The sequence below is a fragment of the Rattus norvegicus genome, chromosome X (assembly GCF_036323735.1).
Source record: "Rattus norvegicus strain BN/NHsdMcwi chromosome X, GRCr8, whole genome shotgun sequence".
In the NCBI taxonomy this organism is placed as follows: Eukaryota; Metazoa; Chordata; class Mammalia; order Rodentia; family Muridae; genus Rattus; species Rattus norvegicus.
Window position 1 is genome coordinate 44669783 of NC_086039.1, and position 72089 is coordinate 44741871.

A 72089-nucleotide genomic window follows, 5' to 3' on the forward strand; every position below is an offset into this window, starting at 1 on the left:
CTTTAGATTTCAAGTGGGGGGGGGTAAAGAGGCTATAAAGAAAAGTAGCTACTTTTCTTTAACATAACATCAACTCCTGGTTAGGTTTTTTTTTTTTTAAGAAAAAAGAAACATAAATGGATAGAATGAATAGATATAAAAGAAGATAATGTATAGGAGTAGACAGATGATATGAATAGAAAATTGATAAGTGATAGATATATGATACAATTGAACAAAATGAATAAATAGGAAATAATAGATGAGATATATATAGAGAGAGATATAGAGATAAATGACAGGTAGTATCTTAGGGTTCTACTGCTGTGAATAGACACCATGACCAATGCAAGTCTTATAAAGGACAATATTTAATTGTGGTTAGCTTACAAGTTCAGAGGATTAATCCATTATCAAGGTGAGAGCATGGCAACATACAAGCAGGCATGTTGCAAGAGAAGCTGAGAGTTCTACATCTTCATGTGAAGTTTGATAGCAGAATACTGGCTTCGTAGGCAGCTGGGACAAGGGTCTTAAAGCCCACATCCACAGTGACACACCTACTCAAACAAGGCCACACCTCCAAATAATGCTACTCCCTGGCCCAAGCATACACAAACCATCACAGATAGACAGATGGATGATATGAATAGATAATTGATAGGTGATAGATATATGATACAATTGAACAAAACGAATTATAAGAAAGCAATAGATGAGATAAATTATAGATAGAAAGGTAGATAGATAGATAAACAGACAGACAGATAGATAGACAGATGGATAAGCAGAAGAGATGGGTGAAGGGATTTAATCCAAACGTAGATGTGATAAATGGCAAAGATTAGGTCAGATGAAAGATAGAAAAACACACAGAAGTACAAACATAAGTACTTATTTTAAACAGTTGAGTCACTGCCAATACTGCAAATTAGCCACATTAGCTAAGGTTCAGGTTGAAATCAATATGTGCTATAGTCTTGGCTCATAGCAGTGTATCGTTGCTGTAGAAGCATTTTTCTGTGAAACTTCTGTCTTTGTTCATAAGACCGTCAACTGAATGTCATACCACATACTCTCAGGTGATCTGATTTCCTTAAGATCCAGTGATTTTTATGAAATTAAATTTAAGAAGTCTCCCAACAGCAATATGTGGATCATTGTTTAGCCAAATAGCTACTTCCTAGAGTCTAATCAAGATGGCTTATAAAACTAATCATACCTAACAATAGAGTCCAGGTTTGCATGAAGTCAGTCCTGGTAGTTCTTCTTTCTTCTTGGGTCCTCTTGAGGTGGCTGAGAGGGAATGCCATCAGTGAGGGGTAAGACTTGGTCTTACAAGACATTTAGGATTGCTGTATAATAATAAAACCTTTACCTATCTAAAGACTAGGTGATGGGCTACTATAGTTGACCTGCCTCAGTCCTCTTGAGGCCAGAAACTGCAGCCTCTGGCATTTAACACTTCATCTTAACACAGCTGGGGATTAAGTAAAGTAGCCTTGTTCTATCTCTGTAGGAAAGCCCAGCCTTCTAGTTGAAGTCTCAGAAGGAAAGGGGATACATTGAAAAGTTGTTTTAGATTTTATTTCTAAGTTCTTAGTTCTCCATAAAGTTTCTATAAAAGTTCTCCTTCAGAGAACTTCAGAGCCTGACTGTGAAGGCTCATTTTCCAAATGTAGGTGAATGCCAGGGTGTTGAGAATTTTTATCTCAAGGAAGTTAACTGACCTGACAATAAAGGAAGTTATAACCAGTAGGACTTTGATACAAATGAAGAGAAGTGAGAAAACATTTGGGATTGGGAATGATTGCCAACAACTGCAACCCAGCAACAAATACGATCATTACTTAGATAAAGATAAGAAAAGTTATGCAGCTAGAAAAGTCCCTTCATCTGGTCCTCAGCTCTGAGAAAAAAAAAAGAAAAAAAAAAAAAAAAGAAAAGTCCCTTCAAAACTTTCTGGACTTTTAAACTAACATAAACTCTCTCTCTCTCTCTCTCTCTCTCTCTCTCTCTCTCTCTCTCTCTCTCCCTCTCTCTCTCTCTCTCTCTCTCTCTCTCTCTCTCCCTCTGTGTGCATGTGTGTGTGTGTGTGTGTGTGTGTGTGTGTGTGTAAATGGAAAAAAAATCATAGTTAGAAAATTTGATTCATAGATCCACCACAGTCCAGACACAACCCGGACCTGAAGGGAACCAGTTAACTGTTCTGGAACATTATCTTTGATAATGTTAACATTATCTGCACTCAAATCCCGTGGGAGGGAGAGCTAAATCTTCAGAGGGGCAGACATGCTTGGGAAGCCAGAAGAGACTACACTCTGACCACATTTCTGAAACCAGAGGAAAACACTTAAAGCCATCCGGGACCCCAGTGCACGAGGGCCCCAGGAAATGGTGGCCCAGGCCGTCCTGCTTGATGCCATCAGAGAGAGCTCAAAAGCAGCCCCCAACAAGAAATGTGAGCCATGGGACGACAGGTAAGACCAACTTTACTGCTCCAAGCGACCTGCCTGGTGGACTAAGGACACAGGCCCACAGGAATAGCTGAAGACCAGTAGACAGGAATGACAAGACGCCCAAAAGCAGAACACTCTGTCCCCATAACTGGCTGGAAAAAAAAATAAACAACAGGAAAACAGGTCTACAGCACTCCTGACACACAGGCCTATAGGACAGTCTAGCCACTGTCAGAAATAGCAGAACAAGGTAACAACAGAGACAACCTGGTGGCAAGAGGTAAGTGCAGGGACCCAAGCAACAGAAACCAAGACTACATGGCATCATCGGGCCCAATTCTCCCACCAAAGCAAACCCTGAATATCCAAAAACACCAGAAAAGCAAGATCTAGATTTAAAATCACATTTGATCATGATGATGGAGGACTTCAAGAAAGACATAAAGAATTCCCTTAGAGAAACACAGGAAAACATAAACAAGTAGAAGCCTATAGAGAGGAACCACAAAAATCCCTGAAAGAATTCCAGGAAAACACAATCAAACAGTGAAGGAATAAAAAAATGGAAATAGAAGCAATAAAGAAAGCACAAAGGGAGACCACCCAGGATATAGAAAACCAAAGGAAGAGACAAGGAGCCATAGATACAAGCATCACAAGCAGAATACAAGAGATAGAAGAGAGAATCTCAGGAGCAGAAGATTCCATAGAAATCATCGACACAACTGTCAAAGATAATGTAAAATGGAAAAAGCTACTGGTCCAAAACATACAAAACATACAGAAAATCCAGGACTCAATGAGAAGATCAAACCTAAGGATATTAAGTATAGAAGAGAATGAAGACCCCCAACTCAAAGGAACAGGAAATATCTTCAACAAAATCATAGAAGAAAACTTCCCTAACCTAAAGAAAGAGATGGCCATAAACATAGAAGAAGCCTACAGAACTCCGAATGGATTGGACCAGAAGAGAAATTCCTCCCATCACATAATAGTCAGAACACCAAATGCACAAAATAAAGACTATTAAATGCAGTAAGGGAAAATGGTCAAGTAGCATATAAAGGCAGACCTATCAGAATCACACCAGAATTCTCACCAGAGACTATGAAAGCCAGAAGATCCCGGACAGATGTCATACAGACCCTAAGACAACACAAATGCCACCCCAGGTTACTGTATCCTGCAAAACTCTCAATTAACATAGATGGAGAAACCAAGATATTCCATGATGAAACCTAATTTACACAATATCTTTCTACAAATCCAGCACTACAAAGGATAATAAATGGTAAAGCCCAACAAAAGGAGGCAAGCTATACCCTAGAAAAAGCAAGAAACTAATCGTCTTGGCTACAAAACAAAGAGAAGGAAAGCACACAAATATAATCTCACATCCACATATGAATATAACAGGAAGCAATAATCACTATTCCCTAATATCTCTCGACATCAATGGTCTCAACTCTCCTAAAAGACATAGATTAACAAATTCATATGCAATGAGGATCCAGCATTCTGCTGCCTACAGGAAACACACCTCAGTGACAAAGACAGAAACTATCTCAGAGTTAAAGCCTGGAAAACAACTTTCCAAGCAAATGGTCTGATGAAGCAAGCTGGAGTAGGCATTATAATATCGAATAAAATCAATTTTCAACTAAAAGTCATCAAAAAACACAAAAAGGACACTTTATATTCATCAAAGGAAAAATCCACCAAGATGAACTCTCAAGCCTAAATATCTAAGCTCCAAATACAAGGGCACCTACATACATAAAAGAAACCTCACTAAAGCTCAAAACACACATTGTACCTCACACAATAATAGTAGGAGATTTCAACATCCCATTCTCATCAATGGACATATCATGGAAACAGGAATTAAACAGAGACATAGAGAGACTAAGAGAAGTCATGAACCAAATGGACTTAACAGGTATTTATACAACATTCTATCCTAAAACAAAAGGATATACCTTCTTCTCACCACATTATGGTACTTTCTCCAAGACTGACCATATAATTGGTCATAATACAGGCCTGAACAGATACAGAAAGATAGAAATAATCCCATGTGTCCTATCAGAACACCACGGGTTAAAGCTGGTCTTCAATAACAGAAAGGGAAGAATGCCCACATCTACAAGGAAATTGAACAATAGTCTGCTTAATGATAACCGGGACAAGGAAGAAATAAGGAAAGAAATTAAAGACTTCTTAGAATTTAATGAAAATGACGGTACAACATACCCAAACTTATGGGACACAGTGAAAGCTATGCTAAGAGGAAAACCCATAGCTCTGGGTGCCTGCAGAAAGAAACAGGAGAGAGCATACATCAGCAGCTTGACAGCACACCTAAAAGCTCTGGAACAAAAAGAAGCAAATATACCCAGGAGGAATAGAAGGCAGGAAATAATCAAACTCAGAGGTGAAATCAACCAAGTAGAAACAAAAAGGACCATACAAAGAATCAACAGAACCAAAGGTTGGTCTTTGAAAAAGTCAACAAGATAGATAAACCCTTAGCCAGTCTAACCAGAGGACACAGAGAGTCTGTCCAAAATAACAAAATCAGAAATGAAAAGGGAGACATAACTACAGATTCAGAGGAAATTCAAAAAATCATCAGATCCTACTACGAAAGCCCACATTCAACAAAACTTGAAAATCTCCAGGAAATGGACAATTTCCTGGACAGATACCAGATACCAAAGTTAAATCAGGAAGAGAAAAACCATTTAAACAACCCCATAACTCCTAACGAAATAGAAGCAGTCATTGAAGTTCTCCCAACCAAAAAGAGCCCAGGTCCAGATGGGTTCATTGCAGAATTCTATCAGACCTTCATAGAAGACCTCATACCAATACTATCCAAACTATTCCACAAAATTGAAACAAATGGAGCACTACGGGATTCCTTCTATGAAGCCACAATCTCTCTTATAGCTAAACCACACAAAGACCCAACAAAGAAAGAGAACTTCAGATCAATTTCCCTCATGAATATTGATGCAAAAATACTCAATAAAATTCTGAGAAACCGAATCCAAGAACACATCAAAACAATCATCCACCATGATCAAGTAGGCTTCATCCCAGGCATGCAGGGATGGTTTAATATATGGAAAACCATCAACGTAATCCATGATTTAAACAAATGAAAGAACAAAACCACATGATCATTTCATTAGATGCTGAGAATACATTTGACAAAATTCAACACCCCTTCATGATAAAAGGCCTGGAAAGAATAGGAATTCAAGGCCCATACCTAAACATAGTAAAAGCCATATACAGCAAACCAGTTGCTAACATTAAACTAAATGGAGAGAAACTTGAAGCAATCCCGCTAAAATTAGGGACTAGACAAGGCTGCCCACTCTCTTCCTACTTATTCAATATAGATCTTGAAGTTCTAGTCAGAGCAATCAGACAACAAAAGTAGGTCAAGGGGATACAGATTGGTAAAGAAGAAGTCAAAATATCACTATTTGCAGATAATATGATAGTATATTTAAGTGATGCCAAAAGTTCCACCAGAGAACTACTAAAGCTGATAAACAACGTCAGCAAAGTGGCTGGGTATAAAATTAACTCAAATAAATCAGTAGCCTTCCTCTACACAAAAGAGAAACAAGCCGAGAAAAAAAAATACGGAAACGACACCCTTCATAATAGTCCCAAATAATATAAAATACCTCGGTGTGACTTTAACCAAGCAAGTAAAAGATCTGTACAATAAGAACTTCAAGACTCTGAAGAAAGAAATTGAAGAAGACCTCAGAAGATAGAAAGATCTCCCATGCTCATGGATTGGCTGGATTAACATAGTCAAAATGGCCATTTTACCAAAAGCGATCTAGAGATTCAATGCCATCCCGATTGAAATACCAATCCAATTCCCCAGAGAGTTAGTCAGAACAATTTGCAAATTCTTCTGGAATAACCAAAAAAAAAAAAAAAACAGGATAGCTAGAACTATCCTCAACAATAAAAGGAATTCTGGGGGAATCGCAATCCCTGAACTCAAGCAGTATTACAGAGCAATAGTGATAAAAAAAAAAAGCTGCATGGCATTGGTACAGGGACAGACAGATAGACCAGGGGAATAGAATTGAAGACCCAGAAATGAACCCACACACCTATGGTAACTTGATATTTGACAAAGGAGCCAAAACCATCCAATGGAAAAAAGAGCATTTTCAGCAAATGGTGCTGGTTCAACTGGAGGTCAGCATGTAGAAGAATGCAGATCGATCCATGCTTCTCACCCTGTACAAAACTTAAGTCCAAGTGGATCAAGGACCTCCACATCAAACGACATACACTCAAACTAATAGAAGAAAAAGTGGGGAAGCATGTCGAACAAATGGGCACTGGAGAAAATTTCCTGAACAAAACAGCAATGGCTTATGCTCTAAGATCAAAAATTGACAAATGGGATCTCATAAAACTGCAAAGCTTCTGTAAGGCAAAGGACACTGTTGTTAAGACAAAATGGCAACCAGCAGATTGGGAAACGATCTTTACCAATCCTACAATGGATAGAGGGCTTATATCCAAAATATACAAAGAACTTAAGTTAGACCGCAGGGAGACAAATAACCCTATTAAAAATGGGGTTTAGAGCTAAACAAAGAATTCACAGCTGAGGAATGCTAAATGGTTGAGAAACACCTAAACAATGTTCAAGATCTTTAGTCATAAGGGAAATGCAAATCAAAACAACCCTGAGATTTCACCTCACACCAGTGAGAATGGCTAAGATTAAAAACTCAGGTGACAGCAAATGCTGGCGAGGATGTGGAGAAAGAGGAACACTCCTCCATTGTTGGTGGGATTGTAGACTAGTAGAACTATTCTGGAAATCAGTCTGGAGGTTCCTCAGAAAATTGAACATTGAACTACCTGAGGACCCAGCTCATCTTTTGGTATATACCCAAAAGATGCCCCAACATATAACAAAGACACGTGCTCCCCTATGTTCATATCAGCCTTATTTATAATAGTCTGAAGCTGGAAAGAACTTAGATGCCCTTCAATAGAGTAATGGATACAGAAAAAATGGTACATCTACGCAATGGAATATTACTCAGCTATCAAAAAAAGTGACTTTATGAAATTCATAGGCAAATGGATGGAACTGGAAAATATCATCCTGAGTGAGGTAACCCAATCACAGAAAAGCACACATGGTATGCACTCATTGATAAGTGGCTATTATCCCAAATGCTTGAATTACCCTAGATGCACAGAACACATTAAACACAAGAAGGATGACCAAAATGCGAATGTGTCACTCCTTCTTTCAAAGGGGAACAAGAATACCCTTGGGAGGGAATAGGGAGGCAAAGTTTAGAACAGAGGCAGAAGGAACACCCATTCAGAGCCTGCCCAACATGTGGCCCATATATATACAGCCACCAAACTAGATAAGATGGATGATGCAAAGAAGTGCAGGCTGACAGGAACCATGTGTAGATCTTTCCTGAGAGATACACCCAGAATACAACTAATACAAAGGCGAATGCCACCAGCAATCCACTGAACTGATAACGGGATCCCCGTTGAAGGAATCAGAGAAAGGACTGGAAGAGCTCGAACAGGCTCAAGACCCCATATGAACAACAATGCCAACCAACCAGAGCTTCCAGGGACTAAGCCACTACCCAAAAAGTATATGTGGATTGACCCTGGGCTACAACCTCATAGGTAGCAATGAATAGCCTAGTGAGAGCACCAGTGGAAGGGAAGCCCTTGGTCCTGCCAAGACTGAACCCCCAGTGAACCTGATTGTTGGGGCAGGGTGGTTATGGGGGGAGCATTGGGAGGGGAAGCCCATATAGAAAGGGAGGGGGAGGTGTTAGTTGGATGTTGGCCTGGAAACCGGGAAGGGGAATAACAATTGCAATGTAAATAAGAAATACTCTAGTTAATAAAGATAAAAAAAGAATTCAATAATGCATGGAGCAAATACTTCACCCCGGTCCCCGCCCACTTCTTATCTAGGCAGCTCCAGCAATGACACATTTTCTCTGCTCCTTTACAACAAATTAAAAAACACAGGATTCACAAAAAGAAAAGAAAGAAAGAAAAATTGATTCGTATAATATAGATTGTTCGTGTGCATTGACTCAGAAGACCAGAAACAGAGTCTATTCTACCCCATGACAATTGGAAGATTTGGTCCTGTTTATAAGGAGAGCAAGAGGTATGCCTATATCCAGGCAAGATGCCCAGATCTAGCTACTATGGAGTGTTCTGCTACAGACAAAAACCATGATGTAAGGGAAAGACTTTCTCAAACCCAGATTCTATGTTCTGAATACCTCATTGCAAGTATTTTTCACTTCTTCATTTCATTTTTGTAAGCTTCCAAATTTAGACATCAAATTTTTTATTGAGTTCTGTCAAGACAACCAATATAAGGAACAGAGACTATATTCCAATAAGTATTATAATATTCTTAACACTTCCTAAAATGAAATTTCACAGCTCTGATCTTCAATGTTTAAGTTTTACAAATAGGGGAATTTATCTTGAAATTACAATTATAGGTGTCATCCTATTTACAAGTAGCCAGATGACATTAAAACTGTGTAACGTCTTAGATAAATTTTTACTTGTTATTTATGTTCAATCCCAAATGTAATATATACTGTAATTCAATTTTTTTAGAAAAAAATGTTCTCCAAAAATTTCTCTATAAAAAGTGATCACTACTCTCTTCTAATCTTATTCTTTCCTTCTGTTATGATATCACAATTATATCTTTGCTTTTGATAACATTGGTCCCAATGCTATGCCTTCATTTCTCAGTTCTTTAGTTCAGTTCTGCTAAGTTATATCTAAATACCTTTTTCATGAGTCCAACTCTTTCTCTTTGTCCTTAGCACATATACATATTTCAGAATACATGGTCACATGGTAAAAAGTTCACAACAAGTTTACACAGAAATCCAAATCATAAATCAAATAAAAAGTTTACAACAGAGAATATTTACCTGTATTTCCATTAGGAGTAATCTGGCTAAAGATTCATCATTTGCCATCAGCTCCCCGAGTTCATAGACAGTTAAAAACCATAACTTTTATGATTAAATTATTAGTGAAGTTTTGTATAGATAAATGCAGTCAATATTTTATTTTATGTGCTTACACCTATAATAAATCATTATTTCCCCTTTTATGACCTTTGATTAATTGCTTTACAACCTTGTGGCATGTTCCCTAAGTTGTAGATGCCTGCTTGCTAGCTCAGAAAAAAATAACTCATGACACTTGAAGACTATCAGGGTTCTCAATGCAGTTTTAATATCAGAAAGAATTTAATAGCAGTCCTATTACAAAAGAGCTTGATAATTACTATTATAGTTTTGATAATTCATATGGGATCATCATTAAGAATTAAGAAGTCATCTATTTGTCTTTATAGCATCACTACAAAACAGTACATTTTTATTGTTCTGCAGAGACATGCTCACAAGTGTGGGCCTATATAATAACAGGAAAGGCATATTAATAACAGAATTTTTCCCAAAATGAAATTCTCCTGGGCTTTGCCTATAGGGATAAATCCATCATAGATTTTAATCCAAGGCAGAACCATCTCAGGAAGATCACCTGCTAGTTTTTAGCTTCTCCTAAATGGCTCCTGAAAGGTTAGTCATAAAAAGGAAATGACAAGTACCAGATAGATATCAGCAAAGAGTATAGAAAGTAGGCTAGGTAAGACCTATGTTCTCATAATAAAATGATGCTTAGCTTGTCAATGAATAGTTACTGGATGATTAAGAACGTTTTATTTTTGTAGGTCCCACAGACAGAAAAGTGAATAACTAGGTATGGTCTTTGTCCTGGTAGAGGAGCCAGACTAGAGTAGACATCAGTGAACTTGACCCAGAGGTCAAGTCTAGTCTCCCACCTGTCTATGTTAGTCAATTTTTGTGGGAGCTCAATTGAACTCTTAGGAATTGAGTATGAATGTTTCAGTGTTGGAAGGTAGAGCTGAGGAAAAGATTGCATGAATAACTAAGCCCTCTCTGGAAAGATACTTGCCATTCAACTAGTCTCCTAATGTAGGCATTTGTATGGCAGGGCAGAAGATTGAGGAACACTCCCGTTGCCAGAGGTCAGGGCTGAATGGCCTCCTTCTTCACAATTAAATAAACAGAAAGATGGCATGTAGATTTTTAATTTCAAGTGAACACACTTCTTAAAACAAAAAATATCTATCACAGGAACAAGGACAACTAGGAAATTGCATTTGGGGTTGGGAAACATTAGAAATGTATCTACAAGGGTAAAGGACAAAAGAACTAGCAGCACTTTTTTGTAGTCCCTCAAAAGCAGTCAGCTGTACCAAGATGAAACTGAGTATCTCCTTCGTATCCACCAGCTATCAAAAAACTCATTGAATCAGGAAAAAACTAGAACCTCTGTACATTCTATGAGAAGAAAATGGCCACAGAAGCAGCTGCTGACACTCTGGTTGAAAAACAGTTGCTGATGCTCTGGGTGAAAAACAGCAGGGTTCTGTGATCTAAATCAGTAATTGGAATGATAAATAAGGCTTTCCTATGAAGCAAGGTATCCAATAAATCATGGCAGAATGCACTATGCTTCTGAGATATGAAGAACAAGTCTGTTTGGGAATGCATAGTGGATGCCAACCTGAGTATTTTCAACCTACTTAATGTATAGTAAAGAGGGAGAATCTTCCTGAACTGACAGACACTACCATGCCTCAGTGTTTGGAACAAAAAAATCTAGGAAAATTTCAAATGTTTTTAATCCCTCTAAAGGAAACAATGCCCAACAATATGTTGCCAGAAATCCCTTTTATTTTTTTTATTTCTATTTACCATCTGAATGATTTTTTCTTCCATTTTTTATGAAATAGGGTATTTCTTGTTTACATTTCAAATGATATTCCCCTTCCTGATTCATCAGCCCCCTAACCGCTCCTCCTCCCCTTCTATATGGGTGTTCCCCTCCCCAATCACTCCCCATTACAGCTCCTCCCCCAACAATACCCTACACTGGGGGTCCAACATGGACAGGATCAAGTGCTTCCCCTCCCACTGGTGCCCCAACAAGGCTATTCACTGCTACCTATGCAGTTGGAGCCCAGGGTCAGTCCAAGTATAGTCTTTGAGTAGTGGTTTGGTACATGGGAGTTCTGGTTGGTTGGCAATCTTGTTCTTATGGCGTCACAAGATCCTTCAGCTCTTTCAGTCCTTCCTCTAACTACTCCAATGGGGATCCCGTTCTCAGATCAGTGGTTTGCTGCAGGCATTCATATCTATATTTGACATGATCTGGCTGTGTCTCTTAGGAGAGATCTATATCCGGTTCCTGTCAGCATGAACTTCTTAGCTTCACACATCTTATCTAGTTTTGGTGGCTGGATATGTTGTATATATATATGTGGGTCACATGTGGGGCAGGCTCTGAATGGCTGTTCAGAGCCTCTGCTGTAAACTTTGCCTTCCTATCTCCTCTTACGGATATTTTTGTTCCCCTTTTAAAAGGAGTGAAGAATCTGCATTTTGGTCATCCTTCCTGAGTTACATGTGGTCTGTGCATCTTGGGTAAATTGAGGACTTAGACTAATATCGAATTATCAATGAATGCATACCATGTATGTTTTTCTGTGATTGGGTTACTTCATGAAGGATGTTATTTTCTAGTTCCATCCATTTGCCTATGAATTTCATGAAATCATTGTTTTTGATTGCTGAGTATACTCCATTGTGTACATGTGCCACATTTTCTGTATCCATTCCTCTATTGAAGGGCATATGGGATCTTTCTAACTTCTGGCTATTATAAATGAGGCTGCTATGAACATAGTGGAGCACATGTCTTTGTTGTATGTTGAAGCATCCTTTGGGTATATACCCAGGTGATGTATAGCTGGGTCCTCAGGTAGTGCAATGTCCAACTTTCTGAGGAACATAAAGACTGATTTCTAGAGAGGTTATACCAGATTACAATCCCACCAGCCTCCTCACCAGCATCTGCTGTCACATGAGATTTTTTTATAGATGTGTATTTCCCTGATGACTAAGGATGTTGAACATTTCTTTAGGTGCTTCTCAGCCATTCGATATTCCACAGCAGTAAATTCTTTGTTCAGCTCTGTACCCCATTTTTAATAGGGTTATTTGGGTCTCCGGAGTCTAACTGTGTGAGTTCTTTGTATATTTTGGATATTAGCCCTCTATCAGTTGTAGGATTGATAAAGAACTTTTCCCAATCTGTTGGCTGCCATTTTATCCTAATGAAAGTGTTCTTTGTGCTACAGAAGCTTTGCAGTATTATGAGGTCCCATTTGTCAATTCTTGGTCTTAGAGCATAAGCCATTGGTGTTCTGTGCAGGAAATTTTCTCCAACACTCATGTGCTCAAGACTCTTCCTAACTATTTCTTGTATTAGTTTGAGTATATCAAGTTTGATGTTGAGGTCCTTGATAGACTTGGACTTAAGCTTTGTACAGGGTGATAAGAATTGATTGATTTGCATTCTTCAACATGCTGACCTCCAGTTCAACTAGCACCATTTGTTGAAAATGCTCTTTCTTCCATTGGATGGTTTTAGCTCCTTTGTCAAAGATCAAGTGATCATATGTGTATAGGTTCATTTCTGGGTGTTCAATTCTGTTCCACTGATCCATCTGCCTGTCTCTGTACCAATATCATATAGTTTTTATCACTAATGCTCTGTAATCCTGTTTGAGGTCAGGAATGGTGATTTTCCCAGAAGTTTTTTATTGTTGAGGATAGTTTTAGCTATCAGGGTTTTTTTGTTAGTCCAGATGAATTTGAAAATTGTTCTTTCTAAATCTATGAAGAATTGGATTAGAATTTTGATGGGGATTACATTGACCCTGTAGATTGATTTTGGTAAAGTGGCCATTATTACTATATTAATCCTGCCAATCCATGATCATGGGAGATCTTTCCATCTTCTCAGATCTTCAATTTCTTTCTTCAGAGACATGAAGTTCTTATAATATAGATCTTTCACTTTCTTGGTTAAGGTTGCACCAAGGTATTTTATATTATTTGGGAGTATTAAGAAAGGTGTCATTCCTGCCTGGTAGACTCAGGACACACAAGAGCAAAATTGCTCTAGGACCAGACACATCCGGTTTCTAGCAGGAGCCCGAACCTTGCTGATCCCGGGCCACAGCTCCCTGCTCCCAAACCCCATGGAAGAGAGTCCTCATAGCCCAGACAGGTAGGTACTCCTGATACTGCAGGGCAGGAGACACCTCCAGTACTGCCCACCCTTGCCCACATCCCTGGCCCAGGAGGAAATTGTATAGCGCCTCCAGGAACAGGAAGATAGGGGCACACAAGTTGCAGGAGCCCTGCAGTCCAGACAGCACTTGGATCTAAAGGGACCTGTTCAAATAGCTCCCTGCACCCAAATCCCATGGGAAGGAGAGCTAGACAGGAATAGGGACAGACATGCTTGGGAAGACAAAGGAGACTACTCTCTGCTCAAATTTCTGACTCTAGAGGAAAACACCTAGCACCATTGGGGGCCCCTGTACACAGAGACCCCGGAGAAGGTAGCACAGGCTCTTCTGGTTGCTGCACTCATGGAGAGCTGAAACCCAGCCCCAGGAAGTGACTTCAGGCCTGAGACAAGAGGTAAGACCAACTTTTCTACTCTAAGTGACCTGCCTGGTGGACTCAGGACACACTCCCACAGGAACAGCTGAAGACCAGTAGACAGGAACGACTACACGCCTGAAAGCAGAACACTCTGTTACTGTAACTGGCTGAAAGAAAACAGGAAAACAGGTCTACAGCACACCTGATACACAGGCCTACAGGACAGACTAGCCACTGTCAGAAACAGCAGAACAAAGTAGCACCAGAGACAACCTGATGGCAGGAGGCAAGCACAGGAACACAAACAACAGAAACCAAGACTACATGGTATCATCGGAGCCCAATTCTCCCACCAAAGCAAACACTGAATATCCAAACACACCACAAAAGCAAGATCTAGATTTAAAATCACATTTGATCATGATGATGGAGTACTTCAAGAAAGACATAAAGAATTCCCTTAGAGAAATGCAGGAAAACACAAATAAACAAGTAGAAGCCTAAAGAGAGGAAACACAAAAGAATCCCTGAAAGAATTCCAGGAAAACACAATCATGAATTGTGTTTAAATTGAATGAATTAAAATTGGAAATAGAAACAATAAAGAAAGCACAAAGGGAGACCACCCAGGATATAGAAAAACAAAGGAAGAGACAAGGAGCTGTAGATATAAGCACCATCAACAAAATATAAGAGATAGAAGAGAGAATCTCAGGAGCCAAAGATTGCATAGAAATCATGGAAAAAACTGTCAAAGATAATGTAAAATGGAAAAAGGTATTGCTCCAAAACATACAGGAAATCCAGGACACAATGAGAAGAACAAACCTAAGCATAATAGGTATAGAAGAGAGTGAAGACCCCCCCAACTCAAAGGACCAGTAAATATCTTCAACAAAATCATAGAAGAAAACTTCCCTAACCTAAAGAAAGAGATGCCCATAAACATACAAGAAGCCTACTGAGCTCCAAATAGATTGGACCAGAAAACAAACTCCTCCCGTCACATAATGGTGAAAACACCAAATGCACAAAACAAAGAAAGAATATTAAAAGTTTTAAAGGGGAAAATGTCAAGTAACATATAAAGGATGACATATCAGAATCACACCAGACTTCTCACCAGAGACTATGAAAGCCATAAGATTCTGGACAGATGTCATACAGACCCTAAGAGAACACAAATGACAGCCCAGGTTACTGTATCCTGCAAAACTCTCAATTAACATAGATGGAGAAACCAAGATATTCCATGACAACACCAAATTTACACAGTATGTTTCTATAAATCAAGTCCTATAAAGGATAATAAATGGTAAAGCCCAACACAAGGAGGCAAGCTATACCCTAGAAAAAGCAAGAAACTATTGGAATTGCAACAAAACAAAGAGAAGATGAGCACACAAACATAATCTCGCATCCAAATACGAATATAACAGAAAGCAAAAACACTATTCCTAAATATCTCTCAACATCAATGGACTCAATTCCCCAATAAAAAGACACAGACTAACACACTGGATATGCAATGAGGACCCAGCATTTTGCTGCCTACAGGAAACATACCTCAGAGGCAACAACAGACACTACCTCAGTGGTAAACTCTGGAAAACTACTTTCCAATCATCAAATGGTCTGAAGAAGCAAGTGGGAGTAGCCATTCTAACATTGAGTAAAATCAATTTTCAACCAAAAGTCATCAAAAAGATAAGTAAGGACATGTCATATGCATCAAAGGAAAAAATCCACCATGATGAACTCTCAATCCTAAATATCTATGCTCCAAATACAAGAGCATCTACATACATAAAATAAACCTTATTAAAGCTCAAAGTACACATTTCACCTCACACAATAATAGTAGGAGATTTCAACACCCAACTCTGATCAACGGACAGATCATGGAAACAAAAATTAAACAGAGACTTAGATTAACAGAAGTCATGAACCAAATGGAATTAACAGATATTTATAGAACATTGAAACCTGAAACAAAAGGATATACCTTCTTCTCACCACCTCATGGTACTTTCTCCAAAATTGACCATATAATTGGTCATAAAACAGGCCTCAATAGATACAGGAAGATAGAGATAATCCCATGTGTCCTGTCAGAACACCACGGGCTAAAGCTGGGCTTCAATAACAATAAGGAAAGAAGGCCCACATATACATGGAAAGAGTACAATGCTTTACTCAATGATAAGCTGGGCAATGAAGAAATAAAGAAAGAAATTAAAGACTTCTAAGAATTTAATAAAAATGAAGGTACAACATACCCAAATTTATGGGACACAATGAAAGTTGTGCTAAGAGGAAAACTCGTAGCTCTGAGTGCCTGCAGAAAGAAACAGGAGAGAGCATAGATCAGCAGCTTGACAACACAACTAACAAAACTAGAAAAAAAAGAAGCAAATACACACAGGAGGAGTAGAAGGCAGGAAACAATCAAACTCAAAGGTGAAATCAACCAAGTAGAAACAAAAAGGACTATACAAAGAATGAACAGACCAAAACCTGGTTCTTTAAGAAAAATCAACATGATAGATAAACTCTCAGCCAGAATAAACAAAGGACACAGGGAGTGTCTCCAAATTAACAAAATCAGAAATGAAAAGGGAGACATAACTACAGATTCAGAGGAAATTCAAAAAATCATCAGATCCTACTACAAAAGCCTATATTCAACAAAACTTGAAAATTGGAGGAAGTGGACAATTTCCTAGACAGATACACGGTACTGAAGTTAAATCATGAACAGATAAACCAATTAAACAACCCCATAACTCCTAAGGAAATAGAAGCATCCATTAAAAATTTCCCAACCAAAAAGAGCCCAGGTACCAGATGGGTTCAGTGCAGAATTCTATCAGACCTTAATAGAAGACCTCATACCCATACTATCCAAAATATTACACAAAATTGAAACAGATGGAGCACTACCGAATTCCTTCTATGAAACCACAATTACTCTTATACCTAAACCACAGAAAGACCCAACAAAGAAAGAGAACTTCAGACCAATTTCCCTTATGAATATCAACACAAAAATAATCAATACAATTCTTGCAAACTGAGTCCAAGGACACATCAAAACAATCAGTCATCATGACAAAGTAGGTTTCATCCCAGGTATGCAGGGATAGTTTAATATATGGAAAACCATCAATGTAATCCACTACATAAACAAACTGAAATATAAAAACCACATGATCATTTCATTAGATGCTGAGAATACATTTGACAAAATTCAACACCCCTTCATGATAAAAGTCCTGGAAAAAAACAGGAATTCAAGGCCCATACCTAAACATAGTAAAAGCCATACACAGCAAACCAGTAGCCAATATTAAACTAAATGGAGAGATACTTGAAGCAATCCCACTAAAATCAGGGACTAGACCAGGCTACCCACTCTTTCCCTACTTCAATATAGTTCTTGGTATCCTAGCCAGAGCAAACAGAAAACGAAAGGAAATCAAAGGGATACAGATTAGAAAGGAAGATGTCAAAATATCACTATTTGCAGATGATATGAGTGTATATTTAAATGATCCCAAAAGTTCCACAGAGAACAACTAGACAAAATAAACACTTTCATCAAAGTGGCTAGGTATAAAGTTAACACAAATAAATCAATACCCTTCCTTTATACAAAAGAGTAAAAAGCCAAGAAAGAAATTAGGGAAACGACACCCTTCATAATAGTCCCAAATAATGTAAAATACCTTTTGTGACTGAAACCAAGCAAGTGAAAGATCTGTATGATACGAACGTGAAGCCTCTGGAGAAAGAAAATGAAGAAGATCTCAGAAGATGGAAAGATCTCCCAAGCTCATGGATTGGTAGGATTAATATAATAAAAATGGCAATTTTACCAAAAGCAATTTACAGATTCAATGCAATCACAATCAAATTTCCAATCCATCTCTTCATAGAGTTAGAAGAACAATCTGCAAATCCATTTGGAATAACAAAAAAAAACAGGATTGCTAAAACTACCCTCAACAATAAAAGGACTCCCTGGGGAATCACTATCCCTGGACTCAAGCAGTATTACAGAGCAATAGAGATAAAAAACTGTATGGCATTGGTACAGAGACAGTCAGATAGAGCACTGAAATAGAATTGAAGTCACAGAAATGAACCCACCCACCTATGGTCACTTGATTTTTGACAAAGGAGCCAAAACCATCCAATGGAAAAAAGATAGCATTTTCAGCAAATGCTGCTGGTTCAACTGGAGGTCAGCATGTAGAAGCACGCAGATCGATACATTCTTATCAACCTATAAAAAGCTTAAGTCAAGTGGTTCAAGGACCTCCACATCAAACCAGATACACTCAAACTAATAGAAAAAAAATTGGGGAATAACCTCAAACACATGGGCACTGGAAAAAATTTCCTGAACAAAACACCAATGGCTTATGCTCTAAGGTCCAGATTCGATAAATGGAATCTCATAAAACTACAAAGCTTCTGTAAGACAAAGGACACTGTGGTTAGGAGAAAAGGGCACCAAACAGATTGGGAAAAGATCTTTACCAATCCTACAACTGATAGAGGGCTTATATCCAAAATATACAAAGAACTCACGAAGTTAGACTGAATGGAGACAAATGATCCTGTTAAAAAATGGGTTTCAGAGCTAAACAAAATTCACAGCTGAGGAATGCCAAATGGCTGAGAAGCACCTAAAGAAATGTTCAACATCTTTAGTCATAACGGAAATGCAAATCAAAACAACCCTGAGACTCCACCTCACACCAGTCAGAATGGCTAATGTCAAAACTCCTGCAACAGCAGATGCTGGAGAGAATGTGGAGAAAGAGGAACACTCGTCCATTGTTGGTGGGATTGCAGACTGGTACAACCATTCTGAAAATCAGTCGGGAGGTTCTTGAGACAAGTGGACATTGTATTACCTGAAGACCAAGTTATACCTCTCTTGGGCATATACCCAAAAGAGGCCCCAACATATCACAAAGACACATGCTCCACTATGTTCATAGCAGCCTTATTTATAATAGCCAGAAGCTGGAAAGAACCTAGATGCCCTTCAACAGAGGAATGGATACAGAAAATATGGTACATCTACACAATGGAATATTACTCAGCTATCAAAAACAATGACTTTATGAAATTCATAGGCAAATGGATGGAACTGGAAAATATCATCCTGAGTGAGGTAACCCAATCACAGAAAAGGGCACATGGTATGCACTAAATGATAAGTGGATATTAGCCCGAATGCTCAAATTACCCTAGATGCACTGAACACATGAAATTCAAGAAGGATGACCAAAATGCTAATTCTCCACTCCTTCTTTAAAAGGGGAACAAGAATAACCTTGGCAGGGAATAGGGAGGCAAAGTTTAGAACAAAGGCTGAAGGAACGCCTTCCCCACATGTGGCCCATACATATATAGCCCCCAAACTAGATAAGATGGATGAAGCAAAGAAGTGCAGGCTGACAGTTACCAGATGTAGATATCTCCTGAAAGACACAGCCAGAACATGTCAAAAACATATGCGAATGGCAGCAGCAAACCACTGAACTGAGAACAGGACCCCCATTGAAGGAATAAGAGAAAGGACTGAAAGAGCTTGAAGGGGCTTGAGACCCCATATGAACAAGAATGCCAAACAACCAGAGCTTCCAGCGACTAAGCCACTAACCATAGATTATACATGGACTGACCCTGGGCTCTACCTTCATAGGTAGCAAAGAATAGCCTAGTAGGAGCACCAGTGGAAGGGGAAGCCCTTGTTACTACCAAGACTGAATCATCAGTGAACAGGATTGTTGGGGGGATGACGGTAATGGGGGAAAGATGGGGAGGGGAACAACCATATAGAAGGGGAGCGGGAGGGTTTAGGGGCATGTTGGCCTGGAAATAGGGAAAGGGAATAACAATTGAAATGTAAATAAGAAATACCCAATTTAATAATGGTGGAGAAAAAAAGAAGCGTGTCATTTCCATAATTTCTTTCGCAGCCTGTTTATTTTTTGTGTAGAGGAAGGCTACTGATTTGTTTGAGTTAATTTTATACCTAGCCACTTTGCTGAATTCGTTTATAAGGCTCAGTATTTCTTTGGTAGAACTTTTCGTCACTTAAGTATGTATACTATCATATCATCTGTCAGTAATGATATTTTGACTTCTTCCTTTCCAATTTGTATCCCTTTGACCTCCTTTTGTGGTCTGATTGCTCTGGCTAGGACATCAAGAACTATATTTAATAAGTTGGGAGCGAGTGGGCAGTCTTGTCGAGTCCCTGATTTTAGTGGGATTGCTTCAAGTTTCTCTCCATTTAGTTTAATGTTAGCTACTGGTTTGGTGTATATGGAATTTACTATGTTTAGGTGTGGGCCTAGAATTCCTGTTCTTTCCAGGACTTTTATCATGAAGGCATGTTGAATTTTGTCAAATGTTTCTCAGCATCTATTAAAATGATCATGTCATTTTTATCTTTGTGTTGGTTTATGTAGTGGATTTCCTTGATGGTTTTCCATATATTGAACCATCCCTGCATACCTGAAATGAAGCCAACTTGATCATGATGGATAATCATTTTGATGTGTCCTTGGATTCAGTTTTCAAGAATTTTATTGAATGGTTGAGTGTTTTTTCATCAATATTCATAAGCAAAATTGGTCTGAAACTTTCTTTCTTTGTTGGGTTTTTATGTGGTTTAGGTATAAGAGTAATTGTGGCTTCATAGAAGGAATTTGGTAGTGCTCCATCTGTTTCAGTTTTGTGGAACATTTTGGACAGAATTAGTGTGAGGTCTTCTATGATGGTCTGATAGTATTCTTCACAAAACCAACCTGGACCTGGGCTCTTTTTGTTTGGGAGACTTTTAATGCCTGCTTCTATTTATAGGAGATATGGGATTGTTTAAATGGTTCATCTGTTTCTGGCTTTACTTTGGTACCTAGTATTTTCTAGAACATTGTCCATTTCTTCTAGATTTACATGTTTTGTTGAATATAGTCTTTGGAATAGGATCTGATGATTTTTTAAATATCTTCTGATTTTGTTGTTATGTCTCCCTTTTCATTTCTGATTTTGTTAATTTGCAAACACTCTCTGTGCCCTCTGGTTACTCTGGCTAATTGTTTATCTATTTTGCTGATTTTCTCAAAGAGCCACCTTTTTGTTCTGTTGATTCTTTTTACAGTCTTCTTTGTTTCTACTTGGTTGATTTCAGCTCTGAGTTTGATTATTTCCTGCCTTCTACTCCTCTTGGGTGTCCTTGCTTCTTTTGTTCTAGAGCATTTAGGTATGCTGTCAAGCTGCTGATGTATGCTCTCTCCTATTTCTTTCTGCAGGCACTCAGAGCTATGAGTTTTCCTCTTAGCACAGCTTTCATTGTGTCCCATAACTTTGTGTATGTTGCACCTTCATTTTCATTGAGTTCTAAGAAGTCTTTAGTTTCTTTCTTTATTTCTTTATTCTTTCTTTATTTCTTCCTTGACCAAGTTATCATTGAGTAGAGCATTGTTCAAATTCCTTGTATATTTGGACATTCTTTCATTATTGTTTTTATTGAAGACCAGTCTTAGTCTGTGGTGGTCTGATGGGAGGCATGGGATTATTTCTATCTTTCTGTATCTGTTGAGGCTTGTTTTGTGACCGATTATATGGCCAATTATTGAGAAGGTACCATGAGTTGGTTCGAAGTTATATCCTTTTGTTTTGGGATGGAGTGTTCTATAAATATCTGTTAATTCCATTTGTTTCATAACTTTTGTTAGTTTCTCTATGCCTCTGTTTAATTTCTGTTTCCATGATCTGTCAATTGATGAGAGTAGAGTGTTGAAATCTCCTACTATTTTTGTGTGAGATGCAATGTTTGATTTGATCTATAGTAAGGTTTATTTTATGTATGTAGGTGCCCTTGTATTTGTAGCATAGATATTTAGGATTGAGAGTGCATCTTGGTGGATTTTTCCTTTGACATTTATGAAGTGTCCTTCCTTATCTTTTTTGCTGACTTTTGGTTGAAAGCCGATTATATTCGATATTAGATTGGCTATTCCAGCTTGCTTCTTCAGACCATTTGATGATTGGAAAGTGGTTTTCCAGCCTTTCACTCTGAGGTAGTGTCTGTCTTTGTCTCTGAGGTGTGTTTCTGTAGGCAGCAAAATGCTGGGTCCTTGTTATATATCCAGTCTGTTAGTCTCTATCTTTTTATTGGGGAATTGAGTCTAGTAATGTTGAGAGATATTAAGGAATAGTAACTGTTGCTTATTATTATTTTCATATTTGGAGGTGAGATTATGTTTGTGTGCTTCTTGTCTTTTGGTTTTCTTGCAAGGAGATTACTCTCTTACTCTTTCTAGGGGTATCTTACCTCCTTGTGTTGGGCTTTGCCATTTATAATCCTTTGTAGGGCTGGCTTTGTAGAAAAATATTGGTAAATTTGGTTTTGTCAAGGAATATATTGGTTTCTCCGTCAATGTTAATTGATACTTCTGCTGTATATAGTAGCCTGGGCTCTTCTCTTAGGGTCTGTATGACATAGGTCCAGGATCTTCTGTCTTTCATAGTCTCTGGTGAGAAGTCTGGTATAATTCTGATATGTCTACCTTTATATGTTACTTGATCTTTTCTCCCTTACTGCTTTTAATATTCTTTGTTTTATGCATTTGTTATTTTGACTATCATGTATAGGAGGAATCATAAAACCCTTTTTAAAAGGCAGTAAGAAGCCCAGAACCAAAGAACCAATCCATGTTTCCTGAAACACAAAAAACAACATATTGCTCTTAAGAAACAACTTACTAAGAAATACAAGGAGATTGTAGATTATGTTAAACTTTTGGCCAACAGATTGAAGAAAGCCAAAGAAAACATCAGGAACAGACCATCATGAGATGTAGGCTATCCTATCTGAAAGACTATTTCTACACCCAAATTTTGAAAAGAAATGTGTGTTTATGATTAAGAAGCAAATTATTAGATCTTGAAAAAATACCTAACAGAGCAAATATAAGTACCAATCAACATGAAAAAGAAAAGAAGCTTAGTATTTTAAAACCAAATGACTCTAAAATATCAAATTTATAAAAGCAAATGATCTGAAATAGATGGCAGATCAATCTGTGCAGTGAAAAATCTAAATCAATGAAGTGGATTTAAAAACACCACAAATCTAGTAAGAATGTGGAGAAATGTCGTAACAAAGTAAAACATTAAGAAGTAGCACACATTGAAGAAAAATAGATGACAAGAAAGAATACCGGTATAGAGAAACCAATTTTCTCAGAAAGCCACCAAAATGATTGAGAAAGAAGAAATTACAATGGTTTCATTCAATAACTAGTACAGTGTACTATCCACCTATTAACTCTAATTATTATAATAATTCTTTAAGATACAAATATATTTAATCCTGATTTATAAATGAAAAAATTAAATAATGGTGAGAAGTCAATATGTTAGCCACAGAAATCAGCTAGAAATAAATGAAACCAGTATTAAATAACAGGTTGGCTAATTTCAACACCTCAAATTCCATATTTCCAATTCCAAGAAAAAAATGAAAATTTTACAGAAGGAAAAAGGAAGACCCTACTTTTCAAACCAATTAATTTCCCCTTCACCCTATTCTAAACAAACCAATGAAGAATGATTCAAATTGTCACATTTTGTCAAACAAGGCAAAAGAACATATCTGTGATGATGAATGAAGTTATGCTAAAACCTACTTATAAATTGAGAAAAATCCAATGATGTCATTGTGAGCTAAACAGTTGAAAATTCATTATTTAAGTGAAAGAAAATCAAAAAGTGTTCTACATGCAACAACCCACATGTGGAATAAATAATTAGTTGCAGGAATTATTTTAGTAATATTTCTATTAATGTATTTTACTGTGCAAAATAATAGAATGCATCATGACATGTTCCTGCATGTATAATGTGTTCAGTCATTTTAACAGCCATTGCCCTCTCTTATCATCCTTCTTCTAATTTCTTTTTTTTCAAATCTACTTTTATTTATTTACTCTCCATTAGTTTAAATCCGGGATGGGTACAGCATCACACGGATTCTGTGTCCAATGGCCTTTGCAGGAAGGTTGCTTCTTAATTTGGCACGAAACATGCCACTGTTTCCATGGCCCGAGTTACTTTTCCCCAGATCACTCTGGTTTTGTTTGGTTTGCCTCCAGGAGTCACTGTATTGTTTTTTGCTTTGTACACATAAGCACACCTCTTGCCTAAGTAGAACTCAGTTTCATCTTGGGCATGAACACCTTCAATTTTAAGAAGAGCCGTGTGCTCTCTTTGGTTCCGGAGGCCTCGCTTGTAGCCAGCAAAAATGGCCTTGCACCACAGCCTTCCAGACATACTTTTTTTTTACAAGTCCTGTTCCCAGCAGGCCCTAGATATCTGCCCTCAAAGTTCAGCAGCAGAAACTCCCCTCACCTCCAAAGGCGCCAAGATGGCGGAAAGAGCCTAATTTCTTTTTTTAGATTTTATTAGATATATTTCTTTACTTACATTTCAAAGGTTATTCCCCTTCCCAGTTTCCTGTCCATAAGTCCTCATTCCCTCCCCTCCCCCTCCTCATACGGGTATTGCCCCTATACATCCCCATTATTGCCACCCATATTCCCCTGCACTGGGGGGTCCAACCTGAGCAGGACCAAGGGCTTCCCCTTCCACTGGTGCCCCAGCAAGACTATTCTCATATACGTATGCAGTTGGAGCTCTGGGTCAGTCCATGAATAGTCTTTCGGTAGTGGTTTAGTCCCTGGAAGCTCTGGTTGGTTGGCATTGTTGTTTTTATGGGGTTGCAAGCCACTGAAACTCTTTCAATACTCCCTCTAATTCCCCCCAAAGGGGTTCTATTCTCTGTTCAGTTGTTTGCTGGTAGCATCGACCTCTGTGTTTGGCATGCTCTGGATGTGTCTCTCAGGAGAGATATATATCCGGTTTCAGCATGTATTTTTTGGCTTCATCAATCTTATCTAGTTTTGGTGGCTGTATATATATGGGCCACATGTGGGGCAGGTTCTGAAGTCTATTCCTTCAGTTGCTTTTCTAAACTTTGCTTTTATATCTCTCCTATAGATATTTTTCCCCTTTTAAGAAGGAGTGGGAGCATATGCATTTTGGTCATCCTTCTTCTTGAGCTTCCAGTTTTCTGTGGATTGCATCTTGGGTAATTCGAGCCTTTTGGCTAATAGCCACTTATCAGTGAGGGTATACCAAGTGTGCTTTGTTTTGACTGGGTTATCTCACTCAGCATGATATTTTCTAGTTCATTCAATTTACCTATGTATTTCATGACGTCATTGTTTTTGATAGCTGAGTAGTACTCCATTGTGCAGATGTACCACATTTTTGAATCCATTCCTCTTTTGAAGGGCATCTGGGATGTTTCCAGCTTATGGCTATTATAAGTAAGGCTTCTATGAACATAGTGGAGCATGTGTCCTTGTAGTATGTTGGAGTAACTTTTGGGTAGATGTCCAGGAGAGGTACACCTGGGTCCTCAGGTAGTGGAATGTCTAATTTTCTCAAAACCTCCAGACTGATTTCACAGAGTGGTTGTACAAGTTTGCAATCCCACTAACAGTGGAGGAGTGTTCCTCTTTCTCCATATCCTCACCAGCATCTGCTGTCACCTGAGATTTTGTTCTTAGCCATTCTGACTGGTGTGAGGTGGAATCTCAGGGTTGATTTGATATGCATTTCCCTGATGACTAAGGATGTTGAACATTTCTATAGATACTTTTTGGCCATTTGATAATTCTCAGTCGAGAATATTTTGTTTACCTCTGTACGCCATTTTTAGTAGGGTTATTTGTCTCTCTGGAGTCTAACTTTGAGAGTTCTTTGTATATTTTAGATATTAGCCCTTTTTCAGATGTAGGATTGGTAAAGATCTTTTCCAAGTCTGTTGGTTGCCATTTTGTCCTAATGACGGTGTCTTTTGCCTTACAGAAGCTTTGCAGTTTTATGAGGTCCCATTTGTCAATTCTTGATCATAGAGCATAAGTCATTGGTGTTTTGGTCAGGAAATTTTCCCCAGTGCCCATGTGTTCAAGACTTTTCACCACTTTTTCTTCTATTAGTTTGAGTGTATCTGGTTTGATGTGGAATTCCTTGATCCACTTTGACTTAATCTTGTGCATGGTGATAAGAATGGATCAATCTGCATACTTCTACATGCTGACCTCCAGTTGAACCGGCACCATTTGTTGAAAATGTTATCTTTCTTTCATTGGATGGTTTTAGCTCCTTTGTCAAAGATCAAGTGACTATAGGTGTGTGGGTTCATTTCTAGGTCTTCAATTCTGTTCCACTGATCTATCTGTCAATACCATACAGTTTTTATAACAATTGCTCTGTAATACTACTTGAAGTCAGGGATGGATTGCTCAAAGCAATCTACAGATTCAAAGCAATACCCATCAAAATTCCTACTCAATCTTTATGGAGATAGAAAAAGCCATTTGCAAATTCATTTGGAATACAAAAAAGCTCCAGATATTAGCCCAAAAGCTTGAATTACCCAAGATGCAATCCACAGACCACAGGAAGCTCAAGAAGAAGGGTTACCAAAATGCAGATGCTCCCATTCCTTCTTGAAATGGGAAAAAATATCCATAGGAGTGGATATGGAAGCAAAGTATAGAGCAGCGACTGAAGGAAGGCCATTCAGAGCCTACCCCACATGTGGCCCATATATATATACAACCACCAAAACTAGATAAGATTGTTGAAGCAAAAAAAAAATGCATGCTGAAAGGGACCAGATATAGATCTCTCCTGAGAGACAGACCCAAATCATGTCTAGTACAGAGGTCAACGCTAGCAGCAAACCACTGAAATGAGAACAGGACCCTCTTGGGGGAAATTGGAAGAAGGAGTGAAAGAGTTGAAGGAGCTTGCAACCCCATAATAACAGCAATGCAAAAAACTAGAGCTTCCAGGGATGAAACCACTACCGAAAGTCTATTACATGGACTGACCCAGGGCTCCAACTGCATATGTAGCACAGAATAGCCTTTTTCGGGCACCAGTGAAAGGGGAAGCCCTTGGTTCTGCCAAGGTTGGATCCCCAGTACAGGGGAATTTCATGGGGGGGTGATAGTAAGGGAGATGGAAGGGGGAACACACATATGGGGGAATGGGTTGGGGATGCGGGCTTATGGACAGGAAACCTGGAAAGTGAATACCATTTGAAATGTAAGGAAAGAAATATACCTAATTAAAAAAACTTTTGTTCAGATTATGCAAAAATAGTGGCTGTTTTATGAATGTTTGAGAATGCCAATTATTATCTATTATTACTGCTTCAACATCAAATTAAAAGAAGATATATTCATGTGCCTCATATTTCTCATTCTAGCACCACTATCACAGTGGTTTCATCACAAATTAATGATTTGACAATTTAGGAATAGAAGTCATAATCAAAATGCCACATTCTCTTGGTTTGAGATGACATTCTAAAATGTTCTCTGTCTATGTATCAAATTTATTAGTAATGACTATTCACTTTCACTATATCTGATTTCATACACTGGCTATTATATGTGATCTTTTATTTCCTTGTGTTATGGTTTTGGGAAAGGAATTCAGCTCCACATAGCCTTGAATTTCAGATCTTTTATTTATATTACTAAATGAATCTAATGTAACACTAAGGAGCTACAGATCTTTAAGGCAGTCAAGTTGCTTACCCACTTCTTTTTTTTCCTAATGGAAAGAGTTTGGATACCTTTCAAAGGTGAGTATTTCCTCTTTAAATTGGGATGGACTGGAAGTTCCAAGGGCTTGGCTATAATAAGTAATAAAGAATAATCATATTTGTTTGTTGCCTTCTAAAGTAGCTATACATTTGCTCATTAAAGGAAAAATTATGAGGACTAAACATTGAGTAACTTCTCCAAAGTATAACAATTTTAGAATGCTCATCCAGAGATGAGAGTTGTAGTTTTATCACATAGGGTATGAACTTAGCCCATGCAAGGACATAGCTTCAGTTCCTAGCACTGAAAAGAAAATATATACAACAGCCTTGAAAATAGTGCTGTGATTCCATTCAATCCACTTAAATGAAGCTGTTATTAAAGAAAAAGTTTTGGAGATTTGACCCTAACCAAATGTTCTCTTACCTTACTTCTCAAACGAAAATGTGGTGGGTAACACTGAAGTCAACTGTAAAAATGTTTTATGTGATTCTTTATTTGGAAGTTTGGAAGTTTGACATTACACAGCTTTCATGAAAAGACTGTCTCAAAGACAAGTGACAAAAATGGCTTCCAACCTTTCTCCAAAATGATTAATTTTATTGAAACATTGAGTCTGATGTTATACTCCAACTTCTAGTTACAAAATGTGTTAATGGTTGCTAATGGACCTCCTTTTCAAACATTTAAGCTCAATATAAACAGAAAAATATCTAATACATTTATTTTAAAAAGTTATTAGTAGAATACAAAATATTCAGAATAAATTCTATTTCAGTTTACGAAGAAATCACTTCAGTCCTATAATGTAACTGCAAGCATGTACAACCTTTAGACATTGTTAAGTGAAGATATCATCTACAAAGTTTTGTCTTTCTTTAGGAAAAATAACTATGTACTAATAATAACAAAAACGCATTCATTTTTGCTAGCTCCCAAAAAGGTAGAAATTCCTCCCAAATGCCTCAGAAATTGAGGTCTGGCTTTTATCATAACATTTCACAGATGATGTCATCTGCATATCTCTTTTTAGTCTTAGCTCCAAGTTACATTTTGAGAAATTAAATGACCATGGAAAAATGGAAATTTTACAAAGCAAAGATACTGTCACTGTAATCTCTAAAGCAAGCCAAAATGGGAAGATTTGTACTGTAAAATGCTGTCAAAATTATACAAATGTCATTCATGTGAATAGTACAATCAGGTTACTATAATAACTCACAATATTTAAGTATGTTTGTGATTTGAGGTTGTGGTGAACTCATAGCTATCTTCATCTCTCTAGACTGAGGACAAGAACATAGTAAACTATATTACATGGATATACTTATCAGGCATAGTGTCAGAAAACAAGAAATATCTTTACTTTTACATCTTAGTCAAATAAAATCTCAAGAATTTATTCATCCTCCACTGAAGAAGCATCACTTGGTATTAGAAAAAGTAAACCCAACAAGCTAAACAATGACATACATAAGTCAAATTCAAAACTCAAAATGTCTAAGAACTACAAAAAGAGCTTTCATAGTTAAGTTTCTATTACTGTGATAAAACATCATGACCAAGGGCAAGTTAGAAAGTAAATGGGTTTATTTCAATTTACATATTTAGATAACAGTTCATTCCTGAGGGAAGTCAGATTGGGACTCAAGGCAGAAAGCAGGAATAAGAAATGTAAATAGAAATTGTGGGGGAATACTCCTTACTGGCTTCTACTCTATGGCTTTTGAAGTTTACATTTTTATTACCCCAGGTTCATCATCTCAATGGTGTCCTTGCCCACATCAACATGGGCACTCTGACATCAATCATTAAACAAGAAGGCTTGACCATAGGCCAATCCAGTTGGGGTGCTTTCTCAGTTGAACTATCTTCTTCCCAAAGGATACTGGAATGAAATATCAAACACAAGGAGGGTAACTACACCAAAGAAAACACAAGAAATTTAACTTTTCAACAGACCCCAAAAAGAGAACAATACACACATAATATGACCTCGAGTCACAAAAATAACATGAACTGACAGTCAACTGTCATTAATATCTCTCATCATCAATATATTTAATTCCCCAATAAAAAGACACAGGCTAAAAGACTGGATACATAAACAGGATTTAGCACTTTGCTTCATACAAAAAACACATATCAGTGTCAAAGACAGACACTACCTCAGAGTAAAAGTCTGGAAAAAAGTTTTCAAGCAAATGGTCCAAAGAAAAAAGCTGGAGTAGCTATTCTAATATCCAATAAAATACTTTTAACCAAAAGTTATCAAACAAGATGGGAAAGGATTCTTCACATTCACCAAAGGAAGTCTACCAAGAGGAAGTATCAATCTTACATCTATGCCCTAAATGCAAGGGCACCCACATTCATAAAAAAGGGGGACAAAACACACATTGAACACCACACACAATACTAGTGGTAGTCTTCAACACCCCACTCTTACCAATGGTCAGGTCATTGAATCAGAAACTAAATAGAGACATGGTGAAACTAACAGAAGTTATGAAGCAAATGGATTTAACAGATACTTACAAAACATTTCACCCCAAAACAAGAGAATATAATTTCTTCTCAGCACTTCATGAAACCTTTTCCAAAATTGACCCTATAATCAGACAGTAAACTAACCTCAACAGATAAGAAAAAAATGAAATAATCCCATGCATCCCATGGACTAAGACTAGACTTCAACAACATTAACAACAACAACAACAACAACAACAACAACAACAACAACAACAACAACAGAAATCCCACATACCCTTGGAATTTGAACAACTCTGTACTCAATGAAAACTTGGTCATGGAAGAAATAAAGAAAACAATTTAAAGACCTTCTAAAATTCAATGAAAATGAAGACACAGCATACCCAAAATTATGGGATACAATGAAAGCAATACTAAGAGGAAAATTCAAACCACTAAATGCCCTCATAAAGAGCCTGGAGAGATCCTACACTAACAACTTAAGAGCACACCTGGAAGTCCTAGAACAAAGAGAAGCAAACATGACCAAGAGGAGAAGACAGCAGGAAATAATCAAGTTCAGGGCAGAAACCAACAGATTAGAAACAAAGAAAACTATACAAAGAACCAACAAAACCAATAGCTGGTTCTTTGAAAAAATCAAGAAAATAGACAAACCCTTAGCCAAACTAAGTAAAGGACACAGAGACAGTATACAAATTAACAAAATCAAAAATTAAAAAGGAGATATAACAACAGAAACTGAGAATATTCAAAAAAGTCATTACATCCTACTATAAAAGCCTATTCTCAATAAAACTGGAATATATAGATGAAATGGATGGCTTTTAAGACAGATACTACGTATCAAAGCTAAACCAAAAGCAAACCCAGAATTATTCCTGTCTAAAAGAACTGCAGGAACAAAAATGAAGAAGAAACTAAAAAAAAAAAGAATAGGTCCAATGACTGGTTCAATTTGGGATCTACCTCATATGGGGACTGACACTACTATGCTATGATGTGCTTACAGACAGGAGCCTAGCATGCCACTCCTCTGTGAGGTACTACCAACAACTTACTGAGACAGAAGCAGATACTTACACCCAACCATTGGACTGAAGTCTGAGACCCCTATGGTTGAATTAGGGGAAGGACTGAATTAGCTGAAAAGGAGAGTGACCCCATAGGAAGACCAGAAGACTCAACTAACTCAGACCCCAGGGAGCACGCAAAGACTAAACCTACTACTAGGAGCTTTCAAAGATCAGTTAGAGGGCCCTGGCAAATGTATAGCAGAGGACTGTCCGGTCTGGCTCCAATGGGAGAAAACAAGCTTAATTCTTGAGAGACTTAAGGTCCCAGGAAAGAGGGATGGCTGGTGGAGGGGAACACCCTCTCAGAGGCAAAGGGGAGGAGAAATGGAAGGATTAACTTTGGATAGGAGGACTGAGGGAGGAGCAATGACTGAAACATAAATAGAATAATTTAATAAAAAAAATCCATGTTATCCATTTTCACTTGGGCTAGATTCTTCCTTACAACTTCCCGCCCAACTATTAGTCTATTTGTGCCTTGACTTTTGTAACAAGTAAGTACTTATTCATGTTTATGATAGAGAAGAGCCATGGGAAATTTTGTCTTCTCTAAGTACCAAACTTCAGCAGATACAGTGTTATGGTTTCTAGGTGAAATGCCCCCCTAAAGCTCATGCGTTATTGATGAATCAGTGCTATGCTTTTTTTCTGATTCCATACTGCCACACCCTCTTTTACTATGATATCTAATCTTAACACAAGCCCACAGCAATGGTTCCAAGTAAGTATGGAGTAAAATATCTAAAATAAAGCTGACGTCCCTTACCTTACTTTCCTGAGTATTTTGACAGAAATGTAACTAACATGTAGTTTATACGTTTTGCTTCAGCAAGGAAATCCATTGTCAATTTCTTTTGTAATTTCAGATATTCAATCTCATTAGACATAAATGGCCTCTCTAGAAGGCTTGTCATTTTTATCTCATAATAGAGCCCCTAGACACACATGTTAAAAAAAAACCCTTTGAAGTGTGTTTGATGCATTTGAATGACTATGATTTAATTTAATTTAATTTAATTTTAATCGATATATATTTCAATGTACATGACAATACAGCTTGAGAGATTTTTTTTTGTGGATTGGGTTCAGTGTCATTTGACATAAGAATTATTCAGATGGCCAGGCAGAAAGGGCTTAGAAAAAAATAAGAATAAGAATCCTGAGTGGCTAACCCTAACATATATGCTTCAAGTCTACACAACAGAGCTTTCACTGACTGTGAGAAAAGCTACCAATCTCAAGAGAATATGTATGAACATAGTAAGGGAACGCAGCTACAAGAGTCAGGCTAGTACCTAAAAAATTAGTGTCATTTTACTAAATGTTTACACATATTCCATTTGTTTAATGTGTCTCTGTGTGTGTGTCTGGTGTGTGTGTGTCTGGTGTGTGTGTGTGTGTGTGTGTGTGTGTGTGTGTGTGTTTATTTTTATAAAAGAAGGGGTGAAGTATTCACATTTTGGTCATGCTTCTTGAGTTTCAAGGGTTCTGTACATCTAGGGCAATTCAAGAATTTGGGCTAATAGCCACTTATCAATGAGTGCATACCATGTGTGTTTTTCTGTGATTGGGTTACGTCAATCAGGATGATATTTTCCAGTTCCATTCATTTGCCAATGAATTTCATAAAGTTGTTGTTTTTAATAGCAGAGTAGTATTCTATTGTGTAGATGTACCACATTTTCTGTATCCATTCCTCTGTTGAAGTGCATCTGGGTTCTTTCCAGCTTCTGGCTATTATAAATAAGGCTGCTATGAACACAGTGGAGCATGAGTCTTTGTTACATGTTGGGGCATCTTTTGGGTATATGCCCAAGAGAGGTATAGCTGGGTCTTCAGTTAGTTCAATGTGCAAAGTACTGAAGAACCTCCCGACTGATTTCCAGAATGGTTGTACCAGTCTGCAATCACACCAACAATGGAGGAGTGTTCCTCTTTCTCCACATCCTCACCAGCATTTGCTAGCACCTGAGTTTTTGATCTTAGCCATTCTCACTGGTGTGAGGTGAAATCTCAGGGTTGTTTTGATTTGCATTTCCCTTATGGCTAAAGATGTTGAACATTTCTTTAGGTGTTTCTCAGCCATTCGGCATTCCTCAGCTGTGAATTCTTTGTTTAGCTCTGAACCCCATTTTTCAATAGGGTTATTTGTCTCCCTGCGGACTAACTTCGTGAGTTCTTTGTATACTTTGGATATGAGCCCTCTATCAGTTGTAGGATTGGTAAACATCTTTTCCCAAACTGTTGGTTGCTGTTTTGTCCTAACCACAGTGTTCTTTGCCTTACAAAAGTTTTGCAGTTTTATGAGATCCCATTTGTCGATTCTTGATCTTAGAGCATAAACCATTGGTGTTTTGTTCAGGAAATTTTCTCCAGTGCCCATGTGTTCGAGATTCTTCCCCACTTGTTTTTCTATTAGTTTGAGTGCATCTGGTTTGATGTGGAGATCCTTGATCCATTTGGACTTAAGCTTTGTACAGGGTGATAAGAATAGATTGATCTGCATTCTTCTACATGCTGACCTCCAGTTGAACCAGCACCATTTGCTGAAAATGCTATCTTTTTTCCATTGGATGGTTTTGGCTCCTTTGTCAAAAATCAAGTGACTATATGTGTGGGTTCATTTCTGGATCTTCAATTCTATTCCACTGGTCTATCTGTCTGTCTCTGTACCAATGCCATGCAGTTTTTATCACTATTGCTCTGTAATACTGCTTGAGTCCAGGGATAGTGATTCCCCCTGAATTCCTTTTATTGTTGAGGATAGTTTTAGCTATCCTGGGTTTTTTGTTATTCCAGATGAATTTGCAATTGTTCTGTCTAACTCTCTGAAGAATTGGATTGGTATTTTCATGGGGTTGGCATTGAATGTGTAGATAGCTTTTAGTACAATGGCCATTTTTACTATATTAATCCTGCCATTCCATGAGCATAGGAGATCTTTCCATCTTCTGAGATCTTCTTCAATTTCTTTCTTCAGAGGCTTGAAGTTCTAATCATACAGATCTTTCACTTGCTTGGTTAAAGTCACACAGAGGTATTTCATATTATTTGGTACTATTATGAAGGGTGTTGTTTCCCTAATTTCTTTTTTGGCTTGTTTCTCTTTTGTGTAGAGGAAGGCTACAGATTTATTTGAGTTAATTTTATACCCAGCCACTTTGCTGAAGATGTTTATCAGGGTTAGTAGTTCTCTGGTGGAACTTTTGGGACCACTTAAATATACTATCATATCATCTGCAAATAGTGATATTTTGACTTCTTCTTTTCCAATCTGTATCCATTTGATCTCCTTTTGTTGTCTGATTGTTCTGGCTAGAACTTCAAGAACTATATTGAATAAGTAGGGAGAGAGGGGGCAGCCTTTTCTAGTCCCTGATTTTAGTGGGATTGCTTCAAGATTCTCTCCATTTAGTTTAATGTTAGCTACTGGTTTGCTATATATGGCTTTTACTATGTTTAGGTATGGGCCATGAACTCCTGTCCTTTTCAGGACTTCTATCTTGAAGGGGTGTTGAATTTTGTCAAAAGCTTTCTCAGCCTCTAATGAAATGATCATGTGGTTTTTATCTTTCAGTTTGTTTATATGGTAGATTACATTGATGGTTTTCCATATACTAAACGATCCCTACATGCCTGGGATGAAGTCTACTTGATCATGGTGGAGGATTGTTTTGATGTGCTCTTGGATTTGGTTTGAAAGAATTTTTTTAATTAACTTGAGTATTTCTTATATACATTTCGAGTGTTATTCCCTTTCCCGGTTTCCGGGCAAACATCCCCCACCCCCTCCCCTTTCTTACCGGTGTTCCCCTCCCCATCCTCCCCCCATTGCCGCCCTACCCCAACAATCTAGTTCACTGGGGGTTCAGTCTTAGCAGGACCCAGGGCTTCCCCTTCCACTGGTGCTCTTACTAGGATATTCATTGCTACCTATGAGGTCAGAGTCCAGGGTCAATCCACGTATAGTCTTTAGGTAGTGGCTTAGTCCCTGGAAGCTCTGGTTGCTTGGCATTGTTGTTCATATGGGGTCTCCAGCCCCTTCAAGCTCTCCCAGTTCTTTCTCTGATTCCTTCAATAGGGGTCCTATTCTCAGTTCAGTGGTTTGCTGCTGTCATTCGCCTCTGTGTTTGCTGTATTCTGGCTGCGTCTCTCAGGAGAGATCTACATCCGGCTCCTGTCGGCCTGCACTTCTTTGCTTCATCCATCTTGTCTAATTGGATGGCTGTATATGTATACAGCCACATGTGGGGCAGGCTCTGAAAGGGTGTTCCTTCTGTGTCTGTTTTAATCTTTGCCTCTCTATTCCCTGCCAAGGGTATTCTTGTTCCCCTTTTAAAGAAGGAGTGAAGCATTCACATTTTGATCATCTGTCTTGAGTTTCATTTGTTCTAGGCATCTAGGGTAATTCAAGCATTTGGGCTAATAGCCACTTATCAATGAGTACATACCATGTGTGTTTTTCTGTGATTGGGTTGCCTCACTCAGGATGATATTTTCCAGTTCCAACCATTTGCCTACGAATTTCATAAAGTCATTGTTTTTGATAGCTGAGTAATATTCCATTGTGTAGATGTACCACATTTTCTGTATCCATTCCTCTGTTGAAGGGCATCTGGGTTCTTTCCAGCTTCTGGCTATTATAAATAAGGCTGCGATGAACATAGTGGAGCACGTGTCTTTTTTATATGTTGGGGCATCTTTTGGGTATATACCCAAGAGAGGTATAGCTGGATCCTCAGGCAGTTCAATGTCCAATTTTCTGAGGAACCTCCAGACTGATTTCCAGAATGGTTGTACCAGTCTGCAATCCCACCAACAATGGAGGAGTGTTCCTCTTTCTCCATATCCTCGCCAGCATCTGCTGTCACCTGAGTTTTTGATCTTATCCATTCTCACTGGTATGAGGTGAAATCTCAGGGTTGTTTTGATTTGCATTTCCCTTATGACTAAAGATGTTGAACATTTCTTTAGGTGTTTCTCAGCCATTAGGCATTCCTCAGCTGTGAATACTTTGTTTAGCTCTGAACCCCATTTTTTAATAGGGTTATTTGTCTCCCTGTGGTCTAACTTCTTGAGTTCTTTGTATATTTTGGATACAAGGCCTCTATCTGTTGTAGGATTGTAAAGATCTTTTCCCAATCTGTTGGTTGCCGTTTTGTCCTAACCACAGTGTCCTTTTCCTTACAGAAGCTTTGCAGTTTTATCAGATGCCATTTGTCGATTCTTGATCTTAGAGCATGAGCCATTGGTGTTTTGTTCAGGAAAATTTTTCCAGTGCCCATGTGTTCGAGATGCTGCCCTAGTTTTTCTTCTATTAGTTTGAGTGTATCTGGTTTGATGTGGAGGTCCTTGATCCACTTGGACTTAAGCTTTGTACAGGGTGATAAACATGGATTGATCTGCATTCTTCTACATGTTGACCTCCAGTTGAACCAGGACCATTTGCTGAAAATGCTATCTTTTTTCCATTGGATGGTTTTGGCTCCTTTGTCAAAAATCAAGTGTCCATAGGTGTGTGGTTTCATTTCTGGGTCTTCAGTTCTGTTCCATTGGTCTATCTGTCTGTCTCTGTACCAATACCATGCAGTTTTTATCACTATTGCTCTGTAATACTGCTTGAGTTCAGGGATAGTGATTCCCCCTGAAGTCCTTTTATTGTTGAGGATAGTTTTAGCTATCCTGGGTTTTTAGTTATTCCAGATGAATTTGCAAATTGTTCTGTCTAACTCTTTGAAGAATTGGATTGGTATTTTGATGGGGATTGCATTGAATCTGTAGATCGCTTTTGGTAAAATGGCCATTTTTACTATATTAATCCTGCCAATCCATGAACATGGGAGATCTTTCCATCTTCTGAGGTCTTCTTCAATTTCTTTCTTCAGAGTCTTGAAGTTCTTACTGTACAGATCTTTTACTTGCTTGGTTAAAGTCACACCGAGGTACTTCATATTATTTGGGTCTATTATGAAGGGTGTCGTTTCCCTAATTTCGTTCACGGCTTGTTTCTCTTTTGTGTAGAGGAAGGCTACTGATTTATTTGAGTTAATTTTATTGAGTATTTTTGAGTCAATATCTGTAAGGGAAATTGGTCTGATGTTCTCCTTCTTTGTTCGGTCTTTATGTTTTAAAGGAGTAACTTTTTCCATTTTACATTATCTTTGACAGTTGTGTACATGATTTCTAATCTTCTGCTCCTGAGATTCTCTCTTCTATTCTTGTATTCTGTTGATGATGCTTTATCTATGGCTCCTTGTCTCTTCCTTTGGTTTTCTATATCCAGGGTTGTCTCCCTTTGTGCTTTCTCTATTTTTTCTATTTCCAGTTTTAGTTCCTTCACCTGTTTGATTGTGTTTTCCTGGAATTCTTTCAGGGATTTTTGTGATTCCTCTCTATAGGCTTCTACTTGTTTATTTATGTTTTCCTGCATTTCTCTAAGGGAGTTCTTTATGTGTTTCTTGAAGTCCTCCATCATCATGATAAATTGTGATTTTAAGTCTAGATCTTCCTTTTGTGGTGTGTTTGGATATTCAGTGTTTGCTTTGGTGGGAGAATTGGGCTTTGATAATGCCATGTAGTCTTGGTTTCTGTTGCTTGGGTTCTTGCTCTTGCCTCTCGCCAGCGGGTTGTCTACGGTGTTACCTTGTTTTGCTATTTCTGACAGTGGATAGACTGTCCTATAGTCCTGTGTGTCAGGAGTGCTCTAGACCTGTTTTCCTGTTTTCTGTCAGCCAGTTATGGGAACAGATTGTTCTGTTTTCATGAGTGTAGTCTTTCCTGTCTACTGGTCATCAGGTGTTCCTGTGGGAGTGTGTCCTGAGTCCACCAGGCAGGTCTCTTGGAGCAGAAAAGTTGGTCTTACCTCTGGTCTCAGGCCTGGCATTGCTCCTCGGAGCTGGGTTTCAGCTCTCCAAGAGGGCAGCAACGAGAACGGCCTGCCTCACCTTCTCTTGGGACCCTGTGCACAGGGGTCCCAGCTATCACTAGGCATTTTCCTCTAAAGTCAGAAATGTGGGCAGAGAGTAGTCTCCTCTGGCTTCCCATGTGTGTCTGCCCCTTTGAAGGTCTAGCTCTCCCTCCCATGGGATATGGGTGCAGGGAGCTGTTTGACTGGGTCCCTTCAGATCCAGGCATAGTCTGGAGACATCAGCGTTGCTGCAGCTTGAGTGCCCCTATCTTCCTGTTCCCAGAGGCCCTACACAGTTTCCTCTTGAGTCAGGGATGTGGGCAAGAGTGGTCAATACTGGTCGTCTCTCCTGCCCTGTAGTCTCAGGGGTGCCCACCTGTCTGGGTCTCTCCCACAGGGTTTGGGAGCAGGGTGTGTTTATTTTTCTAAACAAAAGTTAAGCAGTCAATCCTGTCAATTCCATTCTCCACTTGGAGAGGAGTCTGTTCCATTAGATAAATGCCCATGGACTTTGGTTTACATGGGAAATAATAAAATTCAATATAGAATTTTATGGAATATAGAAAATTCAATATAGAATATACGGAATGCTTACTTCCAACATTCAGCCAGTGCTTGTGACATGCTGTCCTCCAAATGTAAGCAGTACCTTCAGTTAGAGACTGTCAAATGCCTCCTGCCATGGAATGAAATGGAAAAACCATCAGCACTCAATGTGTTCTGAACGCATTGCTTATTCATGGAGGATGTTGTCATTCTGCCACCCTGTGTGCTCAATCAAGTTGATGTTATTATGGCAATTAGTTTCCTAAGGCAACTGCAGATTTAGTGACTTACAAAAGCAGAAATATCTGTCATATAGCTCTAAAGGTTAAAAGTCCAAAGTACAAGTGTCAGTGGAGCTATATTCCATCTCAAGCCTCAAAGAATAAAGCCTTCCTTGCTCTGTCCTAGTTGCAAGGTTCTATTTGAAGTTACTTGTACTGAAACTCTTATCACTCCAAACTGCACCTCCACTGTCATTCAGTATTGGTTCTCTGTGCTATTGTATCTAAATATCTTTTCATCAGCTAAGTAACTATGTCAGTGGGGTATTACTTCTGTGACTTCATCTTAATATGAAAGTTACTTCAAGGACTTTTACTCTTCTCTCATATATTACATTCTGACCAGTTTCCCCTCGCTGCCCTCCTCTGAGTCTCCCCTTCCACTTCCCCCTCAACCAGATGCACCCCTCCCCTCTCCCCAGAAAAGAACGTCAACCAAACATGGCATAACAAGCTACAATAAGACCAGGAACATAGCATCACATCAAGACTGGACAAGGCAATCCAGTAGGAGAAAAAGGGTCCCACATGTAGCAAAAAAGTCAGGTACAACCTCTGCTGCCACTGTTAGGATTCCTACAAAAACATTAAACTACTCAGCCATAACATATATGCAGAATCCCTAGATCAGACCCCCTACAGACTCACTGACCTGCAAGTCCTGGTCAGTTAATTTTGTGAACCATGGTCTCATGGTGTCCCTGACCCTTCTGACTCCTTCTATCCATCCTCCCCTTCATCTGCAAGGACTCCATGAGCTCTTCCTAATGCTTGCCTATGGGACTCTGCTCCTATAATTTGATGGATGAAATCCCTCTGGTATCAATGATGATGACTCTGCTAGGCTCTAGTGCCAAAACCCCCTGCAGGAAGGACAAACTATAGGTAAAAGATTTTGTAGAACATAGTAGATTATAGGGGTAGGAATACACGTCTTTTTTGAGGAGACACAAAACATATAATATGCTAAATTTTTCTGATTCTAATCACTAATCTTGGTTCACACACCTTGGAAGAGGAACTTCAACTGTGATTGTCCTATGGACATGTAGACTGGTCATTGTCTTAAATGTTAATAGATGTAGGAGGTCATTGCCCACTATGGGTAATGCCATCATTGAGAAGGTATACCTTGGCTATATTAGACTGTTAGCTGAGCAAGCCACAGAAAGAAAGCTAGTAAACAGCACTGTTCCATAGCCATGATTAGTTCCTGCCTTTGGATTCCTAACTTGGGCTCCTGTTTTGGCTCAACTCAATAGTGGACTATAAATTATAAACTGGAGCAAATCTCTTCATGCCAAGTTGGTTTTGGTCAGTCTTTTGCTACAAGCAAAAGAAGGAAAATTGAACAGTGATGTTTGTGGATGTTTCTTAATTAATAATTTTCCCCACAAACTTTGATATGAATAGAAAAACAAAGTCCATTCAACCTAATGGTGATTGGGTGTAATAATGCTATTTCCACAAATGCTACATAACATCAGACACTGACCTCCACCTAGGAAATAGAAAAATTTTGCTAATGACTGTACATGGTTTTATGGAAATGTATCTGGTTGTAATATCTATTAGATTGTGTACATAAATCCAATCATTGATTTAGAGGTGAGTTCTCTTGAATCAATAAACTATACCCGTGTCATTTATTACATAAAGTATAGATCTTATTCTGTGTTATTGTTCAATTCTTGTTACATACAGGGATCTCAATAAATGTTTCCCAAGTGAGAGGAAGAAAAGGATAAGAAAGATTAAGAAAAGGAGGGCCTGAGCAACTTTCTGGCTTAATGTTTGGTCTTCACTGTTAACCAGCTTAACTCCCCTACCCACTTAACCTTTCCTAATGGCCTCCATTTATCTCCCTTCCTGGCCTTGCAAAGCTTCAAACTCATCCTCATTCATTAGTGATAAGCTGAAAAGGGAGTGATAAAGAATGATGGCTGAGATATTAATCTGGCTCCAATTTGTAGACAGAACAGATTAAGTCTGTGACTGAAGACCTGTGATTCTGCTGGCTGCTAATAGAGACTGCTGTGAGGAGAATCTGTTTGCATGGCCAGGAGTAATACTAGATGAACAACTCTCAGTGTTACATGGTACCCCCAAATTACCACAACTTTGAGTCAGTTATTCCGAATTGTGTCTTAAATACTTCACCTGCAGGAGGGGGAGTTTATTTGCACAACTCTATAATCAATCACATGCTATATTGGTGTCATATCACTACATAACTATTTAGCCATATCCTTCCACCTTAAAACAAACCATAGTATTCTATAATTTTGGGGCAAATATCCACTTATTAGCAAGTACATACCGTGCATCTCCCTTTGGCTCTGAGTTACTTCACTCCATATGATATTTTCTAGTTCTATCCATTTGCCTGCAAAAGTCATGATGTCCTTGTTCTTAATAGCTGAGTAGTATTTCGTTGTGTAAGAACCACATTTTCTGTGTCCATTATTCTGTTGTGGAACATGTGAGTTGTTTCCAGCTTCTTGCTATCACAAATAAGACCACTGTGAACATAGTGGAACATGTGCCCTGGCATGGTGGGAAATCTTTTGGGTATATGCCCAAAAGTGGTATAGTTGGGTCTTAAGGTAGAACTATTTCTAATTTCCTGAGAAACCTCCAGATTGATTTCCAGAGTGGTTGCACCAGTTTGCAATCCCACCAGCAATGGAGGAGTGTTCATCTTTTTTCACATCCTGGCCAACATGTGTTGTCACCTGAGGTTTTGATCTTAGCCATTCTAACTGGTATGAGGTGGTATCTCAGGGTTATTTTAATTTGCATTTCCCTGATGACTAAGGATGTTGAATACATCACAGCCATTTGATATTCCTCAGCTGAGAATTCTTTATCTCTGTACCCCAATTTTTATTGGGTTTTTTGTTTTTTTGGTGGTTAGCTTCTTGAGTTCTTTATATATTTTGGATATTAGCCCTTTATCAGATGTGGGGTTAGTGAAGATTTTTTTCACAATCTGCAGGTTGCCAATTTGTCCCATTGGGTATATCCTTTGCCTTACAGAAAGGGCCCAAGTGAGGATGCCTCAATCTAACTTGGAGGGAGAGGAAAGCAATCATGGGGGTTGGGGGGTGGGAGGGACCTGGATGGGAAACATGACAGAGAGGAGAAGGGGGGAACATTATAAGGTATTGTGAGAGGGGAACAGGACTGATGTCCTGAAGACCATCAGAAAGAATGAAAAACAGCAACCTCAGGAAGTGGGAGGTGTGGAAACCCTCTAGAATGTACCAGAGACTGACTTTCAGAACTCAAAATTTGTGGCCCTAGAAGAAATGTCCTACAGTGAGAAGGGGGAACATGTAGACCCCAACTCCAGCAGAAAAACAGGCATCAAGTGAGGGATAGGGTTGTTATCTCACAGTCAAAAACTGATCCAAAATTGTTCCTATCGGAAAGAACTACTGAAACAAAAATGGAGAAGAGCCTGAGGAAAAAGAGGTCCAGGGACAGGCCCAAATTAGGGTCTAGCTTAAGGGGAGGCCCCAAGGTCTGACACTATTACTGATGCAATGGTGTGCTCACAAAAAGGGGCCTATCATAACTGCCCTCTGAAAGACCCAACAAACAGCTGAAGAATCAGACACAGATATTTACACCCAACCATTGAACAGAAACTGCTGACCCCTGTGGTTGAATTAGGGAAAAGCTAGAAGAAGCTGAGGAGGAGAGAGACCCTGTAGGAAGACCAGCAGTCTCAACTAACCTGGATCCCCCAAGATCTCTCAGAAACTGAGCCACTAACTAGGGCAGCATACACCAGCTGAGATGAGGCCTCCAACACATATACAGCAGAGGACTGCCTGGTCTGGACTCAATCAGAGAAGATGCACCTAATCCTAAAGAGACTTGAAGCCCTAGAGAGTGGGGAGGTCTTGTAAGGTAGGTGTGGGTGTGGGGATATCCACTTGTATACAAGATTGGGGGACGAGGTATGGGATGTGGAACAGTCAGAGATGGAATGAGAGGGATGATAAAGTCTGGACTGGAAAAAAAGATTAAATAATAAAAAAACAGATACTCCCCCCTCAGAAAAGGAAGATAGTTCACCTTAGCTTCTGCATGTCAAAAAGTTAGGCCACGGTATAGCTATGTTATCTTTTCGGAGTTTTTTTTTTTTTTTAAGTCTGAAACAACATTTGAGCTTTCTTTCTGAGTTTACATAATTGGTGGAATTGTTGTTTTGACTTTTGGCAAGAAGTCCCTCTCAACTCCAAGGGGTTGCTTTAGTTTCTATTAATTTCTAGAACACACTTGGTCACTTAACTGAAGTCAGCAAGGGAAAGATACCATCTTCCCAAAATGGAGGTTAGTCTTAGGGAATGCAATCATGAGAATTATGCCCCACTAAGCTCATAATCTATGATCCTTATCACACTCAGAAAGGAGATTCTATACTGGTCTGAAAACCAGGACAAGGATAATGAAAGCCATCTTGAATCTGACTACTAGACTCTCTGGTCCCAGTTAAGTCTTCACTTTAAAACTTAGATCGGATACACTTTTACAGAGAGCAAGCTGCAAGGATCTATAATACACCTAACATGCAAATACCCAGATATATTTGGTTGCTGCAGATTGTGTATTCTCAAAATGTGGAACTATATATCATAATGGTAACAGAAGATGGGGGTCACAGGGAGATAAGCAATATGTGTTTGTAAGTTGCCCAGTTTACACTTTATCATGTAAGGCCAGGTAGACAAACATAATGATAACTTAGCCCTTGACCAGTACAGTAGACTGAATATCTGCCCCAGTCCCTCAATTTCTATATTGAATCCTTATACTTGGGGTAATGATGTGAGAAGGTAGATTCATAGTGTCTATGAGGACTCTTGGATGGGATTAACATTCATATAAAAGGTATCTCAGAGGGTTTGTTGCCCCTTCCACCAGGTGGAGGAAACAGTGAGAAGACATCATGTATAAACCAAGAAACTATTCTCATCAGATCCCAAATCTGATACTGTTTAGACTTCCAGCCTCCTGATACATCTCTGTCATTTATGCAGAACTATTTGGTTGCAGCAACCCAAGTGGAAAAAGACATTTTTTGATGAATGTCTTATCTCAAACTGAAAATGTCCTTCCACTTCACTTATTCAATACACCCTTATTAAACATATTAAAATTTTAGTTGTCAAGGGAAACTAATTTGTGTATCTTAAACTGATTAAGGGACTTTTTTCAGGAACTATTTTGTTACAAATAACTATTCAAATATGCTAATAAATGTATTTGGAATAAGGACTACACTAACAAATAGTTGGGGCCTAGACATGATAGAAAAAAATGACAATGTTTCGGCAGGCAAGGCTGCAGCATAGTTAACTGTAGCTGCTGCCTGTTGCTTTTCTGGAGGCAGCTCACACTGGAAAAATCCTGCAGAAAACACACTTCAAGAATAGGCACTTCATAAGAAAATATCATGTATCAGATCTTGCTTTAGACAGACTGAGAAAGACAGAAAATATCTGAGAATTCCTGAATTCACTCACACTTCATATTTGTGATTTGAGAGTACCCCACCCCCAATAAAAAAACCACCTCAGCCACATTTTAATTAAATGTCTTATGCTACCTTACAAAACCACATCTAGAGAATCTTCACATGCTAATTTTTCATTCATTTTTATTTGCTATGTGCATGTATCTTTTTAAAAAAACTTCATTTTCTGGCACATACAAAAGGAATTTATATTAACTGATCTTACTGTGTGGCCATCTGGCTAAGTGTACTATTCTTTATGGTATGTCCTAGGTTTTAATAAATAATAATAACATTGTCAAATAATTGTGATTTCTCTGTCTTTCTAATTTTTATGTTTTCTTTTTCTTTTGTTTTTTTTTCTTTTTAAGCTTATTTATTTATTTATTTATTTATTTGCTTTACATTCCAATCTCAGTCCCTCCTCCCTCTTTCCTCTCCTCCTCACAGTCCCACCCTCATATGCCCTTCCCCCAATTGCTCCTTCCCCTTTATCTCAAAGAAGGGGAAACCCTCCATGGGTACCAATCCACCCTGGCATATCAGGTTGCAGCAGAACTAAGCACATCCTCTCTACCGAGGCCAGAGAAGACAGCCCAGCCAGGGAAAGAGGATCCAAAGGCAGACAGCAGAGACTGAGACAATCCTCACTCCAATTGGTAGGGAAGTCACATGAAGCCCAAGCTTCACGTCTGCTACATATGTGTAGGAGGCCTAGGTTCAGCCCTTTCACACCCTTAGATTCATGGTGCAGTCTCTGTGAGCACCCATGAGAACAGGTTAGTTGACTCTGTGGTCATTCCTGTGGTGTTCTTGACCCCTTCAGCTCCCTCAATCTGTTTCCCAACTCTTCCACAAGTCTCTCTGTGTATTTTCCACCTAATGTTTGTCTGTGAATCTGCATCTGCTCCTACCAACTGCTGGATAAAACCTCAGAGAACACAGTTATGCTAGGCTCCTGTCTGCAAGCATAACAGAGTATCATTAATAGTGTCATGGATTGGCTCTCTCCATAGGATGTGTCTCAAGTTGCGCCAGTCATTGGTTGGCCACTCCTTCAATCTCTGCTCCATTTTTATACCTGCACATCTTGCGGGCAGTACAAATTTTGGGTTAAATATTTTATGGGCAGGTTGGTATTCTTATCCTTCCAATGGAAAACCTGCCTGGCTAAGGGAAACGAACTTCTTTCTCCATATCCCCAGCTGCTAGGAGTCTCACTGTGGTTACACCCATAGATTCTCGGGGGCCTCCCTTGATCAAGGTCTCTGGCTTGTCCCAGGGATACTCCCACCAACTGCCATTTGCTCTCCCAGTCCTTTCCTGCACCCCTCTCTGTTCTTCCCAACCCTGTTCACCTCCCCATATTCTCTCCCACCCTGTTCCCCCCTCATCTATTTCATTTCCCCTTCTAATTAAGATTCAAACTTCCTCTCTTGGATATTCCTTATTACTTAGTTTTTTGGGGTCTGTGGATTGTAGGATAATTATCCTGTACTTTATAGCTAATATCCACCCATAAGTGAGTACTTACTATGTTTGTCTTTCTGTGTCTGTGTTACTTCACTCAGAATGATTTATTTTTTTTCTGATTCTATCAATTTGCTTACAAATTCCATAATGTCATTTTAAGAGCTGAATAGTACTGCATTGTGTAAATGTACCATATTTTCTTTATTGATTCTTTGGCTGAAGGATATCTGGGTTGTTTCTAGTTCACTGTGAATAATTGCTGGGCATTGACTTAGTTGTTTTTTCCCCTTCCAGATTTGTAAGTAGAATTCCATGAACATAACTTACTGGTATTTTTTTAAAGCTAGTTATCAATTTAAGATGCTTTATTTTGACCCTACTTTTTCTGAGGGTTTATTTAAAATCATACATTAACTTCATTAAACATTCCCTACAATTATAGACAAACTTATTTTCCAAGTAGTTTTATGCTTTAGTATGACAAATTATCCCAAAAAACCAACTTAAGGATGAAAAAGTTTATTCTTGCTTATAATTCTAATGTAAAACAGTCGATTATGGCAGAGAAGGTATAGCAGCAGAAATGTGACTATTCATACTCAGAAAGTATGAAAGAACAGAATGTGAGGACAGTTTATAAACCAACAAGGCCAATCTTCAATGACATGCTTTCTAAAATTCCACAACTTTCCCAAACATAAACACCAACTAGGAGCCAAGTGTTCAAGCACAAGACTCTATGTATGACATTTCACATTCAAACCATAGCACTTATCTAGAAATTCTTCTATAAAAATGTTAATCACAATCAGAAATGAAAAGGGAGACATAACTACAGATTCAGAGGAAATTCAAAAAATCATCAGATCTTACTATAAAAACCTATATTCAACAAAACTTGAAAATCTTCAGGAAATGGACAATTTCCTAGACAGATACCAGGTATCGAAGTTAAATCAGGAACACATAAACCAGTTAAACAACCCCATAACTCCTAAGGAAATAGAAGCAGTCATTAAAGGTCTCCCAACCAAAAAGAGCCCAGGTCCAGACGGGTTTAGTGCAGAATTCTATCACACCTTCATAGAAGACCTCATACCAATATTATCCAAACTATTCCACAAAATTGAAACAGATGGAGCACTACCGAATTCCTTCTATGAAGCCACAATTACTCTTATACCTAAACCACACAAAGACACAACAAAGAGAACTTCAGACCAATTTCCCTTATGAATATCGACGCAAAAATACTCAATAAAATTCTGGCAAACCGAATCCAAGAGCACATCAAAACAATCATCCACCATGATCAAGTAGGCTTCATCCCAGGCATGCAGGGATGGTTTAATATACGGAAAACCATCAACGTGATCCATTATATAAACAAACTGAAAGAACAGAACCACATGATCATTTCATTAGATGCTGAGAAAGCATTTGACAAAATTCAACACCCCTTCATGATAAAAGTCCTGGAAAGAATAGGAATTCAAGGCCCATACCTAAACATAGTAAAAGCCATATACAGCAAACCAGTTGCTAACATTAAACTAAATGGAGAGAAACTTGAAGCAATCCCACTAAAATCAGGGACTAGACAAGGCTGCCCACTCTCTCCCTACTTATTCAATATAGTTCTTGAAGTTCTAGCCAGAGCAATCAGACAACAAAAGGAGATCAAAGGGATACAGATCGGAAAAGAAGAGGTCAAAATATCACTATTTGCAGATGACATGATAGTATATTTAAGTGATCCCAAAAGTTCCACCAGAGAACTACTAAAGCTGATAAACAACTTCAGCAAAGTGGCTGGGTATAAAATTAACTCAAATAAATCAGTTGCCTTCCTCTATACAAAAGAGAAACAAGCCGAGAAAGAAATTAGGGAAACGACACCCTTCATAATAGTCTCAAACAATATAAAATCCCTGGGTGTGACTTTAACCAAACAAGTAAAAGATCTGTACAATAAGAACTTCAAGACTCTGAAGAAAGAAATTGAAGAAGCTCTCAGAAGATGGGAAGGTCTCCCATGCTCATGGATTGGTAGGTTAAAATAGTAAAAATGGCCATTTTACCAAAAGCAATCTACAGATTCAATGCAATCCCCATCAAAATACCAATCCAATTCTTCAAAGAGTTAGACAGAACAATTTGCAAATTCATCTGGAATAACAAAAAACCCAGGATAGCTAAAACTATCCTCAACAATAAAACGACTTCTGGGGAAATCACTATCCCTGAACTCTTGCAGTATTATAGAGCAATAGTGATAAAAACTGCATTGTATTGGTACAGAGACAGACAGATAGACCAATGGAATAGAATTGAAGACGCAGAAATGAAGCTACACACCTATGGTCACTTGATTTTTGACAAAGGAGCCAAAACCATCCAATGGAAAAAAGATAGCATTTTCAGCAAATGGTGCTGGTTCAACTGGAGGTCAACATGTAGAAGAATGCAGATTGATCCATGCTTATCACCCTGTACGAAGCTTAAGTCCATGTGGATCAAGGACCTCCACATCAGACCGAATGCACTCAAACTAATAGACGAAAAAGTAGAGGAGAATCTCGTACACATGGGCACTGGAGAAAATTTCCTGAAAAAAACATCAATGGCTTATGCTCTAAGATCAAGCATCGACAAGTGGGATCTCATAAAACTGCAAAGCTTCTGTAAGGCAAAGGACACTGTTGTTAGGACAAAATGACTACCAACAGATTGGGAAAAGTTCTTTACCAATCCTACAACAGATAGAGGGCTTACATCCAAAATATACAAAGAACTCAAGAAATTAGTCTGCAGGGAGACAAATAACCCTATTGAAAAATGGGGTTCAGAGCTAAACAACGAATTCACAGCTGAGGAATGCCAAATGGCTGAGAAACACGTAAAGAAGTGTTCAAGATCTTTATTCATGGGCTGGAGAGATGGCTTAGTGTTTAAGAGCACTGAATGCTCTTCCAGAGCTCCTGAGTTCAAATCCCAGCAACCATATGGTGCCTCACGACCATCTGTAGTGGGATCTGATGCTCTCTTCTGGTGTGTCAGAAGATAGCAACAGTGTACTTGCATACATAAAGTAAATAAATAAAATATTTAAAGAAGATCTTTATTCATAAGCGAAATGTAAATCAAAACAACACTGAGATTTCACCTCACACCAGTGAGAATGGCTAAGATCAAAAACTCAGGTGACAGCAAATGCTGGAGAGGATGTGGAGAAAGAGGAACACTCCTCCATTGTCAGTGAGATTGCAGACTGGTACAACCATTCTGGAATTCAGTCTGGAAGTTCCTCAGAAAATTAGACGTTGGAATACCTGAGGACCCAGCTATACTTCTCATGGGCCTATACCCAAAAGTTGCCCCAACACATAACAAAGACACATGCTCCACTATGTTCATAGCAGCTTTTTTTATAATAGCCAGAAGCTGGAAAGAACCCAGATGCCCTTCAACAGAGGAATGGATACAGAAAATGTGGTACATCTACACAATGGATTATTACTCAGTTATCAAAAACAATGACTTTATGAAATGCATAGGCAAATGTATGGAACTGGAAAATATCATCCTGAGTGAGGTAACCCAATCACAGAAAAACACACATGGTATGCACTCATTGATAAGTGGCTATTAGCCCAAATGCTTGAATTACCCTAGATGCACAGAACACATGAAACTCAAGTAGGATGACCAAAATGCGAATGTCTCACTCCTTCTTTAAAAGGGGAATAAGAATACCCTTGGCAGGGAATAGGGAGGCAAAGTTTAGGACAGAGGCAGAAGGAACACCCATTCAGAACCTGCCCCACATGTGGCCCATACATATACAGCCACCCAATTAGATAAGATGGATGAAGCAAAGAAGTGCAGGCCGACATGAACGGGTTGGAGATCTCTCCTCAGAGACACAGCCAGAATACAGCAAATACATAGGCAAATGTCTGCAGCAAACCACTGAACTGAGAACGGGACCGCTGTTGAAGGAATCAGAGAAAGGTCTGGAAGAGCTTGAAGGGGTTCGAGACATCATATGAACAACAATGCCAACCAACCAGAGCTTCCAGGACTAAGCCACTATCCAAAGACTATACATGGACTGACCCTGGGCTCCAACTGCATACATAGCAATGAATAGCCTAGTAAGAGCACCAGTGGAAGGGGAAGCCCTTCGCCCTGCCAAGACTGAACCCCCAGTGAATGGGATTGTTGGGGGGAGGGCAATAATGTGGGGAGGATGGGAAGTGGAACACCCATATAGAAGGGACGGGAGTGGGCTGGGGGGAAGTTGGCCAGGAAACCGGGAAGAGGAATAACAATCGAAATGTAAATAAGAAATACTCAAGTTAATAAAGATAAAAAAGAATATTTAAATAACCAGTAATGTTTTAAACAAGAAATAATGTATGCTAATGTGAGGACGGATGACTCCTCTATCTCGCTTGCCACTTACAAAGGATTTTATAAAGCCAAGTCTGATCCAAAACCATAAGGTTTCTTGAGTTCCAGCACAGGTACAGCACTCTACATAAATGAAATGGATATGCAAAGGACCTTTAGCACAAATGTGTCTGTTGTGTTAAAGTATTGTACATGCAATTCTAATAAGTAAATGGATATTGATTGGCCGTGCATGCTCTGGAAATCAAAGAAAAATCACATTGAATTAACCACATGTTAGTCAGTACTCAGTGCATAATTTGGATTCACTGTGTTGATCAAAATTGTGCTGGTGCAGATGATGGATTGATAAGGATCCTGGGTTATGCAGCCCTAAATCAAAATTTTGAGTGTGTCCATACTACCTTTCAATGTGATGATAAAAAGACTTAAAATGAGAGGCATAAAAGAGAAACATATATATTCTGGCTCATTGTTCCCAATGTTTCAATCCATGGGCAGATGACTCCACTGCACTGAGCCCGATGTACAACAAAGCCCAATGTTGAAGAGTAGGTGGTAAAGGCAGAAAGGTGTGAGAAATAATAATGGGCTGGAAGCAAGATGAAGTTAAATCCCCAAGAATTTAGATGGTAAAGAATGATGAAAGTGGAGCCTCATGATATACTCACTCCCTCAAAGTATTATCTGACAAATGAAGCCTTGAATATAAAATCCATCAAGGGATATTTCTGATTCAAACAATAAGAACATAGTGGCAAAATTTATGCCAATGACTTAACCTTTCTACTTTATGCTCCATATTGCTCTATATATGTGTTGTATCATTCAAGATGCCTTTCACTCTTCATATGGAATGACCTTCCTTGCTTGGGCTAACTCTATACAAAAAGCATTGCTATTCAATGATTAATCTACTATGTATATATGCTCTGCTGTGAGTCATTGCCTGATTTATTGGATATGTATCAGGTTACATATAAACAACTTTCACTTACCACACACTTGTCCATTAAAGGGAAATTCCAGGATATATATATGTATCAACTCTATAATATGTTTAGGCTTTACAATCACAATTTAAATTACATCCCCACCACCACTTTATGACTGAGACATCAAAATCAGCATACATCCATGAGAATACTAATGTATGTCTCTTAAAACAATAAAAATGTTGGGGATCACTTATATGATCATATCATCTGCAAATAGTAATATTTTGACTTATTCCTTTTCTGTTTATATCCCTTTGACCTCTTTTTGTTGTCTGATTGCTCTGGCTAGAACTTCGAATACTATATAGAGTAAGTAGGGAAAGAGTGGGAAGCCTTGCCTAGTCCCTAATTTTAGTGGAATTGCTTCACGTTTCTCTCCATTTAGTTTAATGTTAGCTATTAGTTTACTGTATATTGCTTTTATTATGTTTAGGTATGGGCCTTGAATTCCTAATGTTTCCAGGACTTTTATCATGAAGGGGTGTTGAATTTTGTCAAATTCTTTCTCATCATCTATGAGATGATCATGTGGTTTTTCTTTTTTCTTTTTTTTTTCTTTTTTTTGCCCTTGGGTTTGTCTATAGAATGGATTACATTGATGGATTTCCGTATATTGAACCATCCCTGCATCCCTGGGATGAAGCCTACTTGATCATGATGGATGATCCTTTTGATGTGCTCTTGGATGCAGTTTGCTAGAACTTTATTGAGTATTTGGCACTGATATTTATAAGGGAAATTTGTCTGAAGTTCTCTTTCTTTGTTGGGTCTTTTTATGGTTTAGGTATAAGTGTAATTGTGGCTTCATAGAATGAATTGGGTAGTGTTCCCTCTGTTTCTATTGTGTGGAACAATGTGAAGAGTGTTGGAATTCTTTGACGGTCTCATAGAATTATTTACTAAACACATCTGGACCTGTTTTTGTTTGCTTGTTTGTTTTGTTTTGTTTTTTGTTGATGTGGGGAGACTTTTAATAACTGCTTCTGTTCCTTTAGGTGTTCTGGGACTGTTTAGATGGTTTATCTGATCCTGATTTAACTCTGGTACCTGGTATCTATCTAGAAAATTGTCCAATTCATCCATATTTTCCATTTTTATTGAGTATAGCCTTTTGAACTAGGTCTGATGTTTTTTTTTTTTTTAATTTCCTCAGTTTCTGTTGTTATGTCTCCCCTTTCATTCCTGATTTTAGGGGTTTTTTTGTTTGTTTGTTTGTTTTGGTTTTTCATTTTTTCTTTTTTCTTTTTTTTTTTATTAACTTGAGTATTTCTTATATACATTTCGAGTGTTATTCCCTTTCCCGGTTTCCGGGCAAACATCCCCCTAATCCCTCCCACTTCCCTTCTTTATGGGTGTTCCCCTCACCATCCTCCCCCCACTGCCGCCCCCCCAACATCTAGTTCACAGGGGGTTCAGTCTTAGCAGGACTCAGGGCTTCCCCTTCCACTGGTGTTCTTACTAGGATATTCATTGCTACCTATGAGGTCAGAGTCCAGGGTCAGTCCACGTATAGTCTTTAGGTAGTGGCTTAGTCCCTGGAAGCTCTGGTTGCTTGGAATTGTTGTACATATGGGGTCTCGAGCCCCTTCAAGCTCTTCCAGTTCTTTATCTGATTCCTTCAACCGGGGTCCTATTCTCAGTTCAGTGGCTTGCTGCTGGCATACGCCTCTGTATTTGCTGTATTCTGGCTGTGTCTCTCAGGAGCGATCTACATCCGGCTCCTGTCGGCCTGCATTTCTTTGCTTCATCCATCTTGTCTAATTGGGTGGCTGTATATGTATGGGCCACATGTGGGGCAGGATCTGAATGGGTGTAGCTTCTGTGTCTGTTTTAATCTTCGCCTCTCTTTTCCCTGCCAAGGGTATTCTTGTTCCCCTTTTAAAGAAGGAGTGAAGCATTCACATTTTGATCATCCGTCTTGAGTTTCATTTGTTCTAGGCATCTAGGGTGATTCAAGCATTTGGGCTAATAGCCACTTATCAATGAGTGCATACATGTGTGTTTTTCTGTGATTGGGTTACCTCACTCAGGATGATATTTTCCAGTTCCAACCATTTGCCTACGAATTTCATAAATTTATTGTTTTTGATAGCTGAGTAATATTCCATTGTATAGATGTACCACATTTTCTGTATCCATTCCTCTGTTGAAGGGCATCTGGGTTCTTTCCAGCTTCTGGCTATTATAAATAAGGCTGCTATGAACATAGTGGAGCACGTGTCTTTTTTATATGTTGGGGCATCTTTTGGGTATATGCCCAAGAGAGGTATAGCTGGATTCTCAGGCAGTTCAATGTCCAATTTTCTGAGGAACCTCCAGACTGATTTCCAGAATGGTTGTACCAGTCTGCAATCCCACCAACAATGGAGGAGTGTTCCTCTTTCTCCACATCCTCGCCAGAATCTGCTGTCACCTGAGTTTTTGATCTTATCCATTCTCACTGGTGTGAGGTGAAATCTCAGGATTGTTTTGATTTGCATTTCCCTTATGACTAGAGATGTTGAACATTCCTTTAGGTGTTTCTCAGCCATTCGGCATTCCTCAGCTTTGAATTCTTTGTTTAGCTCTGAACACCATTTTTTAATAAGGTTATTTGTCTCCCTGCAGTCTATCTTCTTGAGTTCTTTGTATATTTTGGATATAAGGCCTCTATCTGTTGTAGGATTATAAAGATCTTTTCCCAATCTGTTGGTTGCCGTTTTGTCCTAACCACAGTATCCTTTGCCTTACAGAAGCTTTGCAGTTTTATCAGATCCCATTTGTCGATTCTTGATCTTAGAGCATAAGCCATTGGTGTTTTGTTCAGGAAATTTTTTCCAGTGCCCATGTGTTCCAGATGCTTCCCTAATTTTTCTTCTATTAGTTTGAGTGTATCTGGTTTGATGTGGAGGTCCTTGATCCACTTGGACCTAAGCTTTGTACAGGGTGATAAGCATGGATCGATCTGCATTCTTCTACATGTTGACCTCCAGTTCAACAAGCACCATTTGCTGAAAATGCTCTCTTTTTTCCATTTGATGGTTTTGGCTCCTTTGTCAAAAATCAAGTGCCCAGAGGTGTGTGGGTTCATTTCTGGGTCTTCAATTCTGTTCCATTGGTCTATCTGTCTGTCTCTGGACCAATACCACACAGTTTTTATCACTATTGCTCTGTAATACTGCTTGAGTTCAGGGATAGTGATTCCCCCGAAGTCCTTTTATTGTTGAGGATAGTTTTAGCTATCCTGGGTTTTTTGTTATTCCAGATGAATTTGCAAATTGTTCTTCTAGCTCTTTGAAGAATTAGATTGGTATTTTGATGGGGATTGCATTGAATCTGTAGATCGCTTTTGGTAAAATGGCCATTTTTACTATATTAATCCTGCCAATCCATGAGCATGGGAGATCTTTCCCTCTTCTGAGGTCTTCTTCAATTTCTTTCTTCAGTGTCTTGAAGTTCTTCTTGTACAAATCTTTTACTTGCTTGGTTAAAGTCACACCGAGGTACTTTATATTATTTGGGTCTATTATGAAGGGTGTCGTTCCCCTAATTTCTTTCTCGGTTTGTTTCTCTTTTGTGTAGAGGAAGGTTATTGATTTATTTGAGTTAATTTTATCCCCAGCCACTTTGCTGATGTTGTTTATCAGCTTTAGTTGTTCTCTGGTGGAACTTTTGGCATCACTTAAATATACTATCATATTATCAGCAAATAGTGATATTTTGACTTCTTCTTTTCCGATCTGTATCCCCTTGACCTACTTTTGTTGTCTGATTGCTCTGACTAGAACTTCAAGAACTATATTGAATAAGTAGGGAGAGAGTGGGCAGCCTTGTCTAGTCCCTGATTTTAGTGGGATTGTTTCAAGTTTCTCTCCATTTAGTTTAATGTTAGCAACTGGTTTGCTGTATATGGCTTTTACTATGTTTAGGTATGGACTTTGAAATCCAATTCTTTCCAGGACTCTTATCATGAAGGGGTGTTGAATTTTGTCAAATGCTTTCTCAGCATCTAATGAAATTATCATGTGGTTTTGTTCTTTCAGTTTGTTTATATAATGGATCACGTTGATGGTTTTCCGTATATTAAACCATCCCTGCATGCTTGGGATGAAACCTACTTGATCATGGTGGATGATTGTTTTGATGTGCTCTTGGATTCGGTTTGCCAGAATTTTATTGAGTATTTTTGCGTCGATATTCATATGGGAAATTGCTCTGAAGTTCTGTTTCTTTGTTGGGTTTTGTGTGGTTTAGGTATAAGAGTAATTGTGGCTTCATAGAAGGAATTCGGTAGTGCTCCATCTGTTTCAATTTTGTGGAATAGTTTGGATAATATTTGTATGAGGTCTTCTATGAAGGTCTGATAGAATTCTGCACTAAACCCGTCTGGACCTGGGCTCATTTTGGTTGGGAGACCTTTAATGACTGCTTCTATTTCCTTAGGAGTTATGGGGTTGTTTAACTGGTTTTCTGTTCCTGATTTAACTTCGGTACCTGGTATCTATCTAGGAAATGGTCCATTTCCTGCAGATTTTCAAGTTTTTTTGAGTATAGGCTTTTATAATAAGACCTGATGATTTTTTGAATTTCCTCTGATTCTGTAGTTATGTCTCCCTTTTCATTTCTGATTTTGTTAATTTGGACACACTCTCTGTGTCCTCTAGTTAGTCTGGCTAAGGGTTTATCTATCTTGTTGATTTTCTCAAAGAACCAACTTTTGGTTCTGTTGATTCTTTCTATGGTCCTTTTTGTTTCTACTTGGTTGATTTCAGCTCTGAGTTTGATTATTTCCTGCCTTCTACTCCTCCTGGGTGTATTTGCTTCTTTTTGTTCTAGAGCTTTTAGGTGTGCTCTCAAGCTGATGACATATGCTCTTTCCTGTTTCTTTCTGCAGGCACTCAGCGCTATGAGTTTTCCTCTGAGCACAACTTTCATTGTGTCCCATAAGTTTGGGTATGTTGTACCTTCATTTTCATTAAATCCTAAAAAGTCTTTAATTTCTTTCTTTATTTCTTTCTTAACCAGGTTATCATTGAGTAGAGCATTGTTCAATTTACATGTATATGTGGGCATTCTTCCCTTATTATTATTGAAGACCAGTTTTAGGCTGCGGTGGTCTGATACCACGCATGGGATTATTTCTATCTTTCTGTACCTGTTGAGGCCTGTTTTTTGACCAATTATATGGTCAATTTTGGAGAAAGTACCATGAGGAGCTGAGAAGAAGGTATATCCTTTTGCTTTAGGATAGAATGTTCTATAAATATCTGTTAAGTCCATTTGGCTCATGACTTCACTTAGTCTGTCTACATCTTTGTTTAATTTCTGTTTCCATGATCTGTCCATTGATGAGAGTAGGGTGTTGAAATCTCCTACTATTATTGTGTGAGGTGCAATGTGTGTTTTGAGCTTTAGTAAGGTTTCTTTTACGTATGTAGGTGCCCTTGTATTTGGGGCATAGATATTTAGGATTGAGAGTTCATCTTGGTGGATTTTTCCTTTGATGAATATGAAGTGTCCTTCCTTATCTTTTTTGATGAATTTTAGTTGAAAATTGATTTTATTTGATATTAGAATGGCGACTCCAGCTTGCTTCTTCTGACCATTTGCTTGGAAAGTTGTTTTCCAGCCTTTCACCCTGAGGTAGTGTCTGTCTTTGTCTCTGAGGTGTGTTTCCTGTAAGCAGCAGAATGTAGGGTCCTCGTTGCATATCCAGTTTGTTAATCTATGTCTTTTTATTGGGGAGTTGAGGCCATTGATGTTAAGAGATATTAAGTAATAGTGATTATTGCTTCCTGTTATATTCATATTTGGATATGAGGTTATGTTTGTGTGTTTTTCTTCTCTTTGTTTTTTTCCCAAGATGATTAGTTTCTTGCTTATTCTAGGGTATAGGTTGCCTCCTTATGTTGGGCTTTACCATTTATTATCCTTTGTAGTGCTGGATTTGTAGAAAGATTGTATAAATTTGGTTTTGTCATGGAATATCTTGGTTTATCCATCTATCTTAATTGAGAGTTTTGCAGGATACATTAACCTGGGCTGGCATTTGTGTTCTCTTAGGGTCTGTATGACATCTGTCCAGGATCTTCTGGCTTTCATAGTTTCTGGCAAAAAGTCTGGTGTGTCTGATAGGTCTGTCTTTATATATTTCTTGACCTTTTTCCCTTACTGCTTTTAATATTCTTTCTTTATTTTGTGTGTTTGTGTATTATGTGACGGGAGGTGTTTCTTTTCTTGTCCAATCTATTTGGAGTTCTGTAGGCTTCTTGTATGCCTATGGGTATCTCTTTTTTTAGGTAAGGGAAGTTTTCTTCTACGATTTTGTTGAAGATATTTACTGGTCCTTTGAGCTGGGAGTCTTCACTCTCTTATATACCTATTATCCTTAGGTTTGATATTCTCATTGTGTCCTGGATTTCCTGTATGTTTTGGACCAGTAGCTTTTTCCGCTTTACATTATCTTTGACAGTTGAGTCAATGATATCTATGGAATCTTCTGCTCCTGAGATTCTCTCTTCCATCTCTTGTATTCTGTTGGTGAACCTCATATCTACAGCTCCTTTTCTCTTCTTTTGGTTTTCTATATCCAGGGTTGTTTCCATGTGTTCTTTCTTGATTGCTTCTATATCCATTTTTAATTCCTTCAACTGTTTGATTGTATTTTCCTGGAATTCTTTCAGGGATTTTTCTGACTCCTCTCTATGGGCTTCTACTTGTTTGTTTATGTTTTCCTGGAATTCTTTCAGGGATTTTTGTGACTCCTCTCTATGGGTTTCTACTTTTTTATTTATGTTTTCCTGGAAATCTTTCAGGGATTGTTTCGATTCCTCTCTGTAGGCTTCTACTTTTTCTCTAAGGGAGTTCTTCATGTCTTTCTTGAAGTCCTCCAGCATCATGATCAAATATGATTTTGAAACTAGATATTGCTTTTCTAGTGTGTTTGGATATTCCGTGTTTGCTTTGGTGGGAGAATTGGGCTCCGGTGATGCCATGTAGTCTTGGTTTCTGTTGCTTGGGTTCCTGCGCTTGCCTCTCACCATCAGATTATCTCTAGTGTTACTTTGTTCTGCTATTTCTGACAGTGTCTTGACTGTCCTATAATCCTGTGTGTCAGGAGTGCTGTAGACCTGTTTTCCTGTTTTCTTTCAGCCAGTTATGGTGACAGAGTGTTCTGCTTTCGGGCGTGTAGTTTTTCCTATCTACAGGTCTTCAGCTGTTCCTGTGGGCCTGTGTCTTGAGTTCACCAGGCAGGTCACTTGCAGCATAAAATTTGGTCTTACCTGTGATTCTGAGGCTCAAGTTTGCTTATGGGGTGCTGCCTACGAGCTCTCCATGGTGGCAGCAATGAGGAAGATCTGTGCCGCCCTTTCTGGGAGCTTCTGTGCACCAGGGTTCCAGATGGCATTTCCTGTTTTCCTCTGGCATCAGAGATGTGTGCAGAGTGCAGTCTCTTCTGGTTTCCCAGGCGTGTCTGCCTCTCTGAATGTTTAGCTCTCCCTCCCACGGGATTTGGGTGCATAGAACTGTTTATCCAGTGGGTCCCTTCTGGTTCTGGTGGTGTCTGAGATGCAGTGGATCTGCTGCTCCTGGGCCCTCCTCTATGGGGACCCAGAGGCTGTATACAGTTTCCTCTTGGGCCAGGGATGTGAGCAGGGGTGGGCAGTGTTGGTGGTCTCTTCTGCTCTGCAGCTTCAGGAGTTCCCACCTGACCAGGTGGTGAGGTCTCTCTCCCACGGGGTTTGGGAGCAGAGAGCTGCTGTGCGCAGGGATCCGCCGGTTTGGGACTCCCCCTGCTAAATACCGGAAGTGCCCGGTCCTAGAGGAATTTTGCCTCTGTGTGTCCTGAGTTCACCAGGCAGGTCACTTGCAGCAGAGAAGTTGGTCTTACCTGTGGTCCCGAGGCTCAAGTTTGCTTGTGCGGTGCTGCCTACGAGCTCTCCGCGGCGGCAGCAACCAGGAAGATCTGCCTGATTTTGTTAATCTGAATATTTTCTCTGTGCCTTCTGGTTAGTCTGGCTAGGGTTTAACTATCTTTTTGATTTTCTCAAAGATCCAGCTCCTGGGGTTGTTTGTTTGTTTGTTTTTTATTCTTCATATAGTTCTTTTTGTTTCTACTTGGTTGATTTCAGGTATCAATTTGATTATTTCCTGCCATCTACTATTTCTATGTGGTAAGCACATAGAATCCTAGTGTTGGGGTAGTAGAGACAAATTCCAGGAGCTCAAAATTGCCAGCTACAGGCTCAATATTAGAATCCATCTCAGAAAATAAGATAAGTGGGGCTGGAAAAATGTTTCAGTAGTTAAGACCATACAGTATTATTTTGTAGATGACCAGAGTTCAAGTGCATGCATTCAGTAGTCACAACCACTTGTAACTGCAGCTCCAGGGTCTGTTATCTAAATACTTCTCTAACTTCTCCACGTCTCCATATATACCTGCATTCATACACACACACACACACACACACACACACACACACACACGTTCATAAAAAAACAATAACTCAGAAAAATGAGAATGGTTTCTCATTAATATCCATTGTATTCTTGAAATTGCACGACTTAAATTTGTATATGTATTGTTTCTGTAATTTTTATCCACTTCCCACACTAGATGTCACTGTGTAGCTCATTATTAAGTAGGCTAAGTAAAACCTCAGAGAAATGGAAACTATAAAAAAAAAAAATCCACAAGCCATTCTCACATGGCAGCACTGAGAGCAAGCACTATGCTTACCCTTCTGACAGATACAGGAGACAACTCACTATACGCACTATACAGAAGGTGAGCCTGCCCTCACAGAATGCCACAAAGACTTAACAACACCTCAAAATATGTTTTTCTGTCTTTTCCCCATTTGCATACCTGTCAAACAGATAAAAAGTGAGAATTTCGAAAATGCAAATAGCTTACTCATGAAATTTAATGAAGTGCGCATATGCTCTAGTTTTGAAGTCTTGCAAAAATATACCATTCTCTTGAAGCTTTAAAAAATGACTTTCATGAAAACAATGGAGATTGGAATAGAATAAGGGCACCTCCTACATTCTCTGTCTCTTTTTGATGTCAGGGTAATTTTTTGTACATAACCCTTTAAGTTAGATATGTTTTTCATCAGAAATGTGTTTTTTATTCTTTCCTTAGCTATAATAGCTTGGGTAGAATTTTTTAAAGACAGGGTCTTATTTTGTAGTTCTGCTTAGCCTGGAACTAGCTATATAGACCAAGCTGACTTTGAACTCATAGAAATCCATTTTCTTCTTCCTCCAAAGTGATATATTTAAAAAGTGACACTCATACTCTGACTGAGGAGAATTTTAAAACCAGGAAAATTTAATCACTCTCCTAGCTGTGAAATGTCCCAAAATTAGCTACCTTGCATTATCAGAGCCCAGAGCTCCACTGAAAAAGTACCTTGTACACACTGAGAACCCTCATTTCTTTTATCTAGGAACCAGGACAACACAAATGATACTTTGCTTACAAGGCTTTTAAATTCCATCAAGATGTATGCAATCATTGCTGCATGATGTAAAAGAAAAATATTTCCCAGAGACAGAGTCATTGGTCATGTCCAAAGTTGTAGCAAGAATAACCACAAATATTATTAATACAAACATTTTATTAAACAGTATCTTATGATGCTAAGAAATAATCTGACTCTCTTCAAAGTTAAATATGGGTAAACCAGTGATGATAATATTTGCTGAGATTACATTTTTCTTTTAAAACAAAAAGAGAGTTAACAATACAATGTGTTTGGGGGAGGGGATGTGAGAATGATAGAAATAGAACCCTGATCTCATATGTGTTTGCGAAGTGCTGTACCACTGATCTACATCCTTAATCTCCACTTCATTGATCTACAAGGCAAAACTACAATCTACACAGTTCATGACACTGAATTCAAAGGCATGTTCTTAGGTGATCTAAAATCATATCTTTATTGATTAGACTTCATATTGCTATAACCAAATATTTGAGAAAAACAACTAAATGAAATGATATTTTACTTTTTATCAAACTTTCAGAGGATTCAGTCTACAGATACTTGGTTTCTTGTTTTTAGGTTGAGTATCATAGCCATGAAATGAGGTAGCAAAGATTATTCATTCCTAGTGGACAAAAAGCAAAAAGAAAGCAAACATGCCAGGAGAAACATAGCCTCAGTAGCCTACTTCCAACAATGAGCTCTCAGGTACAAAAATTCCAGAATCTCCCAAAACTGACACCAACAGCTATTGGCCAACTGCTCAACATCTGAGACTACTAGAGTCTTTTCATATTCTAACATAACAATCATCTTTGTCCAATGAAGAGCAAATCGAACATTGTTCTATTACTATTAGTAAATGATAATAATGGTAGCGATGGTGTGATTGTTATGATGACAATGATAGGGAAGATGGCAGTCATAATGATGATAATAATGATGACAATGATAATAAATAAGGTAGTGATCTCATCCGTCTTAATCTTCATTCCTTCCCTTTGGGGGGGATGTATTTTCATCTGTATCTTATAGACAAAAAGATTTGAGCTTATCTTTGTTTTATTTTCTTTGGCTAGGTGGTAAAATCTGGCTCTGAAACTGTTTTCCTCTAACATAATTAATGGGACTCTATTCCCAAACTTTTCTTTCTGTCTAGGAGACCAGACAGATTTCAGTTGATACCAAGGAAGGACCTACTCAAGACTTGGTATCCTTATGATCCATTTTCTGAGTACAAACTCTAATTATCACCTACAGATCATCCCAATTATAGACACCTAGCTTTTAGCTTTCATCTGAAATTTCTTTTTTGTAAAGAGTATGGTTAAGAAGTCACAGACGGGATTGTAACATGGAAGCTTGCCTGAGGGTTTCTGTTTCCTTTCCATAAGACTGGAATCAAGCTTACATGTAAACTATTGGGAATTTAAGTTTCCTTTTGTGTCATTTTGTGTAAGACTGTCTAATTTGAAAAATGTAGGTTATGAAAAATAAAGATTTAGGCACTGTTAAAAAAAAGAAGAACTTCTAGAAAGGAATACAACTCATATTAAATACTGATTTCTGCAGAATCTCTAAGCAGATAGAATACAATAAAAATAATGCATGAGTATATCTCCCTCCACCAAAAAAATTGAGGAGAGTTTAAAAGAATAACTATTTTTAAAGTATGGAAGAGAGAATGCTGTGTGTGATTCCTAGAGTGGTGGGCCACAGGTAAATAACCATTAATTCTGATTTTAAGTTGCAGTGAATAGATGGAGGTACCAGGATTCTATACTCACTGGATCTCTATGTTGGTTTCCTGCCTCCTGCCAGTCTCTACTAGAATCTGGCATCTTGGTTGCATCAGCACCAAGACATCAATAAAGCTCCCTTCTCACCCACTCTCACTTTTTTCCTGTCTCTAAAGCTGCACAGTCCCAATTCCATGATTCTCCCCCTTTCTTCTTTCTTCTTTGCATGCAACTTTAAGCTACGTCGCAATGATGAGCCTACATCTTAAAATAGAAAATGTGCAAATACAGAATTTGGCAGTTCTTTCTTAGCACTGTGATTTGATTCCCAAGGCTATGTTCTTATTGAAAAATCCTCTGTTTGCCACTGGCATTCAAACACAGCTAACGCTCTGATAGACTCCTTGCCTTTCTTCTGTGAGAAAGCAGACTTTCACCTACTCCCTCAACTCTACCCAGTTGGAGGAACCCCCTGAGTAAGCTGTAGAAAAAGATTACCTTTTTTAGAAGAAAAAGAGAAATAAATGGGGAGAAAGAGTAATTTTATAATATCTCTAGTTCTATGAGACACCCAACTGCCAAGCATTATTGCTGTGTCAGAAGGAAAATAAACTCAATGTCCTGAGGCAACTTGTGGTCTGAGTCAGCACTTTAAAAATGCAGCCAAACATTCAAAATTACTGTGGAAGCCTAAGACACAGATTCTCCAAAACCATTGATTCCCATAATGTTGGGGTGGAGCTGATATTTTGCAAAGCCAACAACATTCTCTGGGGATGTTGATGTTGCTTGTCTAACAGTGAACATACAATGTAAACCCACATGTCAAAATACATAAGTAAAGCATGGTGGTGGCATTCTGTGAGTAGAGCAAGCAGGTACCTCGAGGCAGTAAACATAACAACAATCTATGCTCATAGAAAACATGAGGTATGGATATTATTAGGAAAATATAAGATGAAACAATGATTTGGGCAGCAGTCAAAAACAGAACTTAGGATGAAAAGTAGTGAGAAGAAATCAATCCCTATGCCAGGTAGTTCAATCTAGGTCTGAAATAGATATTCAAACTAAGGAAGAGATGGAAAGGGGAAACATGAGGATTGACAGCCTGTCTAGAGTAGCCTAAGAGTGTTGCTTAAAGCCTGGGAGATTTGCCTGTACTTTGTACAAGTTATATACACTCTCAGGAATCTTGGTACTAAAAAGAGCCACAGAGCACTAGATACATCTGAAGGGGACTGTATACAGCATAAGGGATATTCATGCTGATTATCTAGGCACATGTACCTGAATCCTAAAGGTAGGGACTCTAGCTGATACCTTCCCTTTCACAGCTCCACATTCCATTTCTTAAAGTCAAAGTTGGCTACATCCAGAAGGCTTCTGGATACTTCATTGAAATAATGAACCATGTGACTTTACTAGAAGCAATACAAAATGTAATCTATTTCTTCTACAAGGCAGACCCAAGGGTTTCTGGATGCTTTATACGTAGAAGCAGATTAACAGCTGCCAATACTGTTCTTCAGTATAGCAGTACAGGTATGTCTCATTCTAAAAAGAACGAGTTGCCACAATCAGAATACAGTTTTTAAGAATGTATTATTTCATCCACTAATAATTTCATACGTGCATGTAATGCATTTTGGTCATTTGACATCCTGTTACTTCTGTCATCCTCTCCTACTCTTGCTAAACCCTTTTTTCTTCCTAAGAAGTTCCTTCCTACTTTCGTGTGTGTGTGTGTGTGTATAAGTGTATGTGTGTCCACTGATGGTGTTTTATTTTCTAAAGCATGGATAACTAACCAGTGGATACACTACTAAAGAAAATGTCTCCTATTTCAGAAGCAACAAATATCTGCCAGTAGCATCTAAAGAGGATGAAGTCTCCTACCCTTTCTCCTTTATCCATAATGGAAGGTCAGTGAGTCCCTCCTTGTCTTTGTGCTAGTAGCAGAGTTGCTATGAGTTCATCTGTGCAATGACAAAGTTTGATCCAGAAGATATTTTACAGAACTCTTCCATATCCTCTTCTTTCTTGCAACTCTGTCTTTAGCTAATATAAATACCTTAGTGGGTGGGTATTTGTGATGATGCAAAGTGAAAGCCCACATCCTGACCTTACCTATAGAAACTGAAAAGAGTGAGAAGTCATGCTATTGTTCATGTGAGCATGAAAACAACCTTACTGTACAGGTCAGGTCTGAGGCATTACTAATGATTCAGAAAAGTGGCAGAAATGGAAAAATTCACTGCCCTTTCTAGAGAAGAACAGAGATGATCCCTCAGTTACAACCAGTGGCATAAAAGGAGGCACTGATAAAGGGCAGTGCACCCAGAATTGGGTAGAGTTAAGAGGAGGCAAGCAGCCTTATAGAAATTTAATACAACACATACAATATATTCATGAGTTATGATCGAGTCACCCCTTTAGAGTAAATTTATCCAGGATATGATTGAGGATACAGTTATAGACTTAAATGCATACAAGTGAGGCATTGATTAAGGCGTATATAGAATTATAGATAGCTTTGTTTACATGGAGATAACCATAACTGCAGACATGGATGCATGCATAGGTTTAGGTGTATGTATAGAAGTCTGCCCAAACATTACTAACTAGCATTGGGTATATGCTATGTGTATTTACTATGCTTTGCATATGTGTTTCTTCCCATTGTTCCTATGTGGAAATCCTCATTCCTCTCGAATTTGATGGTATTAAGAGATGAAAACTTTTGGAAGTCTTAACATCATTAACATAACGATTAATGAATGGAATTACTGTCCTTGTAAAAGTTACCTCAGATAGATCCTGGATCATCCTACCCATTGAGAAGATAGCAAGAACGTGTTATATATGAAACAGAAAATAGCTCTCATTAGACACTAAATCTGCTATATCTTGACCTTGGAGTTACAGTCCCAAGAAATATAAGCAATTAATGTTTTGTGATTGTTAACCCCTAGTCTCTGGTACCTTATAAAAGGAGACAGACGAGTTCCTCTTCAATTGATGGTGTCAAACATATTCAGATTAAAAACACAAACATTTCCATGATTTAGTGTAGAGGGCCTCTATAACATTCGCCACCACAAGATGGCGCTGGCTTCCACTGCACCCCACGTCGTAGGCCAATATAGCTTCCGCCATTACAAGATGGCGCTGGCCTCCGCTGCGCCAGCCGACTTCCTTTCAGGAAGTTAACTGTGTGCGCATGTGCAAGAGTGCCTTCGTGCCAGGTCTTTGCCCACTCCAGGGCGTGCCTAATGAGATCATGGGTAAGCGACCAATCAGGTGTGGATGCACCGCGCTAGGGTGTATATAAGCCACACCATGCGGGCGCGTGGGGCTTCTTAAGATTTAATAAAAGTTTTGGCTGCAGCAAGGATTCATATGTCCCCGCGTGTTTTCTTGCTGGCGAGGTCGCGTGTGGGACATTTGGTGCTGAGAACCCGGGAAAAACGCCTCACCATCGCCGGCGCCAAGGAGAGCCTCCATTCAGGGAAAGGGTCCAGAAGCTGCGGGACGCGGGTGAGACTCTGAGAGACAATGTTTAGCCTTGATCTGTTCCACCTCACTCCTTTGCTAGATGCGGCGGAAGCCTTTATTATCGTTTTGACAGCCCTCGGGCTTTCTCTATTGGCCTTTAAGTTTCTAGTTACCGTCAGGCAGCGTCAGAGGTCACAGTGGAAGCCAGCACCATCTTGTGGTGGTGAATGTTATAGCGGCCCTCTACAATTTAGTTCTTGTCTTTGCAGTCCACCTTTTCTAGGTGTTCCTAGGTTACTAAACCTGTGGCCGACATCTGTTGTATTATTTCAGGGAGAGACACAAAGAAACATCTACTTACTCCAGATATAGAACTACTGACAGAATAAACAATTCTGCAAACAGTTCAACTTGATGTATCAATGAATTAATCTGGGTAATTAACAGGAGCTTTGGTGAGAGGTTAATAGAAGCACAACTACTAAAAGATAGCTGAATCACTGAAAAACTCACCCCATGATTGATGAGGACTCACAAAGAAGAATCCTTGGAACCACTACACAGTCAGAGACAGCTTAGGCCATCAGACTATCACTTCATTCTAGCAAATGTTACTGCTTATATAGCACTGGGGATGGTCCTTATTAATCTTTTGAGATGCATTAGCTTCCTGAGAATTATGAGTCATTTGCTTCCTGAGTTGTAAGAACTCAAGAATGGGACTTTGGTTTCCAGTCTTCATCTGCACCCAGAACCAGGACTTTTCCACAACCCTGAGACAAATACCTGCCCGCAAAGAGCTGGTCTACCAGAAGCACTTTCCATCCTAAGCCTTCAGCCAACAGGTAAGACTCCACTATCTCCCCATTGACTGTCCAAGGAGAGACCAGCCAGGAGTGTACAGGTCTCAGGAGCTACAGGGCAGCCTGGGATGGGTCCTTCCAGTCTTGATCTGCACTCAGAACCAAGACTTTTCCATAGCCCTCAGAGACAAAATGTGCCCACAGAGACCTGGTCTGCCAGGAGCACTCTCCCTCCTAAGCCTACAGCCCACAGGAGAGATGCTACTTTCTCCAACACAAGGATGGAAACTACACCCTAGAAAAAGCAAGAAAGTAATCTTTTTGCAATAAACCCAAAAGAAGATAGCCACAGAAGAATAATTCCATCTCGAACAACAAAAAATGACAGGACATAACTATCGTTATTCCTTAATATCTCTTAACATCAATGGACTCATTTCCTCAATAAAAAGACATAGACTAACAGACTTGATATGGAAACAGAACCCAGCATTTTTCTGCATGCAGGAAACAAAACTCAGTGACAAAGACAGACACTACCTAAGAGTAAATTGCTGGGAAAAATATTTCCAAGCAAATGATCCCATGAAACAAGCTGGAGTAGCCATTCTGATATCAAATAAAATTAATTTTCAACCAAAAGTTACCAAAAAAGATGAGGAAGGACACTTTATACTAATCAAAGGAAAAATCTGCCAAGAGGAACTCTCAATTCTGAACATCTGTGCTCTAAATACAAGGGCACCCACATTCAAAAAAGAAACTTTGCTAAAGCTCAAACATACATTACATCATACACAAAAATAGTAGGAGACATCAACGTACCACTCTCATCCATGGACAGATCATGGAAACAGAAACTAAATGGAGACACAGTGAAACTAATAGAAATTATGGAAGAAATAGTTCTAACAAACATCTATAGAACATTTCACCCTACAACAAAACCTTCTTCTTAGCACCTCATGGTACCTTCTCAAAAATTGACCATATAATTGGTCACAAAATAGGTCTTAATAGCTACAAGGAGATTGAAATAATCCCATGCATTCTATCAGATCACCATGGACCAAGTCTGGTCTTAAATAAGAAGAAAAACAACAGAAAGCCCACATACACATGGATGCTTAATAGCCTGCCATTAAATGTTAAGTTGGTCATGGAATAAATAAAGAAATTAAAGACTTTATAGAATTTAATGAAATGGAAGGCAAAACACACTCAAACTTATGTGACACTTAAAGCAGTGCTAAAAGGAAAAATTATAGCCCTGAGTATCTACAAAAAGACACTGGAAAGAGCACACTAACAGCTTGACAGCACACCTGAAAGCTCTAGAACAAAAAGAAGCAAATACACTAAAGAGGAGCAGAAAGCAGGAAATAATCAAACTAGGGGCTGAAATCATCAAAGTTAAATAAAAAGAACTATACAAAGAATCAACATAACCAGGAGCTGTTTATTTTTTTTAAACCAACAAGATGTATAAACCCTTAGTCAGACTAACAAGAGAGCACAGAGGAAATATCCAAATTAACAAAATCAGAAATAAAGAGGGAGACATAACAACACAAACATAGGAAATAAAAAAAAATCAACAGATCCTACTTCAAAAGCCTATATTCAACAAGAGTGGAAAATATGGATGAAATGGACAATTTTCTAGATAGATACCAGGTTAAATCAGTTAAATCAGGATCAGATAAACCATCAAAACAGTCCCATAACCCCTAAAGCAATAGAAGCAGTTATTAAAAGTCTCCCAACCAAAAATAGCAAAGGGCCAGATAGGTTTAGTGCAGGATTCTATCAAAGCTTCAAAAAAGACCTAATAACAATACTCTTTAAACTGTTACACAAAATAGAAACAGAAGGAACACTACCAAATTCGTTCTTTGAAGCCACAATTACGTTTATACATAAACTACTCAAAGACCATACAAACAAAAAGAACTTCAGACAAATTTCCCTCATTAATATCAATGCAAAAATACTCAATAAATTTCCCACAAAACAAATCTAAGAAAACATCAAAACAGTCATTCACCACAATCAAGTATACCTCATCCCAGGGATGCATGGATGGTTCAATATACGAAAATCCATCAAGGAAATCCACTAAATAAACCAAGTCAAGGATAAAAATACCATATGATCATTTCATTAGATGCTGAGAAAGCATTTGACAAAAGTCAACACCCATTTATGATAAAAGTCCTGGAAAGATCAGGAATTCAAGGCCCATAATGAAACACAGTAAAAGCAATATGCAGGAAACCAGTAGTCAACATCAAACTAAATGGAAAGAAACTTGAAGCAATCACATTAAAATCAGCGACTAAGCAAAGCTGACCACTCTCTCCCTACTTATTCAGTGGAGAACTTGAAGTCCTAGCCAAAGCAATTAGACCACAAAGAGAGGTCAAAAAAGATACAAATTAGAAAGTAAGAAGGCAAAATATAACTATTTGCAGATGATACAATAGTTTACTTAAGTGACCCTAAAAGTTCCACCAGAGAACTCATACAGTTCATAAACAACTTGAGCAAAGTGGCTGGTTGTAAAATTAACTCAAACAAATCAGTAGCCTTCCTCTACTCAAAGGATAATCAGGCTGAGAAAGAAATTAGGGAAATAACACCCTTCACGATAGTCACAAATAATATAAAATGCCTAGGTGTAACTCTAACCAAGCAAGTGCGAGATCTGTATGACAAGGACTTCAAATCTCTGAAGAAAGAAATCAAAGATCTCAAAATTTAGAAAGATGTCCCATCCTCATGGATTGGCAGGATAAATATAGTAAAAATGGCCATCTTGCCAAAGCAATCTACAGATTCAATGGAATCCTCATTAAAAGTCCAACTCAATTCTTCATACAATTAGAAAGAGCAATTTGCAGATTCATTTGGAAAAGCAAAAAACCCAGGATAGCGAAAAATATTCTCAACAATAAAGAACTTCTGAGGGACTCACCATCCCTTATCTCAAGCTGTATTACAGAGCAAGTGATAAAAAAAACCTGCATGGTATTGGTACAGAGACAGGCAGGTAGATCAATGGAATAGAATTGAAGACCCAGAAGTGAACCCTCACACCTATGGTCACTTGATCTTTGACAAAGGAGCCAAAATTATCTAATGGGAAAAAGGTACCATTTTCAACAAATGGTGCTTGTTGAACTGGAGATCAGCAGTGTATAAGATTGCAAATTGAACCATTATTATCTACTTGTACAATGCTCAAGCCCAAGTGGATCAATGGTCTCCCCATAAAAGCAGATACACTAAAACTCATAGAAGAAAAAATGGGGAAGAGCCTTGAACACATAGGCACAGGGGAAGATTTCCTGAACAGAAAATTGCTTATTCTCCAAGATCAAGAACAGACAAATGGGACCTCATAAATTTGCAAAGTTTCTGTAAACCAAAGGACATTGCCAATATAACAAAATGGCAACCAACAGATTAGGAAAAGTTCCTTACCAATCCTACATCCAATAGAGGAATACTATCTAATATATACAAAGAACTCAAGAAGGTAGACTCCAGTGATTCAAATAATCCTATTTAAAAATGGGGTACAGAACTAAACAAAGAATTCTCAACTGAGGTAGACCAAATGGCTAGGATGCACCTAAAAAATGTTTAATATTCTTAGTCATCAGGGAACTGAAAATCAAAACAACCCTGAAATACCACCCCATACCAGTCAGAATGGCTAAAATCAAATACTCAGGTGACAGCAGATGTTGGAGAGGATGTGGAGAAATAGAAACACTCCTCCATTGTTGGTGGGAATGTAAGTTGGTACAATTGATGTGGAATCAGTCTGGAGGTTCCTCAAAAATTATACATACTACTACCTGAGGACACAGCTATACCACTCCTGGGCATACAATCAAAAGATGCTCCAATATATAACAAGGATACATGCTCCACTATGTTCATAGCAGCCTTATTTATATAGCTAGAATCTGGAACGAACACTGATATCCCAACAGAGGAATGAATAGAGAAAATGTTGTACATTTACACAATGGAGTTTACTCTGCTTTAAAAAACAATGACTGCATGAAATTCTTAGACAAATGGATGGAACTAGAAAATATTATCCTGAGTGAAGTAACCCAGTCACAAAAGAACACAAATGGTATGCACTTACTGATAAGTGATATTAGGCCAAAAGCTTGGAATATCTAAGAAATAATTCACAGGTCATATGAAGTCCAAGAAGAAGGAAGATCAAAATATTTATGCTTCATTCCTTCTTAGAAGGGAGAACAAAATACTCATGGGAGGAAATACAGGGAACAAAGAGTGGAACAGGGACTGAAGCAAAGGTCATCAGAGACTGCCCCTTCTGGTGATCCATCTCATATGCAGCCACCAAACCCAGTCACTATTGCTGATGCCAAGAAGCATTTGCTGACAGGAGCCTGTTATAGCTGTCTCCTGAGTGACTTGGCCAGAACCTTACTGATACAGATGAGGATGCTTACATCTAACCATTGGACTGCACAAGGAAACCTCAATGGATCAGTTATAGAAAAGACTGAAATAGTGGAAGGGGTTTGCAACACCACAGGAATTACAATATCAACCAACCATACCACACAAGAGCTCCCAGGGACTAAACCACCAAACAAAGAGTACACATGAAGGGACCCATGACTCCAGCCACATATGTGGCAGAGGATGACATTGTCCAACATCAATGGAAGGAAAAGCCCTTGATCCTGTGAAGGCTTGTTTCCCCAATGTAGGATAATGCTACGGTGTTGAGGTTGGAGTGGGTGGGTAGGAATGGGAGCATCTTCATAGAAGCAAGGGGAGGAGGAGGGGATATCAGAGAGGGGAAAGGGGATAACATTTGAAATGTAAATACATAAAATATCCAAGAAAATAAAATTATTTAAAAATATAAAAAAAGATCTCAAGAATGGCAGTGTTTCAGTCTCTACCATATTGCTGTACAAGACTTTCAGGCAGTGCTGAAAAAGTCTAAATTTTAACACCACCATTTTCACTAGCAAATATGCCCTTATTTTTCAGATAGGAAAT

The 72089-nt window shown here is 38.6% G+C and overlaps 1 pseudogene; it reads right to left on the reverse strand.

Moving 5' to 3' along the window:
* Positions 1-24049: 24049 nt before the first annotated feature.
* On the reverse strand, positions 24050-24496 carry LOC134484052 (large ribosomal subunit protein eL33-like; annotated as a pseudogene).
* Between the last annotated feature and the right edge of the window lie 47593 nt (positions 24497-72089).